Here is a 63,164-nt window from a genome sequence, read left to right on the forward strand (position 1 = left end):
GATGCTGTCAGACAATGATGGTATTTGTCAATGTTTCTCTGAGCCCAAACAGCACTGAAGCAACATGTCCAACAAACACACATCGAAATAAAATGCACAGACTACACTGTCCCACACCATGTAGACAGAGGCAGACTGACAGACGCATGGTGCAACAGACATGAGGACTTTCAATCTCAAAACATGGCTCAGTCGACAAGAAGTGGGCAGGAAAAAAATCGCAATGCAGTACAGATCAAAAAAGTCATGGCTTTTTCTTTTGGGTGGGGTGGAGAGTGGGAGTGTGGTTTCCCCCAACCTGACAGTCCTCCATGGATGGTTGGGGTGAGGTAAGCTGAGTGGGTGTCAGGGGCTGGGGGATGTTGCTGATGTTTGGTGAAGAGAGGACTCTCCTCGACTACGCGTATTCTTAAGCAATAACAACGTGATCCGTATTATCCACCCAAGAATACCCGTCACCGAAGAGAGTCTTTCAGTAAACACGGTGTGCTAAGCAAGAAATCACGTGAGCAGCACCACTGCCATCGCATCATCATCATCACTACCACCATTTCCACCATGGCCATCACTGCCACCATTAGCAGCCTCCCTTTAGGCTTCAGTGGCAAACAGATACACAAAAATAAAGAGACAGAGTGGGGCAATTGCATTGATTGAAGATGCCTCGCTGCAGCATGAGGCAAGGCTCCATCAATGGCTCCTCTGCAAAGGAGAAAATTGACAATGGTGGATTTTTCAATCCAAACCAGCAGTGTGTGTGGAGTGGAAAAACAGAATAAAAGAGGAAAAGAACGGAATGTAAAAACTGAAGTTAGCTTGATTCACGCTCTCCTGATTCTGTACACAATGCCCTGGAAGTCACAGTGTCTCAGGGGACAGGGGAGAAGAGTGTGGGGAGTGCTGCAGCCAAAATCCCAACAACAAGCCACTTACCTGGCTCGTGGCTTGGCAATGCTGCTCCTGTCTCCTTAGCCCTGATCCAGCAATGGCATTCAGTACGCCGCAGCTGTTGCTGCTTCTCCTCACCCCTATCTGGGCGTAATGAGATCTGGAAGAGGACAGGGAGGGAAGAGGTGGAGGGGGTGCACACACAGGGAAGGCGTGGGTTAGGGAGGTCCAGCCAAGAGCTGCTGCTGTGTGACAATAGCCCTGTCCACTCCATTACTGTCACTGCCACCACCACCCACCCTCCCCACCCCCGTAATACAAGGAGGGAAATCAACACAAGGATTATACCACAGGCAGGAGGGTGCAGTGCATGCAGAGAACTAATTTGCTTGATTATATAAAAAATAGTCTGCACTCTTCCTTCAGGCTCATTACTGCTGTCTGGTATACGCTGGAAAATATACTTTCATTCAGATTTGAAATTAATGAAGATATGTCTATGACATTCATTTTCCTTAAAATTTCCTAAATTCAAATGCCTTTTAAATTAATGTGTAAATAATAATTTATAGTTTTTAAAATGATAAGTTTAAATGCCAGAGTGATGCTATGAATAATGTATGAAAAGTTGAAGCAAATTTATTTAGTTCTATTCTAATTGAACTAGTCATCTGAATACAAAGAGTATGCCCCAGCTGAGCTGATTCAAAATCATTCCATTGATTTGTTGTCCCTGATCAATATTTACAATTACTCTGAGGATGATTTGACAAAAGGAAGAAGTTCATCGATGTGTGTCTCCCCAATACCAAAGACTGACTAGATTAATGTTCTAAATGTGAATTTTATTATGCATGTTCTTCAAAACTTAGAATAATAATAGTGTAATTTACTGCATTTATCTCAGTACAAAATTGAATAACAGGAAGAGACAATGCATTTTATTTTTTTAAACAGTTAACGAGACTGAACTGAATTGACCTGCAAATTACTAAAAAAAAACTATACAAAGGCATATATGGATGAACAAATCAACAAGCCTGAGCAGACTGAAGGTGTGGACAAAGGAAAAATGAAAAAGAAAAAGAAAGGAGTTATTTTCCTTACAACATCCTGTCTATTTCCTCTTCTCTGGCCAGTCTATATCACTCAGCACTGGACACACACAATTATTCCCTAGTGAAAACCAAGAAGACCTCCACCCATCCACCTGACCAACTATCCCTGAGGTGCAGAGAGCTGAGATTTACCACCCTCAGCCAAGCACACACTCACACACATCCTCAGCTATCCTGACCCAGCCCAGACCGTCTGTGGAGAGGGAGGGAAAGTGCTTGAGCTAGAAATCATCACATATATGCACGCAGAAGCCAAATGGCCCAAGTATCATTGATTGTTCAGTGGAAGCACCCTGGAGACTCATCAGATTACTTTGAGAGCAGGGGCAACAGTTAAAAGCAAACTAAGAATAGTTTCTTTCCTCTGCTTTCATTCAAACTTTCAACACACACATACACATACACACACAGACACACACAATTCAGCACAGAGTACCACAGGTTGTCTGGAACAGGAGGCAGTAAAGATGATGATGGGATGGGAGTAAAATGTCCTTTCTGGTGGATTTATTTTCCTTTCTTTTTTCTAGCCCTATTGTTTTTTTTTTGTTTTTTTTTTTTGCAATTCCTATGTCCATTATCCTCTTAATATATAGGACACTCCTTTTACACACATGCAAACACACCTTACACATTATTCTGTCTGAATTGCCTGCAGGTTTTATGAAGATGATAATAGTGAACAGGGTGTAGAGGGGAAAAAATTGGATAACATTCACAGCAATGTACAAAAAATAGGAGAAGATGAAGACTGCGGGTTAAGGGAAGAAAATTCTGGAGAGTCATAGAGAAGAGCCGATGTTAAGATATATTTGCAGAAATTTTCCACCAGAAGAAAAAGGACTGGAAAATGAAAAATACAAGGCAAAGCTGCAACAACAGGTCCACTGTGTGTGCTGTGGTGGCCTCTTACCCTCTTTTCTTCCTCTCTCTGCTCCCAGGGTGTTGCCTCTTGTCTGCTTTTCTGATGAAGCTATCTTTAAAATTCTCTCTCCTTCTTCTCTTCCTTGCTTTCTCCTGATGCCTTGCTGGGGGTCCGCAGCAAGCTGGGAGGTGGTGATCTCCCTCCTCCTCCCAGTTCCAGGAAGAGCTCCCTGAGGAGAAGGAGGAGGCAGATCCCGGCAAGAGACGGAGAATCCAGCAGCTGGAGCAGCAGCGGCAGTGGAAGAGGCAGCGGTGCTGATGCTGCGCTGCCAGAGAAGGATGAGGGGAGGGATGGATGCTTAACAAAACATCTCTTCCTCCTCTTTTCCTCCTTTTCTCCTTCTCCTTGCCTTCCTCCACTTTTTTCCTGTTTTCACTCTTCCTGCTGCTCTTGCCTTCCCCTCTTCGCTCCCAGCACTGAATGAAACCAGTTGTTGCTAGGCCAAGGGAAATAAACTGACAGTCGGCAACAAGCCGGTACAGCTAATGAGAGAGCAGAGAGCAGACGGCCAAGTGAGAGAGAGAAAGGAGAGCGTGTGGTGTGATGTGGCATCTGCGAAAGAATGATAGAGAGCACGGGATACAGAGGTAGAGATAAATGAGGGGTGGGAGGATGGACGAAGGAGGAGGAGAAAGATGGAGAGAAAAAGGTGGGGTGAGGCAGGATGCAGGGAAGGATGACAGACAGAGCAGAAAGGAAGAAATAGAGATAGAAAGATTCTTAAGAAACCGAAAGCAAGAGAGAAAGAGGTATTGCTGCAATGAAAACCTTCAGCCATCAGCAGTCTTTCTATTGGACTGTGCACCTGCTATGAGAAAAGGCACAAAATTACAAACACAGAAACATTTGTGTTTCTTGCAAGGATTATATATATATATATATACATACACACACACACAAACTCTATTTTTTTCCTTCACTCTGCCACACACATACAGACTCACACATACACCCTGGCACCTAGCAATGGTGGATTAATTGATGTGCTCAGTGCTTTACAGCCCTCAGCCAATATCATCACCAGCACCCACTAAAACAGTCTTTGTGGAAAAATGTCATTATGTGTGTGTGTAATCGTGGCGGTGGGGGTGGGTGCATTGACAATTATGGGGGGCACTGGAAATCACATGCATTGACACAGTACCCACTACATCATTGACTGTGATCAGTGCTCACGGCCGACAAAAGCCCCAACACACGCAGACAAAGACGGTGCATGTAGAGAGAGGTTCAAATGTGATGTTTTTTTCTAGAAGACAAAGGAGAAAAGGAAAGTTAATGAAGTGTAATCATTAATAAAATTGTTCCCATTCCACTTTATATTTTTAATTTGTTTTTGCGTTACGGTTGGACTGTCGGACTGGTTTGTGAAAACTAATACTGGGATTGAATTTATAATTTCACCAGTTCTCATGTTAAAATTATAAATTCTACAAACAATACAAATAATAGTATTTATTATTATTATTATTATAAAGTGAATGTCTGTGTCTGTGTAGACAATCCTGGACAATTCTTCATTCCTACAGTGATATAATTTCTTTTATCTTTTTAGAAAAGGAAATATATACTGTACAAATATTCACAAGATGAAGAGAACAATCACATTACAGGCAGACTACACAATGGCTGGACCAGATCACATTTTTAATGAAAAGCAAGAATCAGAAAGGCAAGCCAATATATCAAGCTGAAACACTGGGTGTGTGTGCTGCTGTAGGATTTTGCTGAAACAAAAAAATGCAAAAACACAGACTGGAGTCTGGAAAAAAAACCAGAAGAATGAAAGGAAAAGGGAAAATTAATCCAATTTCCTTGGGGCTGATTTAAGGTCTTCTTAATGCCAACTGGTCTCTTAACAAACCGCAACAGGCCTTGACTTTTCAAGCTGGCATTTTTAATTAGTGAGGCTTAAAAATTATTTGAGCGGAGATAGAAAGACCCTGTCTTTAACTGCAGATAATGGTCAGATAGTATAAGATTCCCTGTAGGTGTCCAGATCGCTCTGTCACACACACATATGCACAGCGAAAGCAGAAAAAGATCAGTGATATTATGCCATTATATTTCAAAGCAGTGAGGGACACAAACATCCAACAAGCTTTCATGTTTTTCTCTACATTAGCTTCACTGAAACGACAAAAGCCTAATAAGCTTTGCTGCATCCAGGAAATCTCTCTCAGTGTCTACAAAAAGATTAGGGGATGCAATCAATAACACCCATTTGTGTGTGATAATGTTTCTATTTGATTCTATTGATTTGATTCCCTTTTCAAATTTGAGAAAGTCAGCCACAGGTAGACAAAATAAGACATACAAACAATTCACTTCAGCAGCATCTTTATATTTCAATGAGGCAACACAGAAATTATATTTACATTTATGGTACTGCCTTTGAAGTGTGTGGTTCTCCAGAGTCAAAGGAAATTAAAATCTCTCAAGTAATCCACAGTGATTGTTGCCATATTTGAGGGAGACTAGGTGGATAAAATAATCATACATGGTTTTATCTTGGATTTCCTTCCAAGATAAAGCAGACAAAAGAAGTGAGCTGGGGGACCAGCTCTGATTCATGATGGTGTAGTGCCCCCGAGTGGTAGCTAGACATATGTTATCTACTGTGCTGCTCATTGTTGAGCCACAGCAGGTGATTTTAGAGGTACAACAGCAAGTGCAATGCAGAAACATAGAGGGGATTCAACTAGACAACACATCACTGATCAGTGTGAGTGTGTGTGGGGACTAAGAGAAGATGGAGTCAGTGTAGTGACTTCAGAGACATAATTATATAGAATAGAATTGTTTTTTAATAGTTGTCTTGTAATCATCCTTCCTGACTACATTTGAATGAAATGTTTTTCTATTATTTTTACTTTTTTCTTTTGCATTTATAATACATACATACAAACAATGCTCTATAAAGCTGTTATCCCTAAACAAAATGCCCTAAAGGAAGACCTAGACTGTGCTATGATTGGTTTCCAGGACCATTCTTAATACAAAACCAATATAAGCATGTTAGATTTTTGAGAACAGTAAATTCGTCAATTCTAAAAATACAAAAACACTGGCACAGAGTTTTCAATATTTTGGCCTTTAAAGTGTTTATATACACACAAACACATTTATTGAGATGTTTTGGCAATTGTGTGATTGGACTGAGAACCTAGTTGCATTGATAAATTGAGATGCAGCTGCAGGAAGGAGAGAAAGAGAGGGAGAGTCAAAGAGAGGTACGTAGTCACTGGGGTGCGATGAGGCTGTGGGCAGCTTTTCTTCGGTAGGAAGGTCTTGTCTTTTTAAAGCAGCCAGCCTTGCAGAAGGCACTGAATTGGGTTCGAAGCGACACAAGGCCATCTGCACAGCAACATGTACAACACAACTGTAACAGAGGGCGGCACTAACAGAAAAAAGGAAAATCCATAAACTGTTAGCAGCCTATTAATCCCATCAAGCAGTTTACAATTGCAGAATGGAACGGGGCTGGAAGCTGTTTTTCCTCCAGTGTTCAACAAACCAAGTCTCTTCTGCTGAAAATGACTGAGAAAAACAGGATATATGTCTCCTTCGTTAGGGAAAATGAAATTGTAAGAATATCCTGTGTGTCACTCCTGCGTCTTCATGCTTTGGTTGAAACGAAAATAGTTCAACTTTACCATAGATTTAAGGTACATTTTAAGTGCAAAATTATAAGGATAGAATTTGCTCCCTCAGTAGATTTATATTGATGGACAATATTTCTGCAGGAGTTTTATATATATTCAAATCCAGTTCTTGTTAAATGAAGTACTGAAATGAACATATTCTTACTCATAATTACATATCCATCACTTAATTGTAAATTGCAGTTTTTTAGCCTTGAGTCTATAAAGCTAACCTCAAGCAAAAAAGAGCAGAGTGTATGAAGCTGTGTTAAAGTAAAAGGCTTTCTGTCGGGAAAAGACTGCAAGTGTCGTTACTGAATAAGGTAACATGGCCATAACAGAACAAATAGGAGCAAATATAAAAATTAAAATTTTGCCCTCACAATCATCCTCATCCCTTGACTTCCAATGAGGTGCTACACTAAAACCAGTGCAACAAAGAGTATTTAAATTTGGAATTTAAAAATATGTTATGTCATACGATGTAAAAATGATCATACGGACTATAGATAAGTGTATTTATTTCTGAACTCATGACAGGAGACACATCATACTAGTATGTTTGCATTTGCATAAGCTTGTCTGTACTTAAGCATGAGCGCTCCAGTGAAGCCTCTGTAGACACCCATTAATGAGTAACAGTGGTCCATGCTGTAATACCAAGGAGCGGAGATTCTTCTCTAACAAGCAGCAACCTCCACGTCGAGGCAGAAAGGCTCCACTGCAGGTTGTCAATTCATGACCTCTGGCCCTGATTCACAGAGCTTTGCATAACTAGAACCTCCACCTGCACTTCTGATGCTACTTGCTCACAAGGTCAATAGGATGAGCAAGGATGTCATCCTGTGCAGTGCCTGAGATAACAATCAGGGAGCAGGAGTGATGTGACTGGTGGAGGCAAAAGTGGTTGCCGGTGCAGTATGAATCTCAACACCAGTATTTTCAGAGTGCTATTAACCCAGCAGAGATGCTATTAAACATTCATTCATCCATCCATCCTTTATCTTTACCTGCTTATTCCTAATTAGGGTCACAGGGATCAGCTGGAGCCTATCCCAGCTCTCTTTGGGTGAAAGGCAGGGGCACACCCTGGACAGGTCACCAGTCCATCACAGGGCTGCTATTAAAGATATTAAATAATAAAACATTTCAACAATGGAACCGTTACGATTTCAAAGAAAACTAATATGAGTGCAATTTATGTGGTGTAATCATATGTATTAGTTTATTATAAATTTCTATAAGCAGCTTGAGCGTGCTTCATTAGGTCAGTGTTGCTTTTTTTTTATCAATTGATAAATCTAGTCAGCCTGTAAGTTAGTGTAGATAATGTGATTACCTCAGTGCAAAGCTACATCTATTTTTTGAGAGAAATTCAGTGTCAAAATAATTGTGGTCATTATCAATTAATTGTCCCTCTGTTTGTTCATTATTCATGCATTGCTCCCATATGTCAAGCATCAAAGTTTGCATCCAGTGCATCACTAGCATGTGTTGAATTTGACTAAATGACAGTTCAGTATTAACCGAGAAGAAAACATGAAACTTGTATTTTATCACTTTCAAAATGTACCCAAGCACACAAATCACTCCTTCCTCCCTCCTTTGTGTCAATTGCCCCACAAGAGCGTTATGGTGTGACCATCAGTATTTACAGCCAAGAGATAGATTAGTTTCAGAGAGTAGGTGGACAACTGGGGATTGTTCTGTGCTTATTTGTGTCCAAACTGTCCATATATTGACCAGGAAGATAGACCTCTACCAGATGCTATAGGTCCTGCCTGCCCAGGCACGTCTCTCTTCTCCCTAAAATGAACCTCAGCTCTAGGAGTGTGGGTCCAGGTCAGGCATTAGTTAAAAGGCTTTTGTTTGTGTGTTTATGTGTGTGTGGCTGTAAAACCAAAGAGCAAATGAAGGCCTGGGATCAGGGATGATTGTTGGGAGAGCCCTCCTTGCTGCGGGCCTGGCTGTCGACTAAATACAAAAATACGAGTAAATATGAGTAAGTACAAAAAGGGGAAATGTGAGGCTTTAACAAAGTGTAATGGTTTCAGAACAACAAGATTATATCAACAAGATTTATACAGGAGTGGGCTACTCAATAACATGTTATCATCCCTCTGCATCACATCTAACGCTACTGAAAAAAAATTAAACTGCCAGTATTTGGTGAAAAATGTATCTTTTGTGTCTTATGAGACAGAAAAATGTGGTTATTTAGGTTTGACCATAAAACTATACATGATTAGGTTTAGGAATGCAAACTACTTGGTTAGGTTTATCAACAAAAATACCTATTTAGGTTTAGGCTGAAAAAAAATGTAGTTAAGTTTAGGGAAAACAAAACAACGAGTTAATCTAGGCGCAAACGAACGCTCTTCACCAAAAATCCCTCCATGTGTATGATTAGATTCTTGGACCACTGTTATTAAGCCATGTTCCTTCTTATCATATCCTGCCTCATTTTCTTTGATGATTAAAAAGAAGAAAGGAAGTTAGGAAATGTCATACACATAATTTAAACCTTTAAAGATATTTGGGAACCTTCAAGAAATGAGACCATGATCACAGATCACTTAAATACTTGGTGAAATTGCAATACCCACAGTAGAAATCGTAACTATATGTTTAATAGTGAAAGTAAGAACAGGTCCACACACAGCGCAAACCACTTGTTAGTGAAGCTAGACAAAAAAAAAGCTTTAATTTCTTAGAGATGACAGTGCCAACATTTGTTTCACTCAAATTGTGAGAGCTTTTTTCACACGTGGAAAGATCACCACAAACCCACCCCACTGGAAGTCTTTTCCATCTGCTGGAGAAGATTCAACTCTCCAATATAATCAATATAAGATCTCAGCCAATGCAATGCTGCATGTTGTAAAATTGCACAAGGTTGTCAGAAGAGTATCAGGTATGTGTAATTGTGTAAAGCTTATGCATATTGATCTCGGTATGGCACTAAGAGTCTTACAATTGTATCTTTTGGGGAGATGTAATTGTGATTACTGAGGTAGTAAAAAAACAAATACAGACTGTGTTGATGATTAAAAAACAACAGGAGCAATGTACACATTTATTGTGACACTAAGACAAACAATTACACACTATAAACAACACAACAGCAGCACAAAGCTAAGTGACACATAACACAATGAATCAACAGCCAGCAGATGCTGCACAACTGGAATGAATATGGAAGAAATATGGTAAAAACTTACCTGGACTGATCGTAACATGAGAGTAGCTGAGTAAATATGTTGATATGAGCACAACATATAGAAAATAAATAAACAATTCACATATATAGTATTAATATGCTATACTATATAAGTAAGATAGTATAAGCTAAGATAAACTTTAATCCCAGAGGGGAAACTCAAAAATGTATTTGGGAACCCGTTAGCATCAGGTTAGCATTGGCTTAATGTTTGCTGTAAAGTAAGGGCCCCTCAGAGCAGACGAATCAGCACTTCCTCCAGACCCCCCAGGAATGCTAGTCACACTTCATATACTAAACCAGATGGCTTCCTCGGAGTGACCTGGCACCAGTGTTCAAGATAAAGATCTCTTTCTCTCTTGTAAGACCAATAAAACAGAAAACTCACTCTGGCACCTTTATCCTATGAAACCCTCAGAGTAAAGAGCCAACAGCCTGGAATGCCTGGGCTGCATCCCTTTGTGGACAGTTAACACCCCTGGAATAAACATCAGCTCACCATTAAAGAGCTAAAGATCAAGCCATATAAAAGCAATCGGCCACTTGAGTCTCATCACTAACAACCCCCACTGAGAGCCAAGCACCTCAGCAGCCTCCAACTTTCTGAATCAATTCTGATCAAGATTCAGTATACACTCAAAATGTAAATGCAAAATATACAGAAATTTAATATTGGAAATCATGTATTTGTCATAACATGTTCAAGTCAACAGTTACTGAGTCACTATCTTTAGATAGTGACCTGCCCCTGGTGCTGCCCCTAACTGCCCTCCCAGGAGTCTGCAAAACTCTGTAAAGCTCCCTGGAGAAATCTAACACTAAGTCCAAACAGACCAAAGAGAGAACAAACAGGGACCAATGGATGAAAAGTAACAGACAAAAGAGAACCAAAACATTGGAGGAGCAGAATGATGTTTCTAGGGGTAACCAGGGAGGCCATCTTCACCATCCTAAAATTACTGCTCAAACACTGATTTGATATTTACACGAGATCTGCCATGAAATTTAAACAATATGCTATTTATTTTGTGTTATTATGAAGTATCTTTCTTCTAACATGCATAGCCTAAAATTGCTGATGCTATACAGAGATTTTTAGAGTGATTTTCAGGCTGGCCCTCATAGTCTTGAATTTGCATTCCGCATTTCCCTTTTGATTTGTCTCTGTTGTATGTTAGTTGTAGTATTTAATGTTTGTCACTGTTCTTTGTCAGTAATAAATATATAAGCACCTAAAAGTGAACTTCTTTGTGATACATGGTGCTTGAATCTCAGTCATTTAACCTAAAAAAGAGAAAATCTGGATTTTACAAACAATAATAACAATTATAATCCTCCCTTTAATTTATTTCAGCAGAATAAATTTCCGCATTCATTTGGTGTATCACAAGGATAAATGTTAAAACTGCCTTCTCAAATCAAGTCTCAGGTCTCTTATGGTTGAAATGTTTGCATTTTGGCTTTTGTTCTATGATCAAAGATCAACACGACCCATCACGACCCACGTCCTGTTCCAGTACTATGACTTATTTTGAATTGTTTCCTATTTCCTAGTGTGTTCTCCTGTCAGCTTCACATGTGTTAATCTTCTTGTGTTCCTTGTCAGGCTCAGTATTTGTTCAGTTGATACATTTTTTTATCGATTTATCGCTTCTGGACTAATGTGACATGCAGACTGTATGTTCTGTGTTGTTTCTGCACTTTTCCTTTGCTAATGTGAGATTTTCCTCGTGTGCTTTTCCTTGCCTGTTTTTTTTTTATTTATTAAATCACTACCCTGTTGCCTGAGCGTGGGTCCTCGCCTTGCTAATATCCTTACAGAAGGGTCAAGAACATTCATTGTTCCAGATATTTATTATTGTTGTGGGGAGAGAAAGTTGCTATTTGGTTTCATTTAATTTTGAAGTTATAAGTTTAGTAGTCACAGTTTAATCTGTTTTCTCTCTCACCACTCTCTCTTTCCTAAAATTGCGTAGCATCCACAGTTAAGATAAAGTCAGATCAAAAATAAAAGCATTTATCCTTATAAGCGTCTAATTTACTCTGTTTTATAAGAGTATTTTTGTACTGTTCTCATGTGTTAGCATTTCATGTTGCTAGGCAACACCTGTCATTTACAGAAGAGAGTATGCCGAGAGAAATTAGTCAGAAACTTGTCAATATTGATCTTATACTGGATAAAAGAAGACTTATCAGCACTGAAAAGATATTAGGGCAATTGAATGAAATGAGTGATGGTGTTTTTGGAAAATGCAGTCAAGGGGCAGAATATTTGCTCCAAGAGAAACATGTAAATAAAGACATGCTCAAAGAGATTTTACGCTAGTTATGAACATTCGCTGTGTTAAAAGTGAATTTATAATTGAATTTTATTTGCTTTGCTTTGATTGTTTGTTGTTGTGCAACGTGCACTGGGAACAGGTCTGACTTACTGCCGGCAATGCGAACACCCTGGTATAGACCTTCCCAGGGAGGCTGAGGAGTGTGATCTCTCTGTAGTTGGAACACACCCTTCTTAAAAAGAGGGACCACCACCCCGGTCTGTCAATCCAGGGGTACTGTCCCCGATCGCCATGCAATGTTGCACAGGCGTGTCAGACATGACAGCCCATCAGCATTCAGAGACTTGAGGTACTCAGGGCGGATCTCATCCACCCCCGGTGCTTTGCCACTGAGGAGCCATATGATAAATTCTGAAAAAAATAAAAATAAAAAATAATCTGCTACAATGGCCTAGGAGTTGAAACTGCTGATACAAGACCCTGGTCTGTGTTGAAATGCTCGGTCAATGGCTTACCCAAGAATGTCATGTTTCCAATAACAATCCTGTTTTGCTGGTCCAGCTCAGATAACTCTGGGTAAGCCTGTCCTCCTCGAGGGGTCACCGTCTCTCTTCTGTATCTGGCAGCATTTTGTTTTTTGCCTCAGATTTAAGATCAACCCATTCTTTAAAAACCTGATCAGCTGAATGCACTGAACTGGATAGCTAACTTATTTTTGTGTTATGGCACGTGGATCCGCTGGAACCTGTCCCAGCTCTGTTTGGGTGAAAGGCAGGGGTACACTTGACATTTTGAGATTTTCTTTTTAAGTTCCATGTGATATTCCTATGTGTGCACATGGCGCTGCAGCTTCATTCAATGGGATTGGCAGAGCATTTACCTAAACTAGATAGGAACTGACACACTTTCAATGTACAAGGACACAGAATTCATTACTATTCAATTCAATTACATTTTATTTAGATAGTGGTTTAAAAAGTAATTTCAAAGCACTTGAAATGGTAAGGTTAAGGCCTTACACTATTATAGAGAAAATGTAACATTCCCTATTCAACAAGCACTTGTTGCCAATAAGTAGAAAAATTCCCTTTAATAGAAGAAATGTCTGTCAGAACCAGATTCAGTTTGATCACTGAGGTTATTATTTGTACACAGATGCAAACAGTTGGCCTTTATGTCTAACTGACATAATGGCCTGGATGACCAGTAACTTTCTACTTTTAAATTCAGAGAAAACAGAAGTTATTGTATTTGGGCCTAAAAACCTTAGAAATAACTTTTCTAAAATTATAGCTACTCTAGATGGCATAACCCTGGCCTCCAGCACTACTGTAAAAAACCTTGGAGTTATTTTTGACCAGGACATGTCCTTTAACTCACACATAAAACAAATCTCTAGAACTGCCTTTTCACCTGCGCAACATTTCCAAAATTAGGAACATCCTGTCTCAAAATGATGCAGAAAAACTAGTCCATGCATTTGTTACCTCAAGGCTAGATTACTGTAACTCATTACTAGCTGGATGTCCCAATATCTCCATAAAAAGCCTCCAATTAATCCAGAATGCCGCAGCCAGAGTCCTGACAGGAACTAGCAAGAGAGATCATATTTCTCCTATATTACCTTCTCTTCATTGGCTCTCTGTAAAATACAGAATAGAATTTAAAATCCTTCTTCTCACATACAAATCCCTTCATGACCAAGCTCCTTCATACCTTAAAGACCTCATAGTACCATATTATCCCACTTCGCTCTCAGAGTGCAGGTCTACTTGTGGTTCCCAGAGTTTCCAAAAGCAGAATGGGAGGCAGAGCCTTTAGCTATCAAGCTCCTCTCCTGTGGAACCAGCTCCCAGTCTGGATTCAGGAGGCAGACACTCTCTGTACTTTTAAGGCTAGACTTAAAACCTTGTTTTTTTTTGACAAAGCATATAGTTAGGGCTGGCTTCAGGTAACCCTGAACCATCCCTTAGTTATGCTGCTATAGGCCTAGACTGCCCGAGGACCATCGGTGCACCGAGCTCCCCTACCCTAACCCTCCCTTCCCTTCCCTTCCCTTCCCTTCCCTTCCCTTCCCTTCCCTTCCCTTCCCTTCCCTTCCCTTCCCCTCCCCTCTCTTCCTCTCCTCCCCCCTCACACGTATATTCCACCATTGAATGTTACTAACCTTGTGCTCTCTCTCTCCCCTAGTTTGTGCTCTCTCCCTCTCTCTCTGTCCTCTCTCTGTACCTTCTGCAGGTGTCCCTGGTCCTGGAGCTGTATATCACTGATGTGCAGTTCTGAGTAACTAAACACAACTTTAGGAGGACTTTAGGGGGCCCATTGTTTTCAGGTCAGGTGAACACAATCACTCACCTTTAGTAAATGTACTTGTATTGCTTTTCCTGGACCAGTTTTCAGTGGTGTGCCATGGCTATATTTGGCCAAAACAGCAACAGGCCAACTGAATTGAGACCATAAATCCAACTCTAACTGATACCTAGTGATTGCAGGGTATATTTTAGACAGAGCTGAACTTGATACTGTTGACAGCTTAAGCTTTTGACACACACTATGTAACTAAAAAAAAACAAACAAACAAAACACTTGAAGAAAATAAACTGCTATCCTTTACCTTGATTCACTCTATGCTGCTGGCAGTGGGGGAGTGGGGGAGCCACACACATGTTACAGTATGTGAGACTTCCCTAAGACTGGAGTATAACAGGAGAAATTTCTGTCAAGGTGAATAATCAGAGAAAGTTGAATGATTTGGTAATAGACACAGCTGAGCAGAGAGGAGCTGAGAGGCCTTCAGCCTTCAGCTTGTCTGCTGAATTAATTCAATGACACATCCCCAAGGACCAACTAACAGAGAGATGCACAGGAACATGCATTGCTGCTCTGATTGCCATATTCTTCAGATAATTAACTGTCAAGGTTCTTGTCCCACATCCCCTTCTCCAATTCTCTCCTTTTTCCAATATCACTTTTTCTGTCTCCCTCTCTGCTTCTTCTTGGTGGTGTGTCAGGGCTTGATTGGCCTGTTATTACTTGTAGGCACATATTAGCAGTGTTTATCCATGAGCAATCATCTATCAAACACAGCAGGGGAAAGAGTTGGTGTGGGAGGTAGAGGAAGTGGGTGAATGAATTGAGGTGGAACTAATTTTTTGACAGGTCTGTGATATGGGTTGGGGAGGTATAACAAACAGGGACTTACCCTCTGAAATCATGGGGTGGGGGTTGGATGTGTGTTTTGTTTTTCAGCTGTGTGATGCTGCTGTTCATGTTGCATTAAGACACATGTTTTCAAAGTGAAGGAACTTGAGTCCAAGAGGTTATTTATGTCACCGAACTGATCCAAGACCAGATGAGAAATTCCACGGTTGGCTACAGCCATTTGGATGTTTTGGTTCTTGGTATTTTTTGACCCTGCTTAAGTTTTGGATTGGAATATGGAGAGAAGGATGGCAAAAATGGCTGACATGTCCAATGCTGATATGATACCAACAATTCTATAACCTCTGCTAAATGTGCAGAGTTGTACAAAAAGTGATATATAATTCCATGTGAAAAATAACCAAAGTGTATAGATAGATATACATTTACAATTTTTCTCTCTTACAATCAGTCAAAACATACATTGTTTCCATTAGCACTTAATTATTTCTTGCCCAAATAATAATCATACTCTCCAATAAACTACGTTTCTCCAGGTGATTATCAGTTTTTCTGCCTGGGTTACATAATATTATACAGTGGGTACAGAAAGTATTCAGACCCCTTTAAATTTTTCACTCTTTGTGTCATTGCAGCCACAAAATAAATTTGCAAAAATTTCTACATTTCTGTTTTTTTCTGTCAAGATGGGGTGCTGAGTGTACATTAATGAGAAATAAAATGAACTTTTTTGATTTTGGCAAATGGCTGCAATGACACAAAGAGTAAAAAATATAAAGGGGTCTGAATACTTTCCGTACCCACTGTATTTGCAGAGAGGTTTTTTCTTTCCTCTGACATCACGTCCAGCAAATCCCGCACTCGGTGCTTTATCTTGGTGGAAACTGAGTTGCTTGGTTTGAAACCCAGGGCCCGTGAATGGAAGTGAGGTGAGTCCTGAGAGGCAAAATGTTTGTGAAAGCTTGGATGATTATGGCTGTAATTGTGCACCCTTGATGCCCTACAATGGAGGTAAGGACACTGGACGGCCGAGAGGTGAGTTATGAGCGAATTTCTGTGTATGCATGTATGTGTGTATGTTTGCAGGCTATATGTGCCTGTTTATGCAGTGCCGTGGCAGCCGGTGCGCATGTTTCGCATAATGGCCATTAAAAGGGATGCCCTTTTATTGCTGAAACAACATTTGGGAGGATTAACGTATCTTCTTAAACCAGGAGAGCAAACCTAAACACCTAGACCCTTAGGACACACAGGATTACCAACATCGGTGTTGTAACTCTTACATAAAATATGGCCATGACAAATCTGTAGCATAGGAGTGATGAGCACTATGATATTCCACCTTTCTACAGCATGTTTGTTCATTTGTAGTTGGTGACTGTCTGTGTATACATTGGTTGTTTTGGTTTTATCAAAAGAAGCAATGGTGACGAAGAAAGGTGAGTTACATTTTGATTGAATTGCTTTCCTTAAATACTTTCTTTACATCTATGTTCTCATATAAGTATTTTAATAAGCAGACAGTAAATTGAAGTGAATAACAACATTTAAGTTTGGTGACACAAAGTTGTGCACAAGACAGCAAAGAAGAATTTTTTTCTGAGTTTTGGACTGTTGTTTTTCCTTTTACACACTGAAGTTGCCATTCACTGTAAACACTGTACTTTTGATGTAAGCAAGGGGTTAGCTGTAGAGCTGTACATTTGTTCTTTGTATGGGCTGTCATGAAGAAATAGACCACATCCAATGGCTCCTATAGCTGATAAGCAGCCAGCACTCCTGTAGGTGACCATACTGACAGACTTGCTGCATGATTTCTAAAAAGAAAAGGGAAACTCTTGGTCGACCACAGGACCTGCAAACTGCATCATTTGGCTACTTTTGGTGACTGGTGACAGTACCTCACCTGTTGGTCTCCAGACCTTCACCTACAGGTCCTGGCAGTTCTTATTGTTCTTATATAATAAAACCAATATTGTCCATAAAATTCATAGTATAAAATATTTCCCAACAGTGTTCATTCATTCAGGTTATATCACAATAAAGCTCTCCAGTGTAACTCAGGATAGTACACTGTGGTTAATAAAGAGTTCTTTGCATTTACACCTGGCATTTCTCCTCTGCATTGTGATCAGATCTCATTTCTCCTGTGCCCTATGCAAAGCAGGTGAGTAGGTGGAAATGTGGCATTATCAACAAAAACAAACATGGCAGGTGCAGTTTCACCAGGCGAGGTACTATACAGCCTGAATTTGCTTTTCATCTCAAGCATGAAGTCTGGCATTTCATTCACAGGCAGTGATAGTGTTCAGCTGCTCTGCAGCTGCACTGGAAGCTTCTATATGTGGCTGAGCCAGATTGCATCAGATCCAATTTTGTTGGATGGTTCTTCATTTTACATTCCCATTTCTAAAAAGGTTTAGGTAAAATTAATTCAAATTAAAGTTAAAATGTAAATAAAAACTAAATTAAATGTTCTGAAAATCTCCTTTACCCCATATTTATTGACAACATAGTAGCAGTTCAGTGATAACATTACAAGGAATATGGGCATTTCCTCATCTACAGCACAGACAATAATATTATTTTAAAAATTCAGAGAATCCAAAGAAGTCTCTGTTCGCAAGGCCAAAAACCAATAATTCATGGCTACGACCTCAGGCCTGCCTGCAGCATTGAAACCATTAAAACCAGTTGAAATGTATGAGCAACACCTCAGTGAACCATGTTCACTGATGGTTTTCTGTTATATCCTCCAATGCCAAGTTCCAGAGCAACTGGTGTCCTCAGATCTCACACACAGTGTGTTGATGAAAGAAGTGATGCAGCACAGTGATAAAGATGATCCTGTTTTCAAAGGTTATGCTGGCAATAAATTCAAAACGAGCGTACATTTTTCAAAAACCCAGCCGGGCTGACACTCAGCCAACCTGTCATGGAGTGACTTTTTGTGCTGTGGGGATTGAATGTGCTTCACTTCAGGACACACACAAACTTTGTATGAACTGATTACCTAAATTATATAACCTGTATAGTAATTCCCAGCAGTTATTTTCATGTTTTAAAGTGTTTCCTTGTTTATTTTTGATGAATTGTCTTCTTGCTATGTTTTGCTTTTTCCCTCTTCCATTCTGGTCCCCATTAAATCCTTGTTCTAAAGTGTTTTTGTTTTTAAAATTTAAAATCCTCAGTTATTATATTCATTAATAATCTTTATTGTTCTGTAACAAGCTTAGTATTTCAGTTTAAAGTTAGCAAGCTGAAGTGCCTTTTTATAAATCAGATTATGAATGAGCCCATGATCCCACCATGGCATTTCCCACAAAAGTGTACAGAAGGAATTACAATTATTATCGTAGCAACCACAAACACTACCTGCAGAGCTAACTGTGTGTATGGTAATGACAGTCCAGGTCAGCACTGAGCAGGACAAAGCTCCTGTGCTGCTCAGTGAAAGGAAATCTCTGGACATCTCCCAGGTAGTGACAGACAACGTTGGGGTAGACCATCCGTGAACAGAATCGAAAAATGGCCAACGAGTAGGCCAAACTCTCATTAAGATACTCTGGGCTAAGCTGGTGTCTGTGAATCTTCCAGGGTCTGCCATTCATAAACTGTTTGTCTCTCTTAAACCATATTTCTATCTTATTTCTTTTTATCTTGGTGAGACTAGGCTTCATTTTTCTGCATTTGAAATGAGGAATTATTGATTTTGCTTCCTCTCACAATTGCCCATTTAATTGAACGGTTAATTATATTTCATGGGAAAGTCAATTCACTTTATACATGTTATTGTAGCTGTTTGTTGCAGCCACACCGTCCTGCGAGTGCCCAATCCCATCAGGAATATAAGAGTCAACACATAATTTAGTGGTTATATGTAATTCAAGCTTATAATTTAACAACACAGTATCTGTTTAGCACAACACCTTAAATAATTTCTAACAGAATGAATAATTATTCCTGTCTATTGTCACCATCAAACATGCTCTGCATGACTTTTCTCTTTAACTTGGTACCTGATAGCCGTGTGTCACAACCGCAAGCACTGTGGGTATAAGTATAAGTATTAAATTGTGTTTTGGTCTGGACTTTAATCATAACTATTGAGTATGTGGGTTTAGACCACATCAGTCCCAAACTTGCACCTTCGCAACAGATCCCAGTGAGTTTTAATTTATTTATTTATATATAGTTTTTAAGATTTTGCTTTTTACATTTAAGGCTCTGCAAGGTCAGATGTTTCTGACATGCTAATTCCTTATGAGTAGCACTGCAACTCAACCCTTATGATGTGGAATTAACGCTCTGTCTCATATTGAATCAATACGATTCACTATCATGCATATATTTGTGCACATGTATTAATATATTTTGCATTCACAGCGGTGAAATAAAACAAACACATTAGCTGCAGAATTAGCAGGACAAAGGCAGGCTCAATACTCATCTCAATACTAGGCTCCACACTAGTTTGGTGTATACCTAGCTGCAGGGAATATAAAGTTGAAAGTTCATCCGAACATTGCTCCCAATCCCAGCCACAAGTATGTCTGCTTTTAGCTGCAGCTGATAACATGTTATTACTTTCAGCCTGCTGGTCCAAGGCAAAGAGACAACAGTAATCGTCTCTGTATCTTCCAGTGCACTGCCATAATGGCCCTGATTATTAGAGCCCAAATTAAATTCAGAGCGGATATTAGCAATACACAAGCTCTCGTCATCAGCGGCATTTCCCTGACATATGCAGGACATTATCCAGAAAACATTGCTCTCAACCCAATTAATCCCCTCCTCTGCAAATTCACACACACACGCACATGCACACAACCACAGAGTCCATTAACACTTGCCTATCTCAATACAGTCCAATGCTGTGCCAACCTATGACTACTACAAAACACACAAGCACAACCAGCAAAAGAGTCTTAACAATGCTGCAGCGATTAGTGATTAGTGATTATTTTTCAGGGCATGCAAATTGAAAAATTCCAGCTCATAAGCATAAAGAATTGATTCTGCAGAGGAGGCCAGGCTGAGGTATTTAACAATTGTCCACACAGGCATAATAATTCAATACTAATTGGAATGGCAGCTTGAGAGGCAGTAGGGGAGGAATTGCATTTAAGTGGAAAGAACATTGACTCATCATTTCTTTCTTGGTTGTTGGAGAATGGAGTTGGCACTGTGGCGGACTGTGTGTGTGTGTGTGTGTGTGAAGGAGAGAGAGACAGAGAGACAGATAGCCCAAGTAGAGTTGGGATGTTTTATCAATCAGAGTGCTGTGTTGATTCTACAGTCACAAAAATATTCCACCACCCATAAAGGATTTCCCCATCATTAAAAATAGAAAAACATAAAATATGGCACATTGTGAACAGAAGAATGAATGGTTTAAATAGATTGATGAATAGCTAAATCAATGGGGCTGACAATGCTGGAATATTGAGTTAAATCTCAGACTTTTTTTTTTAGATCTTAATTCTATTATTTAAATATCACTTTGGAGAGAGAAGTGATTTCTATGAGCTTCATAGTAGACTGTGACCTAAGGTATCAGCTTAACCATTTGTCACTTAACTTAATTCAATTCAATTCAAATAAAATTGAATTGAATTGAATTGAATTGAATTAACATCAGCTGGATAATCAGAGCACTTTGGTTCTGTTCTGTGAGACGATCTGACGGTTGGAAACTCAGATTTAGGTAGAGGCCAGTCTAGAGTGCTGGGATTTCTCTGGGTTTTTACATAAACATATGGGTAAACTCAAATCTATTGTAACTATGATAGAAGGGAATGACACCATATGACAGATTTTCAGTTTTTATTAAAAACCCAATACTGGCACAGTATTTGAGGCCGTGATTTTATCTTTCCAGTAAACCTTTATGCAGAGCGGGAAGACAATGCTTGGCTATATGCACCAGCTTGAGCTGTGCAGTCCCTGATTACGTTAACAAATAGCATTCCCCATTCAAGTCAACAGAAAGGTTTTCAATGACAGCTCGCTTGACAAAAGGTCAACGTCAGGCTCAGCACTGCTAATTAAGTCCAATTCGTGAATGTCAGACCCACAAAGGGCAATGCTAATCCCCAGTCCCACCTAAATACAGATCTTTGGTGTGTATGTTTGTGTTGTGTTTGTATGACTTTCTATGGTTGGGTGGACAAATTTTTGTTCAAAATCATCATGGTGAAGACATTTTGGCCGTTCTCACAATTTCAAAGTCCTGTTGGAGGGTTAAGACTTGGTTTTAGTATGGATCAAATGCTCACCACTGAATTTTACAGTGACGGCTTGATTTATGGTAAGAATAAGGAATTAGGGTTTGGCAAGTGATGGAAAATACAGTTGTTTGTTTGTGTGTGTGTGTGTATGTGTGCGTGTGTGTGTCTGCGTGTGTGTTTGTGTATGTGCGCATGCGCACTGAGGGAGCATAGTACTAAATGTGGTAAATGTACTCAAACATCTGAGTGACAGATAATCAGACAAACAAATTTGCCAACTGACAACCAACTTTACTCCTCAGATCAGAAACCAGACCCATTAGAAATAGACAACCTAAAATTACCAACTTTATTGACAGAACAGGCTGACACATCAGACCCTCCATTCACCACCGATGAACTCGGTTGAATGTTGGGTGTATATATATACAGCCAGAACAATGAGTCCCAATAATGTTTGTAGATGCACACCAGTCATGGTGTGTCATTATGGTTTCCATCTTTGCTCTTACCAGAGGCAGCTTTAGTGAATTAGTCTCCAAATTGATTTAATATGACAATATTTATTCTGGGCTCCAGGTCTCTTGTAGGGCAGAAAAACGCAAATTACTCCAGCAATGAAGAGAAATTGCCATTTTGAACTAGCTTGCAGTCCAAAAACATGTATGTCAGGTTGATTGGTGACTCTAAATTGCCCAAAGGAGTGAGTGTGAGTGTGTGAGGTTGTTTGTCTCTATGTGGCCCTGTGATGGACTGGTGACCTGTCCAGGGTGGACCCCTGCCTTTCACCCAAAGACAGCTGGGATAGGCTCCAGCTGATCTATGTGACCCTGGTTAGGACTAAGGGGGTATAGATAATGGATGGATGGATGGGTGAATCAGGGTGAATTGTTTAAATAAAACATGAAAAAGAGCTTCTGTTTTATAGTTTTCATCTATATACCGTACATTGACCCCAGAGCTTAAAAAAAACAGCTTAGTTTCTCCATTTCTTTTGTTGTACATTTATCACCTTTATGTAAAAAGTATAAATTCATAGATATATTACAAGCTTGTCTGTAATAAGGTTTTTATGCCCACTGAGTGATCTTTAATCAGGAGTGATGTTTTGACAGTATTTATGTTCTCCTGCTGTTTTTATCCTGAAATGCAGATTGGTAAATGCCTTGGCCTTCTCCATCTCCCTTTGCTGTCTACAATGTTAGATAATCAAGCCTCCCTGGGCATATGTGTACACATTTGTCTATGTTGTGTGGAAAAATTTTAGTTAAATTTTAGATCCTCTTTGTGAGGATATTTCATCAGTATAAGAAAATTTTAACCAAAACAGTCACCTTCAGCGTTCTGTTGCTGACTTGATTTTTGAGTTCAGTTTAGGATAAGGGGGTAGGGAATGCATTGTCAATGAGTACCCTCATAACTATAGAAAGACAAACATGCGTGCTTGTGCATGTCTGAGTGTGGCCACTGCTTCTAATGAGCCCCAGTGGTGCATCTCCAGTGGACCTACCTATTGATTATTAGCCTGCTGTCCACACTTTAATTTTCAACAAGGAACTGTGTGTTTGTATGTGTGTGTTCCTCATGGGGACTAGATGAACCATGTAAGTCAATGAATTTTAGAGTAATGACTTGGTTTAAGGTTACCATTAGTCAAGTAGTTGTTATTGTTAAAGTCCAAAGGAAATTAATGTAAGTCAATGTAAAGTCCCTATTAGGGAATGAAAACACATTTGTGTGCATGTGTATGTGTTGTGTGTGCTGTTACATCTAGTTGTGTGTCCAGAGTGTACCGTCTGATGTGGAAAGGTTTGATGTGTGTTTGATGCTTGGGGTGAGGCAGCAGGCTGTCTGTACTTATTAGACTGCTTAAACTCAAAAACCCAAAGGTTAGCAAGTTATAAGGACACCATGCTGGCACTGTAAGCTAACACTGGCTTTTACTTTAAAGTAGAAAATGGTGGAGTGTGTGTCATCCACCTCATGTATGATGGAGCTGCCTCCCTGACCACAGGCCTCTGCACTCTTCTAGTTCTTCCTCATGTGCTGCATCGCTGTAGGTGAGGTGAAGATGGTTATCTATCTCCTCTTTTGAGCATGTAAGATGGTCACCTCGCTTCTGATGTAGTTGTTGTTTAGTTTGCTATGAAGGCCACACGCTTCTTAGCTCTTTCCTTAGTCCACCTCTTGTGCCACTCTCCTCACCGGAAAGTGTGGAGTTTCTTCCTCACGATGCTGTGTAATTCTGTTAGCCCAGGCTCCTTGTCTTTGCCTGCACCCTTCAGCTGCTTCCTCAAGAGTCATTGGTCTTGTCTCAGCTGTATGATCTTGTTTGCCCTACAGTTCTTAGCATCACCATGGAAAGGTTTGATACAGTGAGACAGGAATGCATTAAAATACAGTATTCTGACTTGGCCTTGGAGGTTCTGGGCTCTATGGGGTGCTCCCCCTGCATCTCACCAAGGTTGGCCCTTCTGTGTTGTGCCAGTTGTGCCTTCGCCTGACATTTCATCTTGGCCTGGTGGATCTTCAGGCCTCATTGGTTTTTGCAGATCTTGCCACATACACATAATGAATTCATCATCAGTTGTCTGATTGCGTGGGTTGCTGCCTGATTTTCCATCCGTTCAGGGTGCTCATTCTCCCTCCCTCTTTTGCTCCTGTGGGGCTATACTTCTTTGGAACCTTTTGAAGCAAGTTTGGGTTCTTCCTCGCAGTAGATGCAAGTCAGGTTGCTAGACCTCCAGCCCCAACGCCATCTTTCCATGCTGCCTGCTGTCTCTCCAGCTGTCACCACTCTATTCATAGTACAACCAGCCTGTTCCTGGAAGTCACTGGCTAAGCCAGACAACTATAGTTGATACATTTCTTGATGCCCTTGGACACATCATCAGTGAAAGTACACTTAATTACCATGAAAAATACACATACCATATGCTCAATGTATATAGCCCAGACAGACTGAGCACACGTACACGTAAAGGCACCTGATTTCCATGACAATTAAATTGGCGGTGTTGAAAAGGATGGATTTTGCACAGTAGGAGGCTAATGTGGATCACTGCATGCATGGCCAGTTGGTTACACCCACACATGCTGCATGAGAGCCAGGGGATATGCATCTCAAGCTTCCTGTAATGTGACGTATTTCATAGTGAAACTTAATATTTGGTTGAAGTATTGTTGAGGATCACATAGTAATATTTGACTTTATTGCTGAAAGATGCATTAACTGCGATTTTACACAGTATCTGATAAATCAAGTGCAAATGAGCCAGGATGTGGTGTCTGCCAGCTGTACTACTCCCCTGCATGACACTCAAGGAACTTCTTTTCCAGCTTCCCTATTCTGTGTTGTCAAAATAAAGTCTGTAAACTTGTCCTGCCTACCACCTGTGAAGGTTATGAAAGGTGTTTTTCAAAACACTGGTAGTCATTTCAGACAGACAGCCAATGAGATTTTTTTTGATAGTAAAACAACTTTAGTAAAAATTTAATTAAATTAAACATATCTTTTTATATAAATAATCTCTTGTGAAACACACAAATAAAACACAGATATTCTTTGTATTTACCTCAGTTGCATCAGGCTCTCAGAATAAATGTCAGGATTTGAAGTTTGTTTCTGTGAGAAGAAAAATCCTCAACATCCTGAAAATCTCAGGAAAGGACATTAATTGTTCTTCCTGTAATGGTTGTGAAGTGGGAGGGATATAAAATGAAAGATTGAAAGGGTAAGAAGAAGAAAATGAACAGGGACAAGAAAAGGAAAGTAGAGAAGGAAGCCAGTAGACAAGACAGGAGCTACATCAGCTCTCCATCTCACCTTTGTCCCCGCTTTATAAATAATTCATAACATGCCCCTGCACCACCCCCACCCTCTGTTGTTGTGAAGTGTTTATTAATGCTAATGCTAATTGCAATAAACAGGACTGGTGTTTGAGCCTCCTAACAGGTGCAACACTCCTAATTAGGTTGGTCTGGCCTGTTGGGACACTGGCAGGAAACAGAAAGAAGGAAGAAAAAGAGCGGATGCCAGAGGAAAGGAGCAAAAGAGGGAGGTTAGATGATGTAGAAGAAAAAAAAAGGGAAGTGAGGATGGAATCTTTTAAAAATATGTATGTAGACAAAATTAAGTCAAGGAGGAAGAGGGTGATGACCAGGAAATAAAAAAATAACAAGGAAAAGAGAGAGAGGAAGACAATATGTTTGATTGATGGGGAGAAAAAAGGGAGCTAAAGAGGCTAAAGTTGGAGATGAGGAGGGCAGACAAAAGGAAGCGGAGACATCATGGAAAGGTCAGATTGTATTTTTATGATGGAAGAACCCTGGGTAAGAGAAAGAGGAAGGCAAGAAGAGGAAGATGAAGAAAATCAACAAACTTTACCTCTGGACTATTTCTATTAATCACAGAAGGAAACTGCTAATTTGGTGAGATAAACACATACAGCTGTAAAAGTAAATGTAGTAGTGTGGAAGTAGTGCTTCTACCTAAATATTATTACAGTGAAACACATGAGCAATCAATAAATCATAAAAGTATAAGACATCCAGTTTACATTATGCTAAAAACTAATAGTTGATACCATTTATGGTCAACATATTTTAGTCATGGACATTTATTGTGTTTACGATGGATCTAAGGATTAATTCTTGATACATAGTATTGAATGTCAGTGTTGGGGTCTGCCATTGCTATGGAGTAACATTCAGGTTTCCTTCACACCCACCCTAATAATTCATAGGAAGGGATCCTTCATATTCTTCATCTTAATGTTATTGAGAGAAGCCTCTCGTCGTCTTATATTACTGCTAATGCTAACTCCAAACTTCCCAATGCTGCACAGCCGCCTGTGGGCGACATGTCCATATTCATGTACCTAGATAATAAAGAGATTTTAAGGCACAAGGGCCTAATGGATAGAGAGTCCGAATGTGTGTATAGACCGCTGTGGGTAATGCAATTTCCCCATTGTGGGACTAATAAGGGTAAATAACTTAACTTAACTAACTAACATGAGGAGATAATAAATGTAGGTGTCGAACTTCCTCCCCTGCACCGTCTTTATGGCTCTAACTCAAACTGCTCCCTGCTTTCTCTCCCACTCAGACTATTCTGAGGTTGGACTGATGAGGAGTCAGCAGATAAATGCTACAGCTGTTTGGTGTGGCATGATTTGATTGTATGTGTGTGTGTGTGTGTGTGTGTGTGTGTGTGTGTGTTGGCTGGAGCTGTTTTTATTTGTTGTTTTCATAAGACAGACATAATAAGACACAGAACAGAGCTCATTTAAGTGTGATTATGTAAGAGTTCCTCTCATCAGCACATTTTCTTCTGTCATATCTGGCCAGTTGTCTTTCTTTTTTTATACTTTTATGTAACTTCTACATGATTACACCTCTTCACCTTCCTCGTGCTCTACAGGATGTTTCACCCACCTCTTCTTCAACTTCGCCAAACCGGCAGCTGCCATTACCTGCATGACAATGATGTATAAATTTTCTTACAAACATCGTCACAAATTCATTATCTCCCAGAAAACATATACAAAGCACTGCCACGTATGCACATATGTACAAGGAAAACAACCACTTCATGTTTGACACACAGTGTACAGCCCTTCAAACTAATAATGTCTGAAGGCTTCTCCTGTCATTTACTGAGCAATCTGCTGGCCTGCCACTGCCCTGTTTTACATCCAATCCAGGCATGTAGCATCACATGGCTTTTTAGTTGTTTGAACCTTGACTTTGATGTTTGGCAATCAATGAACCCTTGAAACTGAAGGCGACATACTAATGTGAACAGATGAAAAGCTGCAGGGACCACTTACACTGTATTCATGGTATATTGGATTTCCCATAAATACAACAGAAAAAAAAAATGCTTACAGCAGCTTTTAGTTATGGACTCCAAGCAAAAAGAGGCACACAGAGGCATGTTGATGTTTCAGTGGTGGAGTATGGCGGCTGGAGAAAGACAATTATGCAAACCAACCAACCAACCAAAAAAGCAGATGAAAGTTGATCATTATAAAGGACCAGCTTAAAAAGAGGAAGTGATAAAACCTAAACCGATTGTTGATAAATTCAAGTTAACGTCAATTTCATATAACATACAATATAACATAGAATATACATTATTGGTTTACATCCCCATGACCTACTAACCGCTGTTCAACAGAAACAGTGTTTTCACTCACTAATTCTAGTCACTGTTATACTTTTGGCTTTTAATCAGTTTACTCCTGGAAGACAATCACTGACACCAGTAAGACCTTACTATCGATGAGTAATACTAATCAAAATGAAAAGTATTCTTATAACAGGCAAAATAATTTACATTAGTACTGAACACCAGGAATCTTATGATTGCTTATCCCAGTCTAGCTGTAGTCTGGTTCTGAAGAAAAACGTGATCTACTTCTTTTGTCACCATAAACTTTTGTCTTCCCAAAACCACTGGTCCCTGGAACCTTTATAGTATCACTTTCCTCAGGAGGCAAAACACCACAACAGCTTTGCTTAGGCAGAGCTCAGAGAGCCTGCCCTCTACATCATTTACTCTCATCTGAGAATCTGCATCCTCAATATTATCCGCCTCAGACACATCACCTCAGGAATCTAGATGCTTTCCTGCTAACCCTAGCCTTTGTACTCATTACAAAGTCAAATGTCAGCCAAGAAAAAAAAATTTTTTATAAGTGTATGAAACAAGAATGATTGAAATGGATTTTTTTGTCAGTTATATATTTTACGTCAAGCAGATTGGCAACATGTGGAAATTCATAGCACTTAATGGAGCGTGTCACTGGGTCATTTTGACCCCGAACATCAACAGTTTACAGACATAAGACATCAACATTGAGTCAAGTTATTAAATATTGTGGTAAAAAATAATGATAAATATGTTTTTCAGACAGCTAAGTGAGTTTGGGGTCATATTGATCCCAGACAGAAGACTAAAAGCTAGATGTGCTTCAGGTGGCTTGTTTTCTAGGACTGGTATGTGTATTAGATGAATAATGCCAGATGTTGTTATGGAAATATTTCACATTTATGGGAATTACTAATGGATTGGAAACTACTGGTAGACCATTTCAGGTCATCTTGTCCTTGCTATTTCACCATGCCCATTTATGTTTGGATAGGTCAGGATCCATCCATCCATTACCTACTGCCTATCATTCAAGGATTGCAGGGGTGCTGGAGCCAATCCGAGCTGACACTGGCCACACTGGTACACCCTGGACAGATTGCCAGTCTATCACTGGGCTGACACAGAGAGACAAACAAACATGGGCAATTTAGAGTCATCAGTTAACCTAACCTGTATCTCTTTGGGCTTTGGGAGAAAGCTGGAGTACCCAGAGAAAAACCCAAACAGACACAGGAAGAACATGAAACCTTCTTGGTGTGAGGCAACACTGTCAACCTTTGCACTGCCATGCCTCCTTAACTAACACCATATATATGTGTGTTTCTTTTTCAAGGGTATAAAGAGCAAAGATTGTTATTTCAAACTTCAGCTGCTTTGTGACCTTTCTGAACTTCTGTGCTGGGTGAATAAATCCCCAAAACTCATAATAAACATGTCAGATCTGTCGATTCCTGCAGTGACTTTTGTTCTTTGATGATAATGCCTCTCCTAACACCTCGAGATTTTCAAGGAAGACACAATTTGGGGCCGAACCCCATTCTTCAAATAAACTGCAGAGGTGGCTTAGTACTTTACCATGCAAAGACCTTTTCCAGTCTTATTGGAGCATGTCTTCTGATCGTATTGATGAGTTTAACCAGACATTTACAGATTAAAAGAAAATAAATTCAAAAGACCACTAACCAGTGCAAAGATTAAAGAACTTAAAGAGAAGAGTTAAGAGTGATGTGGTCTCTCATCTTGTTTTTTGTTAAGACTCTTGCTGCCATGCACTCAAATAACACTGTGGCTTATAGTGGGTTCTCTTTTCTCACACTGGGTGGGGGGTGTACATATCTGATGACAACATTGCAGCGAAGCATGTTGCAATAATTTTAGAGATAATACATCTATTACAAAAATCTGTCAGAATCATGGATCGCTTCAGAGAGAGAGAGAGAGAGATAAATATTTTATTACTGGCACCTGTAATATATTTCTAATTTAATATCTAATGTATATATTGGTGTTTATTTATTGTATGGAGCGCATGAGATAAGGGAGGTGCTAAACTGAGTGCACTGTCAGGATGAAGGTATATGATAAATAAATTATTCACATTATATTTTGAAAATATTTCACTTTATTTTAGGTGTCTAAAACAGTTCATGCATATAAGTGCCTGCTATGGCAATTCGTGCAAAGATAAGGCTGAAGATTGCAGCTTAAATAAAAAGTTTTCACATAAATAGCATTACATTGCAATTCAAAAAGCACAAAAATGGGAATGTTGTTTTGGCACGTTGGAGAGAGAGGAAGGGAAAGAGAGTGGGCGCATGTAAATCAATTTTTACAATGAACACAGGCTATCAACCAGACTGAACACAATGTTCAAACAAAACTACCGAGTGTCAGCATGAATATCCGGCCTATGCTGTCTTTTCAGCATCAAAAACAAAAAACACAGAATCGGGTAAACTGCCTAACTGCTCAAGGTCACGTTACTTTATAGCCATGCTACAGCAGTTGCTGTGTAGTTGTGTCAGTCCCTTTCCTCTCAGAGTTGTCTCTAACAAACTCATCAACACAGCACAGTAGAGGATGTTCCTCCTGGTCCAGTTCTACAGGGGAATCATGGAGTCTGTTCTCTGCTCGTCCATCACTGTTTGGTTTGCTTCAGCATCCAAACACGACAGGAACAGACTGCAGAGTACATTTTGGCCTGCAGAAAGAATCACTGCTTTTCACTGAGGACCTGCAAACATCACGGGTCAGAGGGAGGCCAAAGAAGATTTCTGCAGACACCTCACAACCTGGACACAAAGAGTTTGAACCCCTCCCCTCTGGACAGTGCTACACAACACTGTACACCAAAACAACCAGACACAAGGACCGTTTCTTTCCCTGTGCTATTTCTCTGATGAACAGTTATTCCATGTTCAGACAAAGTCATGGGGTCATGAAATCAGAATGGTTCTTCTATCATAGGAACCATAAATGTGCTAAGCTAATTTTACGTGGAAATCTGTCTGTTTATATTATGACAGATTTAAAGTTGACATTTTCCTTGAGGGTGGTTATTGTATATGAGTGTTGTTGATGATGGGGCTAAAGGAAAGGTCAGTCACCAGAAATGTCTCCCAACAGTGTGGGCATGGACAATGTGTGCTCGGCTGACATCTTTACTCTCCTTTCAGTAGTCTTTTCATAGTAGATGTATTGAGGTACTAATTCATGACATTAAAAATGGCTACTTCAATGAGTCAAAATGTCCATTGTGCATCTGTTGGGCTGAGACTATAATTGTGAATCAGTCACATATATGTAGAGGCCGTAAACATCAGATGTCTCTTCATTTTAGCAGATACATTTATATTATTGTACATGTCTGTGTCTAAATAACCCATACTGCATTATCACTATGCAGGAGTGTAAGCAGACAATGAAAACAACCAGATAGTTTGGTGGGGTTAGGGGCATCATTGCAAATGGTGTTCATTTTTCCTCTATATGGTTCCAATAAGAAGATAAAGCTTTAATTGATTACTTGCATGGTCCCTACATTCACCCTGGTGGTCATGTTACCTGTTTTAATCTTTTTCTGTATCTGTATCTTTTTCTCTTACCCTCTTTAAGTTGAACATGTCCTGAAGTGCCTGACATCATTACCAGCAATTTCCTGACTTAGAGAAATTCTTTCAATGTGATCAGATGGATGGTTAAAAGTGAAGAAAAAATAAAAATCTGACAATGGAAACAGACAAACACAAGAATTGTGTCATAATTGTTATTAATGCTTTTCCACATTTTTTCATTTTCTAGTTGGTGCATTGCAAACAATGAAAGTGAATCTTTTGTCTTAGTGATGAGCTACTCAGGCCTGTGTGGACTAATGGTTATGACAGTGTGTACAAATAGTTTTACAGCAATGATGTACACAAGCCAAGTTGAAGGAGGGCTGGGGATTGGCTGTTCTGCTTGTTATGCTGCTGGTGGCTGTGCATAGATCCTGACATGGGGAGGGGGTTTAGCAGTGTTAGACCAATACATGCATTCACACCTAGAGGCAATTTAGAGGCACCAATTAATGTATACACTTTAGACTGTGGGAGGACGCTGGAGTACTAGGAGAAAAAAACACACAGATGACTATGTTGGCTGCAGGCTCAAACCCAGCAATTGTTTGGGGACCAGGATTATCACATTTTATTTTATTTATTTATTTATTTTTTATTTAAGAATACTTTACCAGTACTTTTTTTGTAATATTTGATATATTTTTACATCTAATTTGTAATATTTTTTCAAGCCAGTTTTGAATAATTGAAAAATCAGACTTGTCCAATCAAGTTAACTGTGTTATGTAACAACCCACACTGTCATCCATAGTCCATGGGTAGGAATAAATGCTAGGTGAAAAGACAAAATGACAATGACAAAAGACTAAAATTAAGTTAATTAAATATGTAAAACTTGTCTAATGAAAGAAAAGATCTTCTCCCTCCGGAGACAACTACAAATACTCACTTATTTATTACACTCAGAACATGCAGCATAACAATGAACCCTGACAAAACCCAGCCACCCATAAAGCAGTGAACACTCGTCATCATCACCATCAGAGGCATGAGAACAAGATGTCTCTCTTCTTGTCTAAATTTCTGGAAGAGAGACCCCCTTCTACCTCCTCATCTGTTTTCTCTCCTGTAACTATGAAAGAAAAAGCAGCCCCAGTGAGGCTTGAAGAAGATGAAGCTTTATTTTTAAAAATCAATCAGACAGACAAACTGGTATGAAATGGCAGGGAGATAATGTGATGGTGTGGCGTAGTGACCTTTAAACACGGCCTGCCGCTACATACCAACCACTGAAAAACCCTGACCTTTGTAGAACCATTACAGAAGCCTCTGATCTGAAAGGTGGGGGGGACAGGGAAACACACACACACATAATTTGCACATGCTCTTATTAAGCAGCGCTGTGTCTGCTTCATGTATATGTACCAATAGAGGCAGACACAAGTAGCATGAAGATGAATATATTTACAGGTGCTCACATATATGCATGCAAGAAAACCACAGACACACAGAGTAAAAACATGCAATCAGACTGACACATGCATACTGAGCATGAATGCACACACATTCTCTGCAACCTTCCTGTTGCCTGCAAAGGCCAGATGTGATAATGGCTTCCTGTATGTTAATGCTCTCTCTGCTTCTCAATATTCTGATCAGGCACCGCTCACGTCGTTTTGAATTGCAAAATGTCAAAGTGAAACGACATATTGTTTGTAATGCCATTGGCAGTATGCATTTAGAGAAAATACGGGGAAAATATCCCATGGAGTATTTCAATAGCTAATTATGTGCATGTGCCAATTGCAGAGTGAACAGTCTGACTCAGGCAAGTGGAAGAGTAGCAGTAGGTCTAATTGTTATTGTAGAGGAGACAATGGATCAACATTATCTTATTTCCATTAGGATCAGCTGGTGATGTTTGAGCAAGTAATGTGATGACACGTTCACACAACTGAGCTGGAATAAAAGATCAGATTTGAATCAAAATGAAAAGTTGACAGTTCAATAGTGTCGCAATATTTGAATCAAGTAGCCAAGGACTTTCTTTTTGTGGAAAGATCTTTCAGTGACATAAGAAAGTTCTCAAAAAAATTTTCCAATTACTTTTTTGAGTTCAATAATTGCTTCAACACTGTGTTTTTGTAGGTAAGAAATGAAGAAGTGGATCTGTCAAAAAAGTACTCCTTTGTTAAATGTAATCATCCGCTCAAAAATATATTTCAGACTTTTACACACAAAACTGTTACTCAATCCTTCTCGACTTTGAAACTTTGTTCAGAATCCTAACAAGGAAAGTTTTGAAGATTCAACTCTGCCTTCGACTCTAATTTACCCAATATGAAAATATCAATTTGCTAATAATAGTGATTCATTTCTACTGAATGGCAAAGAACAGTGAATCACAGTGATAAATATATACTGCTTAAAATAAAGACATAAATTAAAGAAACTATCAACATTATCAGGTCAATAACAAGCACATATAAGAATGTCTAATTACGACGTGTCGTATCCACATCTAGTTATAGTGTTAAGTGTGTAATAGCCACAAACAGTGTATAGTGTGGGGTAATTTCTACTGTATATTTACTCCTGTATCTCTAGGTAAAATACATGTGAGACCTTTTGAGTGTCGTCACTGGCTTCATTATTTGCTTTGTTAAATATCAGTGGAAAAAGAGTAGAAAGGAGGAAACTAAAAACAGTTTACAAGTGGACGTCAATGAACTTCTGAACTGGATGAAGGAAAATGTCTGAGAAAACTGATAAAACTGTTTAATTGTCCTTTATATACATTTACAGGCAGCAGGAAGCTGAGAGATTTTGTACTGTATCTGAATGTTACAATGGTTGTTATTTATTTAATTATTCATTTACTTTGCCTTATTTACTTTTTTCCATTGAAGTTTCCTAGAATTTTAAGAGCATGAGGTGGACGTGAAGAAAAGCTATTTCTGTGGTGGGAATTTGATTGGTTTCAATGTGATTTCATTCTCCTGCATCCTCACAGTGTAGATGTTTAAAGGATAAAGACAACAAAAATAAATTGGAGAGACAAAAATGATTTTTCAAAAGACTTATTTTTCTTAAGGGAAGACATGGAGAGTCACTGGCTCTTTCTTCCTTAATTAAAAAGCCATTTTATTGTGAAAATTTGTAAGAACTGAAAAAATCCATTTTTTCTTTCTGCAAGATTTTCTTTTCTACTTTTGTTTGCTGGAGAGTGAAGAAATAATGCATATGTGAGGCAGCTGCAGCTGTGGTAATGAACACATAGAGGGAAGTACAGCCTGTGATCACTGCATTTATCAAGTATAGACTGAAGTGTAAAACAAAGCGCAACAGTGACATCTTTTGGTTTTTCCTCATGGAGCATAGGCTGTCAGTGCAGCCTGCAGGCCAGCCACACTACAGTAAGTAAAGATTATGATAACATTATGCAACTCTTCACTTTTCCATCTATACTCAGCTCTCTTATCTGAAATATTTGGGTCCTTGTGGTGACAGAGTTTGACTCTGCAGGCATGTGTTGACAAGGTTGCAGGGTGACAGGAAATCTTGCTCTGACAAATAAAGAGGAATGTATTGTTTCGGGTGGAGTGTGCTGACTGAGCATGAAATGAGGTTTCAGAGCTGAGGTGGAGCAGCCAGCAAGTAAACATGTGAAGTTAAAATGTTCACAGGGTTGAGACTTGTAGATTTTCTGTGATTATATATTTGGCACTTGACACACATATGTGAGGACATTTGACATTTGACATTGTGTTTTACAGGAATGCAAACATTCAATTCAATAGCCCAGTGGCAAATTTAGGCCTCAATTAGTTGATGAGACAGGCCTACAAAAATAAATCTTATTGCAGGGACACCTGCAGAAGGACCAGAGAGAGAGAGAGAGAGAGAGAAGGCACAAAGTTAGTGACATTCAATGGTGGCATATACATGTGAGGGAGAGAAGAGGAGAGGAGAGGAGAGGAGAGGAGAGGACTCAATGACTCAATTGTTAGAAAGGAAATTCATGTGCTCATGTACCCTACAAACAGGTAACCATGGCAACCAAGAGCTTCATTTGTATACAGTATACATATCTCATTCATATTACTGTCTTTACAGTTCCCATAGTAAGCCCATAGCTTTAGAATTCCTGCTTAACTCATGTATCATGCGAGATATACAGTAGTACATTTAAATACAATACTTATATGTTGTTGCGCAAACCACAGGAAGTCTATTTGGAAGCAGAATGAGACTACTGTTCATGCAGGCTTGATCTTAATCCTGTTTTTCTAGTTAGTAACGGAGGTAGATTAACTAATTTTCCACCGGCCTTAGAAAAGGCCAAACAGGTTTGGGTTAGAAGACTCTAATAAATAGCGGCAAAACCTTCAGACAGTTTTCAACAGGTTCTGTCAGGTTCCAAGTACAATCATAGAGACTGTAACAACATTATTTATCCAGTGGTGAGGATGTAGGTTACTCATTACACATTAGTCATTGAAAAGGTAATCACTTAATAATACACATTTCTGAGCAGTAAAAGTGATGTGTTACATGTTATTTTCATTGCAAAGTGGCATTAAACTTCTCCAAAGCCTCAGTCATCATGTTACATGTTTTAACTGAATGACTGCAAGGTCATTACTTGATTTAACATGGTAATCTGTAACACTACTCATCAACAATTTAACCTTTCAAGACAATGAAAATTTACCATGAAAAAAGATACCTGGCTCATTAACAGGTGTAAAGTCCATACAACCAGTCAAAATTAATGACTAATTTGCGTTGAAATTTGTATTACTGTCAGCATCTTCATTAAAATCACCAGTTTATCTAGAGCTCTCTCAACTGGCATGAGCACATGAGAGAATCTGAGCCTTTCATACAAAAAGTACAAACTTATATATTGTGACTGACAAAGGTGTTAGCTGGCATTTTAATATTACTGCATTATACCAAGAAGCAAAAAAAGCTCTGAGGTCAACATTACTACTAATTTGTAGGTATTGCCATTACATTAAAAACAGTGAGGCTTGATTTACTTGATACATTGACACGTACAAGAGATTACTAGTAACAGCACCCATGGGCCTGGTCTTGTGTATGTGTGGCTGTATTGTGGGGAAAGTAACCTTCGTCATTTACTTGCATAGGTATGCTGGAGAGTACATAAGGATTATTTATGGTGATGGAGGAGTCCTATTGTAAATGCCACTGTAGTGCCAGAAGGGCCAATTTTCACCTTACAGCTGTTACTGGTCTCTGTGATTTAACCAGTTTCTGGGTCAGCTTTTTCCATCATACTTCAGGAGTGGGACTGAATCTTAGGAACATTCTTTGTGGGACTGGTTTGGACTATGCATTGAAATGGTGACACACATGTAGAGTGGGTAAAGGAGAGGGAGAGGATGAGGTAAATGGCTGATTGCTGAGTTCTCCATCATGAGATAAGACGATAAACTTTAGTCTCTGTTTTGAAGAGTAATGTTGGTTCACAGCTGTAAGTTGTAAATGGTGTAATATTTTACATAAACCGAAAATGAAGTACATATATGTTGTCATAGGGCTAATTCTCAACCATCTATATAAAAAAAATGTACTTTTTAATAGGCAGATTTTTAAATGATTTGAATCACACCGATTTTCAGAAATTGTATGACATCCCTGAACTTCACCTGGTTTTTAAGTTTTTTTATTTAATTTTAAAAGGCTCCATATACAAATATGACAAATCTACCTACTATATTATCAGATGGCATCACTTTAGACACAGGCACAATCAATGTATCATTCTAATAAGAAAAAATCTTATTTCTTGTCGTCTCTTATATACACTCCTGTCATGAATTTACAAGGAGTAGGACCCAAATACACGGTGAGAGGCAGCAGGGGGAGTTAAGAAGTCTTTTCTGAGTGGACAGTAAAGTGCAGAGCCAGAGGAGCAATGAACATAACAGGGCAAACAGGTAAAGGTGGGCGGTGACATAATAATTCAGTTCAGGCTGGCAGACAGGTTACACATAGAAATATTGACTGGGCAAGCAGAAAAACAAGCAAACAGGAAGTCAGTCAGGTAAAAAGGGGAAACTGGTTACAGGTTGTGACTGCCTGGAGTTATGAGGTGAGACAGTCAGAGTTCACAAAGGCAAACAAAACAGGTCACATCTCGATTGGACTTATAGAGTCCAGGTGAGAAACACAACACAGAAGAGTCTGAGGTTTGCATACTGTGGGAGAGAGAGAAACAAGGCACAGGTGAAAAAAAGGGGCTAATGACAAGATAAAACTAGAAACAATAACAGAGACACCATGGAACAAGAAACAAAATAAGTCCAGGGAAAGGAAATGCAGGCAGGCCATGACAAGTCCTGGAAATACAGACCAAATTATCAAAGAATAACAAAAGAATCAAATACGTGTGAGCCTTTTCATTTAACTATCCATCCATTTATCACAGGAATTTAATTCACTCAGTATTGTGTTGTTTTTGAAAAGAAATGGTCCACCCATGCTTGAGTTATCTACACTGTTAACATATATACACATATTTACATGTACATTAAATACTTTTTTTCCTGAACCGACTAAGGTTTGTTTTTAAGGAAACAGACTCTCATAGTTTCACATTATTTGCTATTTAACCATATTTTCATGTAGGTGTCATAGTACAGACACATCCACCACGCGTTTTCTCATTGCTGTGACTGGAAAACTAAATAAAATACTATAAAAAAAAAAAACCTGACAGCTTCTTCTTGAAGGGAGCGACTTTTGTGCCAGCGCTTCCGTTTCTGCGCACAGGACATCAGCTTTGTCAAGAGCGACAAAATTAGCAGCGCCATAAAGCAGTGGCTTGATTTGTCGCCAAAATAAAATCATTTTGATCGCTTGTATTATGTTTACGCTGCATGTGCTGTTTATTTTTGACTTATCGGTTTTCTTTGTTCAATTACAGTAAAAACATAATTTAAATAGCTATATGCTTTTTAAATCATATGATCATACTGTCAAATATTATCAGTATTTCTGTAAAATAACCTACGTATTTATTTAAAATTAATTTTAGTAAATTTCACAATATTGTCACGACAAAGCAGCTCGGGCTGACAAAAAAGGCTGCTTGCATTTATTTCATATCTATATATAAAGTCATGGAGGATAGTCTTCAACCTTGAGCTGTAATATTAGTTGATATTTACCCCCAGTAGCAAAACTAGAGTCAGAAACTGTGTCTGACCTTTCCCACAGCTGCTCCCATATTTCCTGGTAGTTGGGTTTGTAGTGAAGAACATCATTTTAATTCACACTAAATGTTCTAAAAGCTCTAAATGATATTTTCTGATGTGTAGTAACAGTAATTCATTCATTCATATTCCACAGTCCCCTGAACGACAAAGCCGGGCTTTTATTTTGAAAAGTGTGCCCTATCAGCGCGGCTCATTGCTCTCGGATTGTTTCTGCTGCCCTGAAGTTGTGTTGGAAGTTTTACTCTCATGATCTCAGTTTACTTATAGAGTCTGCGAGAGAAATGAGCGGACAGACGGTCTCTGCGGACTTCTCAGGACACATGTTGGACCTGGAAGAAGACGAAGACCTGGAGGTTTTCAGCAAGGTGAGGAAAAGTCGCCGACTCTGCGTTTCTGACGGTTCCCTCGACTCGGTGACTACGTGGATTTGACGCGGCCAGTGTTTCATTTGAGCCGGTTGGAGAATGAGTGGTTGGGTTTTCCTCCAGTCTGTGCAGACAGCGGTGACAGTCCGTGGTGGTACACGGCCTGATCACATAGTCCTGTCGCCTAAAGAAGGAAGGAAACCAAATGTTTGGATCAGCTGATGAGCTGAAGGCCAACTCCAAAGTCCGTGCAGCTTTTTCATTGTAATTTAAATCTGCTTTGACTAAAGTATAGACTCTCCTTTAACTTCTTTAATATTCTCGGTTTAACTTTTAAACCCTCTGTCACCCTTTTAGACGTCTCCAATGAAGTTAATCTTTACACTTAGAGCTGAGTACTGTGGGTCCTGTAGGCCTGATGTACATAATAAGACCATCCTATAATGTGAAATGACCATATCCTGTTGTCATTCGTCGTGGTGTGGCTGTATTAGAGCTATCTGTAATAAACACACTATTTTATTCATATTTGTTCTGTGACTACTTGCCAGGATGTACCTCACTGGTTACTGTGTCAGCAAGTTGTTAGCTGTTAAAGGATAAAACTAATGGTTAGTGATACTTGACCTTGTTCTCTAATGTGTGAACACAGCACAAGTGTAGTTATTCTGTGTTATTTGAAGATAAAATGCATGTTTTTGTTTTTTTTTCATGGTGATAAACATGTCACTGCAGATCTTAGACCTTTTTACTTTGGTTTGAATATGTTTATAACTTGGGGCTCAAAGCTCCTTGTCCTGTTAATGTGGTTTCTTTGCTCTTTGGGCCAAACCACAGCTGAAAATCATAAGTTCGGGTCAGAACTGGCACAGTCTGGAGAAGTAAATGTAAAACGTGCACAGCCACGAGATTATAGTCTCGATTTAGGCCTTTGTGAAAAATATGAATATGTGAATTTCACTTGACACCTTATTGAATTCAGTGTTACAGATGTTGCGTTTAGCTAATGCAGTTTGGTAGTCAGACTATGGTTACTGGCCTTTAGAAGACCGTGTTCTTGTAACAACAGATGTTTTCACCATGAAAAATGATGTGACCTTTGCAGTAATTCCTTGCCTTTTAGATAAATAAGACACAGTAGATCGTTTAAGGTATTCTAAATGGCCTCCATATGTTCCATATATTGGAAAATAGGCTTAACTAGCAATTTATGTTGCTCAAACTGAAGTTCAACATATTTATATCCCACACCTTAGATGAATATTTACACGAAAGCAAATACAGGTACAACTCTGCAGTCGAAAGATTTAAAGACTCAAAGACAGCTAGCTATGATTGTGTTTTACCATGATTGATGAGGCATCAAACACACCAGGAACAATTCATTAGACTGCACAGCAGGTTTGGGAAATTGTCTGTGTTTTCATGTAGAGAATACATCATCTGAAGGAAGCTGTTAGTTTCTTGATCTTTACCTGTTCACTATGGTCATGTTCAGCTGCTGCCATAGAGAGAGACAGTGAATTATACAAAGGGGACAGTATCTACCCAGAAATGTTCATAATGTTGCATTCTTTGGTCCAGAACACATCTCTGGCAGATGGAAGCCCAGTACCCAATTCTCCCAGCTCCATGATCAACCAATACAGGCTGGAGGAGGATACGGCGGAGCAGCAGAATGGCAACACCAAAGACATCTTCATCACCGTTGACGACCCAGAGAGCCATGTCACCGCCATTGAGACCTTCATTGTGTACAGAGTTCTGACCAAGGTGAGACTTCCATGTCTGTAATCATACTATAAGGTAAAATGATCTTAATTAAGCAAATCAGTGCCAGCTAGTAGAAGATGTCTAACACAGTGTACCTGTATGACTAAGAACAAAAGCATTTTATCAACTTTGTATTCAAGGAAATGACTTGTATCACTGCTGATATTAATGAGAGCTCCAGGAGCAGCTGGAGGTCAAGCAGAAAGAGCCTGTGGGAGGAGAGATCCCTTGGGAATGAAAAATGAGAATGAGCTTATTAAACATTTGACAGAACTGAGTCAGATTTAATTAGTATTTTGTTTTTGAGCCAAATTAGTAGCTTGCCAATGTTTCCATATATTATTCCATGTAAACAGAATATTGTAAATACTGTATCATTAAATAAAAGCAGTTGTTTTCATTTCGGTATCATATTTTTGCCTGTACTAACCCTTGGGTTCCTTTGACTGACTGATTTAAAACTTCTCTCCAGACAACTCGAAGCGAGTTTGACACCAGTGAGTATGAGGTACGCCGGCGCTACCAGGACTTCCTGTGGCTCCGAAGCAGACTGGAAGAAAGCCACCCAACGCTTATCATCCATGTAAGTATTAATTGTGGTAACACACCAGTGAGCTGCTACAGTCCACTTTGACCAAACCAGGGTTTTAGATGTTTCAGCATATTTATTGTAGGTCATACATACGCCAGTTTCTAAAGCACTCATTTGCCATCTTGCTTTCCATTTGGAATTCCTTTGGTTTCCATCACTATAAGTAGATATCCATGCTGTTTGAAATTTATTGAAAAACAACATGGGGATGTGTTTCAATCTGGTTTTTGTTCTACTTATTTTCCAAAGTCTTAACAGCAGTCTTTGACACAGTAAACCACAATGTTTTAACAGGTCGTCTTTATTAGGCAGTGGTCTGTGTGGTCCTGTTTTAAAGTGTTTCATTTCATATGTCTCTGGAAAGTCATTTGCTGTTACAGTTTGTGACTGATTTTCTTCTTCAAGCTATCTATTGTTTGGCATTACCCCAGGGTTCTGTTCTTGGTCCTCTTTTGTTCTCTGTTTGTTTACTCTTGGTAGGTTGTTTTGTTGAGTAGTACAGTTTGTCTTTTCTTGTTAATACAGATGACATTAAAATTTATCTGCCTCTGCAGTCCGTAATGGTTCCTCAGTGCAAGCCCCCGATTAACTGCAAATTGTTGCTTCTCTCGTTTGGGTGAACTTTTTGCATTACAAACACTGTTAGATAACTAAACTGACAGTTTTTAAATCTAAACTGAAGTTTTGTATATTAAATATGGCATGTGGCTCCTAATGTAGATTCAAGTTTAGCTTTATATCATTTTCTGTTTTATCTGCTTTAGTGTTCTGTTTTGCATGTATTTTTATTCTTGTGTTTATTTGTTTTCTTGTAGAAGAAACCTAGTCAGTCCTCCTACATATTACATCTTGTTAGTTGGCTGCACCACTATTAAGTGATGTGTTTTGCAGGGCACAGTTACACGGTGTGTGGAAACAAAAGATGATCTTATTAGTGAATGTACAATCCAAAAAACATATTCCCTTTCTTGCAAAATGTCTTTATTTTACCTAATATGACTCGTTTCTCCCTTATCATGTGTCTACATACATACGTACATTTGAAACACAAACTAGCATGTCTATTAAAAAGCAGCATTGTGTGGACAAACAAGTAATAGGAAAAAAAACAAAAGGTTAAAAAATAATAATTGTTTCCATCTATTATCTACCATGTGTTCCTGCTCCATAGTAATGAGGGGGCAATATGCAAATCCCAGCAGGATTTGAACCTGGAGCATTCTTGCTGTGAGGCATCAGTGCTTCACCATGCTGTGCAAGATAAATTAATTGTGTTAATTTTTTTAACCTCCACACAAATGACAAGTAGACTCAGTTCACAGTAAGGGTGCCACTTTTTTAGTGCTCTGTGTTACACCAACTAAATTTTGCTTTCCTGTGTGCTTGCACGTGCAACAGCATTACGTTCATGAAACATACCGACATTGATGACTGCCTAAACAGTAGGTTTTGGTATTTCCTCAGCCCCTGCCAGAGAAGTTTGTGATGAGGGGCATGGTGGAGCGCTTCAATGAGGACTTCATTCAGACCAGGAGGAAAGCTCTGCAGCGATTCCTCAACAAGATCTCTGAGCACCCCATCCTGTCCTACTGCCAGTCCTTCAAAGTGTTTCTCACAGCACAGGTTAGGCACACTAACACACAGACATACACACACACAGAAAAATGACCCTAACCACACCCTGATCTCAACTTTGTATTTGACACACAAACATGATGATGATAAACATGATCTCCTTTCACTCTCAAACGGAAAATAAGTGTGTTTTCCAAATCAACTATTCATTTAATGCTTATAAAGTCAAATCAGGCTTGTAAAATTCTTGATAAAGTGTTGTTTTCCAGTAAGGTATGTTAGCTATTTGCTTTCACTGAGTCAAACAGCTACACCAATTATCTCTACATCCTCATATCTTCAACTCCCAGTCAGGCAACTTATCTTAACTTCATTATTTCTGAAATGAAAATTAAATTGACCTTACGCTTTCTACCCACAGTTTTTTTTTTTTTTTTTTCCAGTTCTGGCTTTGAATTTCTGCTGGTTATTGTTGGCCTTAGTAAATACAAGTTAAATCTCATGGTTCAAACAAATTGCTCTACATGCAAGGTGTTAGGAACACATCTCCATGTGTGACATCAACACAAACAGAATAAAAAGATGATCTTCAGTGAAAAGTTGCGTTTGGTGTTCATTAACTTGCAACTACCATTAATAAGCTTGATATTTCTATGTTGAAAAGTATAAAGAACTTCGATGCTAACTCATCAGTTTGATGATGCTGGTAAATAAGTTATTAACAATATTTCTATTGTTCACAGTAAAGAGTTCTCAGTAAAGAAGCAGATTTTACTTTGTTGGTCTAGAATCTGTGTTACTTAAGAATATCAGGACTGTATTTGGATAACAACTTGGTTGTTTGGTAAAGAAAAAACATGCACTTGCAATGGACAGAGTCATATAATTTGTATTATCTTCTTATGTCATTATTAAAAAAAAAAAGAAATAACCAACACAGTCTAACAATCACTATGACTATTATAACAGTAGGACGACCAGTTGATCCTGATGCTGTTTGACTGATAACTGATGTAATTGGTGCTGCTGTGTAATCACTGTTTTTGTCAAAGTGTATTTTTTCTATTTCTTTCAATCCAGTAGTGGCAGTTCTTAAATTTTAAAACTGGTCAAACATGGTATAATTATGTAATAGTATAATTTTAGGTTATTGCAAGTTTGCACAACATAACGTGTCTACTTTACTGTACTTCTGGAAGGATGTTAAAGGACAGAATAACATGAGTGTGTGCACTTACTTGTTGCTGAAACATATGGAGTCCATGTAAAGCAATCAATACAAACGTGACCATTTTGCAGCTGGTTCTGCATTTGTTCACAGTTTTAAAAAGCTTTTTGGTGTAACCTCCCACAGGAGCTGACATCTCACAAAAAACAGGGTGCAGGCTTCTTGAGCAGGATGGGGGAGACGATGAGAGCAGTCGCCAACTCGGTACGAGGCCTGAGGAGCCGGCCAGCGGAGTTCATTCTGATGCAGGAATACGTGGAGGCCTTCGGTAACAAGATCTCCTCTGTGGACAGAGTCACCCAGCGGATCATCAGGGAACAGAGAGGTACTGCAGCACCCACATTGTGGAGCAATTTATAGAAACAATAGTCCATTAAAAATTATGAAATAGGTTGCACATTATAATTTCGGTAATCTATAGAAACAAAGCATCTTGTATGAGGACAATTACAAATCAAGTCTGACATTTCCTGATTTCTGAAATTTCTTTAGTGTGTTTTAATTTTTATCTCATGTACAGTAATTCCCTAATTTCCCTAAATCTTGTGTTCAGTTTCTTCTATGCAAAGATTAGCAAAAAGGAAAAATGCAGTTTTTCAGTGAGATCCTTATTATCAATAAGTTAGATGACAGACATAGGAAAACAATATTTCTTGTTTTGAAATAGAAATACAATGTTGTTTTGATATAAATTCAGAAAATACATTTCTCTGTATATTTTTTTTTCCAGAATGTTTAGCTCTTTCTGTACCTCCATAATAACACAGACAAATGATTTATTTGCTAATGACATACAGTTCTATCTTATTTTGAATCAGAAAAATAAAGTTTAATGCATCTTTAGCACAACAGGATAGCTGCCTGCAAACTAGCACTCAAATCTTAAAGAAGTACACCGCCTTCAGTTTTCCACATCAGTGTCTACCCAGGTGCTGAGGGATACTGATGCATACATGAAAATGTTGTATCAAGCCTTCTGTGGGAAGATGTCGAAGAAGTACAGTACTAAATCAATGCATTAGTGCGTACTGATTGACATAGTGTTTAACTGTCATTGATGTGCAAATGTTTGAGACATACCCCTTTTCTGACTAAGTTATGCCCTGCTTCCAGAGTATCTAGATGAGCTGAAGCAGTACAGCCCCACCTACACCCAGTGGGCAGGCTCAGAGGAGGAGCTGGCAGAGCCACTGAAGAGTGTAGCCAGTTGTGTGGAGCGGTGCAGTAAAGAAACAGAAGAGCGGATTCACCATCTCTCTGACGTCCTGCTGCCTGTACTGCATGAGTATGTCCTCTGTGCTGAGTCACTGAAGGTGAGCATAGACCACACTGGTCCATCTACTGTATTTATGTTGTTAAACTGAAAGAAACATTAACAACATACTACATAGAAGCAAACTTCCTTAAATGTCTGTCATACGTGAAAAATGTATGTGTAAACAGTTGGACAAATCTCTTTATGATTTTACCACTAAGCAAAATAATAAATCTATTGTTAAATGAGACTCACTTGCCCACCTACTGCATTTTCATTTAGTATAATAGATAAGACAGTAAGCTTCAATTGCTGCACATTAGACTTGAATAATTTCTTTTAAGACAACTCAGTCCAAGATTCAAATAGCAAGATAACCACAATAAACGTTTATAAAGCACAACTGTTACAGTGTTCGTGGCCAAAGTAATATACATGTTCATGTCTATCCCTGATTAGCCCTCGAAAAGACGTCAGTACAGTTCAGTTACGTCATTATTAAATTAGTTCCTCTACATCACCATTGACAGAGATGTTTGTGTAAGAAATAGGAAACATGCCCCTTGACCTTTAGTGATTTCTGGTAAAAATGTGACTAAGTTTTAATAAAAAAGTGACTTTTTCCTGGTCTGACATAGGCTGTGATGAAACGTAGAGACAACATCCAAGCCGAATTTGAAGTCAAGAATGAAGCCCTGGCGTCCAAAAAAGTTGACCAAGAAGCAGTAAGTGCAATTTAACATCCACACACACTGAGAAGATCACATACACACTCCTCCCTCCCTCCCTGCATCTGTCTGAGCAGGAAAATCTGTGTGTGTATCCTCCAGTCATCTTACTCGAGATTAGGTGTAATAAAATGAAGCATGTGTGGGGCCTCTCTACCCTCTGCTCGTATTAAGGAAGAAAAAAGGTTTCCTGGGAGGATTATCGAGATATCCAGGCTTGTTTACTAGAAGTCATTCCTCAGCTTTGTGGGAATAAGAGCTGTCAATATTATTTCACACTGTAAGCCCAGCAGCTAATCATGGTGTAATGAAAATTCCTTATCCTCTTTAGACGACAACTCTCTTCGAAATGTCAGGAAGAAAAGAACAAAGAAGGAAGTTCGGCAATCAAAGGACAGAGCTATTTTTAAGCACTTTACCTGAGGTGTTTGCATCTGTGTGTATGCTGTGTATTATTGTGAGTGAGATTGTAGATTTGCAGGTGTGTGTCCTCTCACACATCTGATATGAAAATTTATCTGTGAGATTTTAATTAAGAAGTGGGAAGATATTCCCCTACAGACTTGTATTCCTGTTTTAATTAGCTGTGTGTGTGTGTGTGTCGGTGTGTGTTGGTGTCTGTCTTTTTTGTGGGTGTGTGTGGGTGTGTGTTTTTTTTTTTTGGGTGGAGGTGAAATGCTTTATGCAGACCTTTCTACATGGGGACCCACAGTACCGAAAGGCCACCCACTCAAACACCTCCACCCACTGCTCTGTGTCCTGTCCCCCGGGGGACCACCTTCCAGTATTATTTCGCGGGGGGACTTAGCTCGTGCTGCTTCTGCTGTCTCATTTGTCTGTGATGCTCCCAATTCTGCAGCTTCTTCAGTGTGGCAGCAGAATACTTTCTTATTGCCTCCCAGATGCTCTTTGATTTAAGCATCATCTCAAGGCAGTTTTCCACACTTAATGGTTCACCAGCTATGTTTTCTATGGTTCTTCTCTCTACCGTAAATCTTGTGGACACAAAGAATACATGCTCAGCATCTTCCACTTCCACTGTCCACAGTTTGGACAGTATGGGTCTCATCATGCCTAAATCTATTCAGATAGGCACGGTAACACCCATGGCCTGACAGAAACTGGGTTAAATAATAATCCACCTCTCGATGCTGCCGGTTTATCCATTCTTCAATGTTTTGAATGAGCCTATGTGTCCATCTTCCTTTATTCGATTTATTCCACCGAGTTTGCCAGATAGCTATGGTTTCCGCCCTTATAATCTCATGGTGATCTCGTCACTTGGTTCCCGTTATGTCCCTTCCCAGACCATACCTTGCATCCAGCTTCACTCCTAAGTATCTTATTGTTGGCCATGATGTTATATTATAGTTGCCAACTTTCACTGTAATATCCTCCCTGCTCTTTCGGCTTGTTACTAGTGTGACTTCTGTCTCCTGCTCCGCAATGTCTAGTCCGGCTGATGTCATCCAGTTTCTCACTGCCCTTATTCTTTGGTTGCAAATGAGCTGTACATCTTCAAGATATTTTGCCACGACCACAATAGCAATATCATCAGCAAAACCTACAATTTTTACCTCGTTTGGTACCTTGACTTTTAACACACCATTATTCATTATATTCCACAGGAGTGGCCCCAACACCGCGCCCTGCGGGACACCTCCAGTAATATCATACTCCTCTGGGCCATCGTCTGTATTGTATATGAGGACTCTGTCCTTGAAGTAATCCGCAATAATCCTGAGGATGTATACGGGTATCTTCATTGCCTCCAGCGCCATTAAGATGTGACTCCAGTTAGCTGTATTAAAAGCGTTTTTAATATCTAGGGTCACCACTGCGCAATACTTTTTGGTGCCTCTTCTCCATCTCTTTCCCTCGATCGCTTGCTTGGCTCGCGTAACAACAAGATTCAATGCATCTATAGTTGAGCGGCCTTTTCGGAAGCCATATTGATGGTTGATTTGGCTAACCATGTCATTCTGCAGGAAATGAAGACGTGTGTGTCTGTAGACTGGTTTTAATTCAAATAGAAATACTATTAATTTGACAACCAGGCTGTATACAGTATTGTTACTGCTACTGGATAAGTAGCAGTGTTGTACTATATGTTTGTATTTGTTAGGAAATCTTTACTTTTTATCTGCATGACCAAAATTGTGCTTCTGTTGGTACAAAGGTAATCCACTTTGTAGAGACTTGTAACATGCCTGTTGTTTTTTTTTTGTTTTTTTTTTTTTTTCCCCCCCACATTTGTGATGCAGATGTGACCAATAACAACCAGAGTGAAGTAGTTTTGTAGATGTTGCCCAAAAAAGCCAGTTTAGCTGAAGCAGAAGCTCATACAATGAAACAGAGCAGTGGGAATCTGATCTAATTGGTTTGTTGAGTCTTTTCAGTCATAACTGGAAGGCACATGCCATGACTGAGCTGTCTAGAAAACAAAATGTGATGTTATCATCACTGTGTGTGGTGATATGTGAGTTTATTGCTTCACTTTTGCTATTAGATCAGGACTGCATATCTGCAGTAAAAGATAGGAGACATCTAGAAATGTCACGTATGAGCAGAAATTCTGCATTGTCCTCCATAATAATAATATTTCAGAATTTAAAAGATCACAGAATAAAATCCCTCACTTCTAAACATTTATTTGACCTTTACTGGGAAGAAAATACTGAGATTTTCTTTTAGTCAACCTTTCCAGAGATGGACTGCATGTGTTTCTGTGGCACACCACAGCCAGTAGGGGGCATTGTCACCCTGTTTATAAATATTATGAGGAACCACTTTAATCTGGCCAACTGGCTACTGCCCCCTGACCAGGAGATGTAGTGGATAGGGGGCAGAAAATCAGCGATGACTCTGCACCTTACCCAGTTTGCATCAGTGAATTTGCGAGAAAGAAAAGATGCAAGGCATTACCTGTACATGTTATTTATTTATTGATTTTTCATATCAGTGAAGCGATTCTTTCAATTAATTTAAGGGGAAAACATTTTTACAAGCCCCTAAAGAACCAATACATTGCATCTTTTTGCCCGAATACATTTCCTGTGCCAGGCCGGTTTTATTTATTTATTTACTTTGTTTTGCTCTAAATGCATTGTTAAAAACACTGAACTTCCTGTCAACACATTCAAATAGACATGTTTGCACTAAGGCACTTACACTATCTATAGTAACATACAGGAGGAGTACAATAAATAGTGTTTTGACGATTAGGCCTCCTCTGTGTTGCCTTATGTTTTATGTATGTGAGTGATTAGATCTCTGCTTATAGTAATACTGCAGATATTATGGCATTTAAGCAACCAGACAGAAACCTCCCTGTAATAAACCACACAAGAAGCTAGAAAAAAGCTGCCCAGAGGAAATTTTAACTTAAGACAATTAAAAATGTAGTGACAACTAAGATGTTGCTGAACTCATCGTGAACACAGCTGCTTTGTTTCACTATAGAAACTGTGAATCTGTGCTGCAGTGAACTGTTGTAGAAGAGCATTTAGCTTTATAAGGCTATAGTAAAAACACAGTGTCACAGCAGAAGATATAAATAATGAATAGAGACACTTCTACTATGCCACATTTGTGAACTGTGCTCAACTCTTCTTCCACGTCGTTCCTGTTGCTGTCTGATGGCCACACAAATGTAATACCGTCAAAGAAAAGGAAGTTACATTTTACATGTTTGGTCAGCAGATGTTTTCAAGCCAGAAGTGTGAGAGTTGCCAACACCGTGAAGCTGAAAGAGAAAGAGCCAAGCTCTGGCAGGGTGTCATTTAGATGTCAGGAGGGTTGTTTCAGCTCCACTGGGCACTGGCCCAATTTAACCCCTGCTGACATTACATTTGGCTGCCAATTTCCAACAGCAGGATTAAAAGCTGCACAGTGTGAAATTGTTACTTTTAATATTTAGTAAGGTTGTGAATAAAAAATTTGCTACAAATGTAGCAGAACACAGGCAGCCTTATATGGCAGTTTTAGGGGCACAGATTATGGTCAAGATATTTCATGAATATTCACCTGTTCATGAACAGACAGACCTCATCAGGTCTGCATTTACAATCTTGTGCAGTTAAGAAAGTTTAGTCCATCTAATTTATGAGCAAACTCTTCAGAAAAAAAGTTATGATTTGCTTTATGTTTTAGTGAAAATACACTCTCGACAAAATTTGAGTTATAATTGTGATAGTAAACAGGTGGTGTGTTTGTCAGGCTGTGATGTGTTTAGTTATTGCTCTGTGTGTGTTTAAATCTCAGCTGCAGGAGGAAGTGGATGGTCTGGCAGACCGTGTGGAGCAGGCCAACAACGCTTTAAAGGGAGATTGGTCCCACTGGCAAAACAGCATGAGAACTGACCTCAAATCAGCCTTTATTTCCACTGCTGAGAAGAACGTGGAGTACTATGAAAAGGTGAGCGCAAGATTGAGAGTGAGGTGATTGAGAAAATATATGAAATGTCATAGAGAAATAAAACAACTAAAGGTTGGGACAAAAAAAAAAAAAAAATTAATGAGGATAGGCCCATCAGGGGCCTTTCTGTGTGGAGTTTGCATGTTCTCCCTGTGCTTGTGTGGGTTTTCTCCAGGTACTCTGGTTTCCTCCCACAGTCCAAAAACATGTATGTCAGGTTGATTGGTGACTCTAAATTGCCCATAGGAGTGAGTGTGAGTGTGTGAGGTTGTTTGTCTCTATGTGGCCCTGTGATGGACTGGTGACCTGTCCAGGGTGGACCCCTGCCTTTCACCCAAAGAGAGCTGGGATAGGCTCCAGCAGATCCCTGTGACCCTGGTTAGGAACAAGGGGATCTACATGATGAATGAATGGATAGATAGATAGACCAGAGTTAAGAAGCAAAAATGTTATTGATTTAGCATAAATAAAATCTATGGATGAACTCAATTTGGAACAAATTTATAAATACAGAACACCATCATCAATTTAGTAAATTTCTTTTGTCTTTACACATTAAGGCAACAGTTTATATGAATCAGGAAGAAGTAAAAATAAGTAATTGACTCTCATTGACACAGTTCATATATACTTGCATTTCTGTCTCTGTGAGGACCATTTTAACATAATTCTGTTGTAGAGACGACACTTTGACCATTCTCACTTTTTTAAGAGTCTCTGTCTCTCTGTCTCTCTCAGTCGTCTGTCTGTATACAGTAAGGAATTAGACATGTAAGGAATCATGAACTTTGGAGGCATTTTGGTCTTGGAGATTTGGATTCTGCCAGCAGAGGGCAGCAGAGCTTTAGCTGACTTTTTAGAGGTTGTCAGCTCTTACATTTCCTCTAGGAGTTTTTAAAATCTGGTGGTTTTAAAAGCACAAATTGATCTGTGTATTTGAACATCTGCTACGTGGCTGTTCAGTTGAAGTCCTTTTGTACACCACAGCAAATTTTCCTCGACATATCGTAGCTGCTAAAGCTTTTAGTTGTCAGTGGCTGATGGTTGGCAGCTATGGAAGCAGAAAGGATTTGAATCTTATAAAGAATTTAAGACTCACTCACTACTGAATACTACGATGGATGTGTAAAATCTGAAAACCACTCAACTGAACCAAACAGGAATTTCTTGCATTGAGGCAATAGCACTTATAGTGAGTCTCCACATGCTTTTGTAGTTGGCCTTTAGTAAATCTGCAGATCTGGAGTTGTGTTGTTTTGAGCACATAATTCAGAGGTATAACTACTAATGGTGCAACCGGTCCAGTGCACCGGGGCCCATGTGGTGGTTTGAATCCACAGCAGTCTGTTACATCAACGTTTCTGACGATCTCTGTGGTGCTAATCAAAGGCTTGTTTGCAGAATAGGGATTTTATGGTGAGCCTCTCCTTGATGACATCATGTTGCAATAGTCTGCTTTGAATTTGTCTGAATTGGTTTTGTGTGTGTGTGTGTGTGTGTGTACAGTATGTGTTTACGTGCTGGGCCAATCACAATTAGGTTACTTCTAATGTCCATATTCTTCTCTTACAACACAATAAGATTTTCCTCCATTATGTTTACAACTCCTTCAACTCAGTGCTTCCATGTCAATTGGAATCAAGATGATTGTGATTGGCTGTAATCCCAATAAAGCTGAGTGTTCATTACCTTTCCCTTGAAATTATGCTGGGTGCATTTTGTACCTGTCATGTAGTGAAAGGCTGAAAAGCATATGTGTGAAGTATTCCTGTACTGCAAAAACCCCACAGTCCCACTATGAATTCACAGTATCCTCTTCACTAACTAAATACACAGAGACATTAAAGCAAACCAGTGTGTATTGAATCATCTACATTTGTTTCTGCATCTGTACAAGAGGTATATTAAAGGAGTCTAATTGCCAATGAGCACAGTAAACATTTTTTTTCAATCACACCTCAATTAGAAAAATTCTTCCTTTCCAAAATTTTTAACCACATCAAATTAATTTCTTGTTCATGATTCACTTGGCAGAGCTCTTGAGTTCAGTGCTACAAAGCAAACCAATTGCAATGAATTTAAAATGTATTCAGCATCCCTGGCACTTTCCTGACGTTCTGTAGCACCTGGTGAGCAAACACTAACTGTCTCTGTGTCCTATTGTGTCCTAAAGAAGAAGATCCTCACTGCTGTGTACTCACATTGATATTCAGGTGTAGGTGTGAGCTTATGTAGCCTTGGGGCTTGTGAATGATTTATCGGAGTGGAGACGGCCTATAAGAAACTAATAAGACACTTGCACCTGGGAGGGTTTTATAGCATTTAGCTGTTTTGTAGGGGGAAGATGGGGAAGCAGAGGAGGAGGAGGCTACATGATAGTGGATGGGGAGATTGAGGAAAAGAAAATGTGAGGACAGCGCACAAGGAAGTGAGAAAAGGTGCAGACTGGGTGAGAAGAAAGAAGGTCAAAGTCACAAGGAGCAGGAGGAAGAAAAGAAGCAGCAGTAGGAAGATCTGAATATAGAAATGAGAGAACTTTGAGCTGGAATATTACATATCTCAAATTGTGTGCTCACCTCTGATTTGTCAAACAGGATTTAGGACTTTGGGATCTGCATTTTCAGTATTGTATGTTATTTTATAAACTAATCTTTCTAATAATAATGATAATATATAACCTTGTGATAACCATGGGTCTGCTGAATGGATTTGGGTGCTCTGGGTTTTAATTCTTAGGTTTTAAGATATAAAGCTGGTTTTAATGATTGATAGAATTTCAATAATGCCCACATTTTTACAGGGTCATGGATTGTAAGTGTCTGGCTGATATTTTTAGATGGTACAAATTAGGCCATCACAGTACAAGTACTCACTTAACACCATACTTATTTTCAAACCTAAGAATTAAAGCCAAGAACAGCCAGGGCAGACTTTCCATTTAATGTATGAGTGAGGTTGCTCTTTTTTCACCATGGAGACAAATCTATTCAGCAGTGGTTACCACATGACAGCATGGACTTTAATGGTATATCAATATGAGGAGGTTTTTATATCTGAAGATTGTTTGTACTGTTGTCATAAAATTGGACTAGCTGTTGAAAGACAGTGCTGGTATATTTGGACAGCTGGGGCCATATATTTTCATGCCAAACAGAGGCAAGTATCTCTCAGGATTGCAGGTTTGTCAGATCTAAAATCCCCCTGAAGCGATAATTAAACTAACAAATAGCAGTTATCTTAAATGTAAAGTGATAGTGTTTCTACAGATGCTGCCACAAGTAACTTGACGTATCATCATAACTCGACTACCTCTTCATAGTTCTTGTTTATCATGTTGTTGTCTTATTTTGCTTATGTGCACTCTAGTTACTGTAAATACACTTAAACATGCAGCAGGTCAGTAATCAGATTTCTCTCCTTGCCCTGAGCTTATTTTGGAGCCATGGTGAGTTGGAGCACTAAGGGCGATGGAGGGCTTTTCCTCACACAGCAGGTGTCTACATTTAATGAATATTCCAGTGTGTTTCCACTTCCAGAGGTCTTTGCATCCATTTAAATTTCAAATACAAGGATGCGTACTTGTCATCTTTAACTTAAGTATAAGTAGAAATACTCTGTTGCAAGTAATATTACTTAAAAGACAAAATTATTGTCAGCAAAGAATACTTCATCAAAGTAATTGCTGGAGCCTATCCCATTATGCTGAATGGCTCAATTTGTAATATGATATATAACAGTATTGGATTATAATTTTTGATGCCTTCATATAAAGCTAAATAAAGGCTGTTTTGTTACTTCAGCCTATTTGTGCTCTGGCATGCCTCTCTTTTATATAAGCTGGGCAAAAAGCTTCTTTTCACAATGTAGGTCATGATTTAAAGTAAACGTGCATGTATAATGACAAGAGGCAACGCATCTATTATTGAGTCAAGCTGAATTCTGACACGCTGTGTTTTTAAGAGAGGTTACACTATGTTCTGCTGATTTCTGTGTCTGTTTGTCCTCATTTCCTGTGTTTACCTGAGCAGCACCGGTTGAGCCTGGAGGATAGCTGCTGGCTGATCAGACCTCTGCTTTTCTAATGAGCCCTGCAATTATTGCTTTAGCCATGGGTTGGCCTGCTTGACCCAGTGTGCCTGTGTTTGTTGTTTGTATGTGCATGTGTGTAATTGTACTTTTATCTTTCCAGTACCAGTTTGAGCATAATACCATTGGTGTGAGGACATTTTGGCTGCTCCTCACTCTTTCTCTGCCTCTGTCTGAGGGTTAAAACTTGGTTTTAGGATTAAGGTTAGTATCAGGTTTAGGTGAACCCCAATATATGTGTAGCTGTAATTGTCAACAATCCTTCATAGCACAAAAAAAAACAACCTGTGAGCAAGCTATAGTATGTATGGTGGGTCAAAGGTAAGGCAGGTGTCCAAATAAATACAATTACAAACAAAATATAAAATATATAATTACAAATTCAACAGGACAGGCTCTAGCAGATCCTCATGACCCCAAAACAGGAATAACTTATTATACAGTGGGTACGGAAAGTATTCAGACCCCTTTAAATTTTTCACTCTTTGTGTCATTGCAGCCATTTGCCAAAATCAAAAAAGTTCATTTTATTTCTCATTAATGTACACTCAGCACCCCATCTTGACAGAAAAAAACAGAAATGTAGAAATTTTTGCAAATTTATTAAAAAAGAAAAACTGAAATATCACATGGTCATAAGTATTCAGACCCTGTGCTCAGTATTGAGTAGAAGCACCCTTTTGAGCTAGTACAGCCATGAGTCTTCTTGGGAATGATGCAACAAGTTTTTCACACCTGGATTTGGGCATCCTCTGCCATTCTTCCTTGCAGATCCTCTCCAGTTCTGTCAGGTTGGATGGTGAACGTTGGTGGACAGCCATTTTCAGGTCTCTCCAGAGATGCTCAATTGGGTTTAGGTCAGGGCTCTGGCTGGGCCAGTCAAGAACGGTCACAGAGTTGTTCCGAAGCCACTCCTTTGTTATTTTAGCTGTGTGCTTAGGGTCATTGTCCTGTTGAAAGGTGAACCTTCAGCCCAGTCTGAGGTCCTGAGCACTCTGGAAGAGGTTTTCTTCCAGGATATCTCTGTACTTGGCCGCATTCATCTTTCCTTCAATTGCAACCAGTCGTCCTGTCCCTGCAGCTGAAAAACACCCCCACAACATGATGCTCCCACCACCATGTTTCACTGTAGGGACTGTATTGGGCAGGTGATGAGCAGTGCCTGGTTTTCTCCACACATACCGCTTAGAATTAACGCCAAAAAGTTCAATCTTGGTCTCATCAGACCAGAGAATCTTATTTCTCATAGTCTGGGAGTCCTTCATGTGTTTTTTGGCAAACTCTATGCGGGCTTTCATGCACTGAGGAGAGGCTTCCGTCGGGCCACTCTGCCATAAAGCGCCTGCAGTGATAGTTGACTTTGTGGAACTTTCTCCCATCTCCCTACTGCATCTCTGGAGCTCAGCCACAGTGATCTTTGGGTTCTTCTTTACCTCTCTCACCAAGGCTCTTCTCCCACAATTGCTCAGTTTGGCTGGACGGCCAGGTCTAGGAAGAGTTCTGGTCGTCCCACACTTTTTCCATTTGAGGATTATGGAGGCCACTGTGCTCTTAGGAACCTTGAGTGCTGCAGAAATTCTTTTGGAACCTTGGCCAGATCTGTGCCTTGCCACAATTCTGTCTCTGAGCTCCTTGGGCAGTTCCTTCGACCTCATGATTCTCATTTGCTCTGACATGCACTGTGAGCTGTAAGGTCTTATATAGACAGGTGTGTGCCTTTCCTAATCAAGTCCAATCAGTTTAATTAAACACAGCTGGACTCCAATGAAGGAGCAGAACCATCTCAAGGAGGATCAGAAGAAATGGACAGCATGTGAGTTAAATATGAGTGTCACTGCAAAGGGTCTGAATACTTATGACCATGTGATATTTCAGTTTTTCTTTTTTAATAAATTTGCAAAAATTTCTACATTTCTGTTTTTTTCTGTCAAGATGGGGTGCTGAGTGTACATTAATGAGAAATAAAATGAACTTTTTTGATTTTGGCAAATGGCTGCAATGACACAAAGAGTGAAAAATTTAAAGGGGTCTGAATACTTTCCGTACCCACTGTAAGCGAGATGGATGGAAGTTAAGCTGGAACACCACCATGCCATCCATCTTTTCATCTGGCCCATTTCAGTGTCGTTTTCAGACTTGCATCTGTCTGAAACAAACAAGCAGCCAATCACATAACTGGTCCCTCCTGACCTTGACTGACAGGCAAAGTCACCCTGCTGAAAAATGGCATTAAGAAATAAAAAGGACATTCTGGAACAGAGCTTTGTGAAAAGAAAGCCAACATTGGAAAAACAACATTTTGAAATTAAAACTCCTGCAATTCTTTAAAAAGGTGCTTTAGAATAACATCATATTTCATAATTATGAGCACATTTTCAAAACATAATTTCATAGTAATGAGTTAATTTGTAAAGATGTTGCATTATTTTACAATTTCAAGTTCATATAAAAATTACATCCAGCACAAGCATTACAAATACTGTGTGGCAGCACTAATTAACAGACAACCAACATTAGTGAAATGTTATAGGTGTTTCTAAAATGGAAGCTGAGAATGGCCATGCTTGCAATATTTTTTTAATGCCATTATATCAAGAGAAGCTTATAATTATGCTATTTTGAGATGACAAAGCTTCTTATCTAAGGATCATACGATAATCCGTTTACTTCAGAAATCATGTTTTTGTCTGTTTTCTTTTCATAAGTGACCCCAGTATCACAAGAAAACAAGACAATGTAATTAACTTGTGATCTTGAGATCATTTTCTCATGATAATGAGGTAAATGACTAATTACCAAAGTACAGCTCTGTTACTTCTTCACAAGGCAGAGAGACAATCAGAGAGAAACTTTTACAAGTTATTTCTATCACGTCTTAGGTTTGTGTAAAAAAACAAAAAAAAAAACAGTTTTTATTCTAAATGTTTTCTGAGGCGCATGTCAGGCTAAATTGCAGAAATATTCTATTGCTGAATCTGCGTCTTGAATAGAAGATTATTTATTATTTTATTATTTGTGTGGTATAAGTCACTAAGGAAATCTTTGGGCATTGAAATGTTTGAAGTCTCTGCGGGCTGTCATCCTGTTATTTTCCGCCTTGTTTACCTGCTCTTGTTCTCTTACACACACGAACGCAGACACACACACACACAGCTCTGTAGTTACTTAATAAATAATGAGACTGATCTAAACATTTCACAGTGGCCCATATATATTTAATGTTGAACTGCATGAGGCCTAGCAGCAGCGGTGGTGGTGGTGGCTAACTCACTCTGATCCCTGCATATGCTGGTAAGAGAGAGAGGGGAACGACAGAGAGCGGACACATGGCAAACAATCTTTACAATGACACAGATAAACATGAACCCAGAATGAAACCACAAGGAAAATTATACTAAGCGTTCAAGATGAACTTGCAATCTTTTCAACCTCACACTCAGATACACTAACTAATAGCCCCTAGGTCAGATTGCTGTATGCGCACTCAGTCTGTGTGTTTGTGTGTTTTTTGGTTTTGCCGTTTAGTTTTCCCCTGGGCGATGGAGCACGTGTGTGCAAGACCTCAACTCATCAGTTGGGATTAAATGTGACATCTCTGCTTAGTCCAACATGTGTTAGTGTTGGAAAAACCAATGATTCTCTCAACGTTTTGGCAAAAAAGGGGAAACCAGTTGCCCTTCGTCTGTCTGGAAACTGCATGGCTTACAAAAAATTGACTGGTTGGAAAAAGCTGATCAGAGATGAATGTGAACAGGGCTTGCTTAAAGTCGGTGCCTCAGCATGTAGGCATGAGGCCCTTTTGTTCCCTCCATTGTTTTACAGGAAGAGTTCCACCTCAATAGGCTCATGCATATGTGTCAGAGCGATCCTTGGCCTCTTGGCAGCCTTGATGAGAGAGGCCAAGTCTGGCTTGTGTATGATTTTGGTTAAAATGTAGTAACTTGTGAATAGAGAAGGTTGGAAAGTGGCCTCTCAGTAGCTTTTTATCACTGAGTGAAAAGGTCTCACTATCTAAATAGGGACACTTTGTCAGAACGCAAATGTCTTGGCCGACTGCTCCATAAACTGGGCGTAAGTGTCACACTGTGCTTTTCAGAAATGTTCTAACAAGGTTTTTAGAACCAGCCATAGTAGTTAATTTGCCTTAAAAAAGATTTTGGATGCTATTAGACACTTAATTAACTTTTAAGTAGACTGAGGATTTGCACTTTAAAGGAAACTACTAAAACCTAAGTTCTGTTTAATGATGCCGATGATGACCTGTCTTCTCTTTCAGTGCCTAGCTGTGTGGGAGTCGTTCCTCCTGTCTCAGAAAGTGGAGCCAAGCGACGATAGAAACAGCGGAGATGTCTCTTAAAGTGTGACAACTATGGATCAATGGAGATCATCCCTTTTTTCAATGACATAAAGCACCCCCTGTGTTGTCTGTCCACCAAATATAGACTTTGAATCAATATCCACTTCTGCAAACATCCATTATGCATGAAACAAAGACTTTCTTTATTTCATGTGGCCAAAGAGGTTAAACTCAGTTTCACTATTCATCATACATCATAAAAACCTACACTATGATCCAAATTCCCACATATTAGTGTCCACACCTCTATGTGCATGGCCAAACATTAAAAGTGCTCTTTTGCCTCTCCTTTGAGGTGCATTGTTATTATAGATACACTATCTGTACTGTGTAGATGACAAAGTGCCACTATGAAGCATTTCCCTCCCTTGTGAAAGGACAATAGCTGTGCCCCATTTCATAGGATGCCTCCTTGAAAAGATGCAGCATGCTAAAGTGAGGTGTCATCATATATTTTCACTCCTTATCTCATGGAAACCACAACTAATGATGCATTCAGGTGTCCCTTTTCAACTTTGCTAGTTGTAAATTCCCATGTTAACACCAGGGCCACTGACACAATGTAGGTGGTAACTTATAGTACACGTTTTATCATAGTCTGAAACTTTCAAAGAAAGTTCATATGGATTTAAGACCACAGACTCAGACATGCCTCTTAAAACTAGCAATTTACAGTAACATAAACAGAACAAATCCAAGGTTACTTGTTATCTTGCCACTCCATGAATCAGCAGAAGAAACCAGTGTGAATGAAGTGTAGAGTAGGATAGGTGATGTATTTTCAAATGAATCGCGTTTAATTCTAATTTGTTCAAACTAGATTTTGATAACTCTAATGTATTCATTCTAAAACATAGGCTTTAAAATCAGCCGTTCCTGCAGCACTGCAGTAGGTGGTTACTGTTCCATACGCACAATTCCCAGTTTGGGTCGTGCCACCGGTCCGGTCATGGAACCACATTATGGCGTTTTAGACATGACTACTACCTCTATGTCCCAACAAAGCTACTTTCATGAAGTTGAGGTTGGGACATGGTTCCAAGAGGCTTGTCCTGTTCTCAGCTGTCTTTTTTGAGTAAGGCATGTTCTTATTTTATGTTTCGGGAAGTCTGGATGTTTTCTTCTAAATCCTTTTTACAAAAAATATGAAGTCAACTAAAATTTAAGACAAACTACCCAAAAATAGTCACAGATACTTTACTTGGAATAACCTTTGCTGAATGTCTCTTAAATGAATATATATTAACATTATAGGCAGAGATTAAAATTAAGACGACACTTTGAGAACCAAAAAAAAATCTTTTTTACAATTAGTTCAAATCACACATTTCTCTCTTTCTGCCCTGACCACAGAGGCATGCTTTGTTCCCTTATGGGAGAACCAAAGAGTTTAGTCCAGTTCTTAATTGGTCTCTTCTTAGAGTAGATTGACTTTCTCTTATGCAAACCACATCTTCTGCTCTGTGGTATTCAGATTCCAGTTAGACCAAAATGTTAAGTTAATTTTTCCAGGATCAGCTCACTGTGTGGACCTCTTATTTGACATCTGCCTGAAACTTGTAATTTCTGATGCACATCTGTTTTAGACTTAAGTGCAATAAATGAAAATATTCAACAAAATATAGTGTGACATAACTAAACCATGAGAAAAGAAATGTTCAACCTAGATCTTAATGTGGCATCTTCAGTGCTTTAAGTGAGAAAACTATATCAGTCTGAAATTATGAATCTTGAAAGAAATCTTAGCAAGGCTGTTTTTGGGTATTACTGGTATCTCTAGAGCTGAGTGGTTTTAGTCAGAAGCAGCAAGCGTGTTTTAAGATCATAGAACAGGATCAGTGTGTGTCTCAGGAGCTACATTTCAGAAATATAAGAAATCGATTACACTAAAAAAGAAAACAGGCTTTATGTTGAGGAGAAACAGACTGAGACAAAGATCTTTAAAATATTTCTTTCCTCAGGGTCGTCTCAGTTTTTCATGGTTCACTCACTAGTTTTGAGATCTTGATATTTCAGAAAAAGCTTTATATTCTTCAAAGAGATCAGAATTGCATTTTTTTCTTTTAAGCTATAGCTTTAAACTATATTCTCTAGGTATAGATTCAGTTGTCTCGCTGTTTGTTTGAGATAATAAAATCCTGATTTTGTTACAGTACTAAAGGCCACGGATCAAGAAGCACTGAAACCGATGTCTTACCTAGGTCAGTGTGTCTCATTAACTGTCATGCCTCTAGTATATGGATTTGGATTTCTGTCTACAAACAACACCGGGATGGCATTAAGACAGCTTTTGTCTAGTTCACTATACATAGGTAATCCCACCATAGAGAAGGGCCAGTTTAATATCAGTAGAGCCTAATCCGTCTAAAACTATATAATGTCATGGTGGAAGACAAACAAACTGGGATTACTCACGACACCCTGACAAAAAGTACTGCCTTAAGTTCTATAACCTTCTCATTGTTTTGGTAACTCTTGCAACATGTTTCAGGGAACTGAACAGAACTTTAAACATGGAGAGATGGAATAATATGGCCTCTTTGGCAGGGGATTGCATTATCTACATATGTGGGCGTGCAATGGATTAACAAAGTGGGAACCCATTGATATAGAAATAGCTCCATATCGTTCTGCGGTGAGATCAAAAACTCCACAGTAAAACCTTAAGGCTGAATCTAGTGTATGGACGGTGTGTGTGCAAGTGGTTCTCTGTACACTGACATGTTCACATTTACACATGCAGATTTGCAGATAGCAGCATCGACGTTTTTGCTATTCCATTCACCCAAGTGCCAAGTCACAGCAAAAATATAGACTTGCCAACACAGTGACATCTTACATATTGTGTAATCTAATCCTAGCACAAGTAAGTGATCATTTAATGTGCCTCCTTTTGGTCTCCAGAATTTATTCTCATTAATTAACGGAAGAGGAATTGGCCACTGTGTACACTGAAAAGTAAAAGAGAATTTTATTACAGCATAGCTCAAGAAATCAGATGACATTTATGCAGATAACGTAAGTTTTCCTTTTATGCTGATGTGATCTTAGAATAACATGCAGTATTGTTGACGCTGTTCAATTTCTAGCAAAGAGGCCACACACATCTAACATCATTTAATCTCTTACCTGAATGTTTACTTGTTTGTGCCAATAGATATTTCATGTTTACAAGTTTGGGAGAAGAGGGAAAAGGTTTGTACATGCACATGCAAAGCTCTACACTGACACTTACATTTTTTGGGTTTCCCTGTGGAATGGAAATATATGTACATTTTGCGGTTTGTTTGCACAACATATGTTTATGTGTATATTGTATAACGATCACAGAACATTAAAGATTGTCCTTGTAGTTACTTGCAGCGTAAAGGTATGCAATTATAAATACTCTTTATTTTTCTTGTCAACCAGTCTCATAAAAAGACAAAGTAAAAAGTGCACTAAAGCCTTTTTAGCAGCTAAATGAGCCCCTCTATTCTCCAGTGGATAGGCAGGTAATGTAGAGTGAAGAAGAAGTTTTTAATACTTAAACCTGATGAAAAGATGAAAAGCAACCTTTAGACTGTCTTCAAAGATAAAACATCTATAGTTTGATCAAAATACAGAAACAATGTATAACAAGGACCCGATGAGGCCCTACTAAATAAATTATGACCAACACATTTAGTTTGCCTACCCTGTTTTTTTCTGAAAGCTGTTTAATTTCACAGGTAACTCAAGTAACATGAGAAAAGCCAAACATGAGAAAAGCCAAAATTTAATAAACGTAATTAAGTCTAATTAACCTAATTTCTGTTATTCAATGAAAAACATTGTAGTAGATGGAGATAGTATCAATGTTTCTTCAATTTCTTCACTCTTTCTCTCAATTAATTGAAATAATAATAATTTGATCTTATTATATTCATAATCAAAGCACAATTCCTTAACAGATGGGTAAAAAATATTTCTTGCACATAAATATTTAACTGTGTATTAAATTTGGTTTTATAAAATCCATAGTTTATTGCATGTGCCATCAGGAGAGAAAACTAAAGTAGTTCCTTAGCAGACTGACAGTTTTATAATAATTGCTTGTAAATGCAGACACTGTCTGTCAGACAGTCAGATTTTTTTAGTTTGTTTTGTAAGACATTTAATGCTCTGTGTAACATGTAATCATGTAATAATATGAGTTTATGTTTTACTGTAGTTAGTCTTTTATTCCACTGTGCTTAAACCTGTAAATGTCCCTTCAGCTTAACATCATCTTTGAATAGCAAAATATTGACTTTTTAATTATGTTTACAGCCATTCTGCATGTTTAAATCTATTCTCCATGTCCCTTTTATATCTTTATATGTTTGTCACTGC

General features: G+C 39.0%; 1 protein-coding gene across 1 annotated transcript; it reads left to right on the forward strand.

The window, feature by feature from the left end:
* The first annotated feature begins 38,630 nt into the window (after window positions 1–38,630).
* On the forward strand, window positions 38,631–60,705 carry snx7 (sorting nexin 7). Its single transcript, XM_026291980.1, has 9 exons — window positions 38,631–38,801; window positions 40,386–40,574; window positions 41,047–41,157; window positions 42,631–42,789; window positions 44,096–44,294; window positions 45,083–45,282; window positions 45,863–45,949; window positions 50,216–50,368; window positions 58,731–60,705. The coding sequence occupies exons 1-9, from the start codon at window positions 38,718–38,720 to the stop codon at window positions 58,809–58,811; spliced, it is 1,263 nt and encodes a 420-aa protein (XP_026147765.1). The 5' UTR covers window positions 38,631–38,717; the 3' UTR covers window positions 58,812–60,705.
* Window positions 60,706–63,164: the final 2,459 nt, after the last annotated feature.

This window comes from Mastacembelus armatus, chromosome 20 (assembly GCF_900324485.2).
Source record: "Mastacembelus armatus chromosome 20, fMasArm1.2, whole genome shotgun sequence".
NCBI lineage: Eukaryota > Metazoa > Chordata > Actinopteri > Synbranchiformes > Mastacembelidae > Mastacembelus > Mastacembelus armatus.

Coding starts and splice junctions, on each gene's coding strand:
- snx7 (XM_026291980.1), top strand. CDS start 38,718: ATGAGCGGACAGACGGTCTCTGCGGACTTCTCAGGACACATGTTGGAC. Junction 44,295..45,082: donor GATCATCAGGGAACAGAGAG/GTACTGCAGCAC, acceptor CCCTGCTTCCAG/AGTATCTAGATGAGCTGAAG. Junction 45,283..45,862: donor TCTGTGCTGAGTCACTGAAG/GTGAGCATAGAC, acceptor GGTCTGACATAG/GCTGTGATGAAACGTAGAGA.